Source organism: Hordeum vulgare, chromosome 2H (genome assembly GCF_904849725.1).
Source record: "Hordeum vulgare subsp. vulgare chromosome 2H, MorexV3_pseudomolecules_assembly, whole genome shotgun sequence".
In the NCBI taxonomy this organism is placed as follows: Eukaryota; Viridiplantae; Streptophyta; class Magnoliopsida; order Poales; family Poaceae; genus Hordeum; species Hordeum vulgare.
The window spans coordinates 651,047,373-651,119,461 of NC_058519.1; the positions used below are offsets into that span (position 1 = coordinate 651,047,373).

A 72,089-nucleotide genomic window follows, 5' to 3' on the forward strand; every position below is an offset into this window, starting at 1 on the left:
GAGGCATCTGTTTTACAATGTGACCTCTCATGTTAGTAACAAGGGTCTTAGGAACCCAAATTGCATAGAAACAAAAAGCATTTCAAGGACCAACAAATTGAGCATAGACATCTCCATCTTTTGCCTTACGAAGCACATATGATGGACGCATAAATTATTTTGTCTAGTTGGGAGTAGGCATGCTCCTAGTGGCCTTCCTACTCACAACCTTGTCAACTTTACCCTTTCCTTTCCCAATGTGTCCTTCACGTACAAATATCTCTTTTAGTTGTTGATAACCCACAAGTGTAGGGGATCGCAACAGTCTTCGTGGGTAAGATAACCCAATTTATTAATTCAACACAAGGGGAGCCAAAGAATATTTATAAGCTTTAATAGTTGACTTGTCAATTCAACCGCACCTGAAAGATACTTGCTTTGCAACAAAATATTAGTAGCAACGATAATATAGAAGTGATGGTGGCAACGGAAATAATGGTGGCAAAGCAACGAAAGTAAAACAGCTAAAGCAAAGCAACTTGTAACCAGCAGGATTAGAACACTGTAGGCTAGGGAGATGGATGGTTGGTCATGGATGAGAGATATCATGTATTTAACTTGGGGCAAGGCTCATAGAAAACTAATGTTCATCTAGGCCAATATCAAACATTAGGCATGTATCCCGAGTAGTCGTGTGTGCTTGCAATAAGAACTTGCACAACATCTTTTGTCCTACCATCCCGCTACCAACGGGGCCAAAAGGAACTTATGGACATTAAGGTGCTCCTGTCAAAGAGCACCGGAACAAAGCATTAACAATCAATGGATACATGGAATCCTCAAGTTATAGTATATCCCCTTTGGTGTCCCAAGTTGTCACCATTGGGATCGCCGGTTCCGGACTATAATAGGTGCATACTACTCATAGATAGGATCAAGAACACAAATATATTCATGAAAACATAAGGTATTCATATATGAAATCATGGCACTCGGGACCAAAGTGACAAGCATTAAGAGCAACAAGTAGTAGCAAAGATGATAAACACCATAGTAGATGATAGGCAATATGCCCCCAGCAATCTCACGAACTATTACATTATCTAACTCATCCAATCCCTACCATCCCCTTAACCTACAGTAGGGAATTACTCACACATGAAAGGGGAAGTCATGGAAGGGTGATGGAGTGACGATGGTGATGACGATGGCGACGATTTCCCCTCTCCGGAGGCCAAGGCAGCCTCCAGATTAGCTCTGCCGGAGAAGAACCGAGGGTGGCGGCGGCTCCGCGTCGAGAACTGGCAAAAGGACTTATGCTCTCAGGTTTCTCCGTCTTGGGTAAAAATAGGAGACAAGGTAGGGAACCAGAGGGGGTGGGCCCACCCAGGCAGCCTCCTTGCGTGGCCAAGGGGCAGGTCGCGCCACCAGGTCACTTGGAGGCCTGGTGACCCCCCTCTGGCCCATCTTCTGGTCAAGGGTTCCTCCTGGTGCGTGTATTTTCTCTATTTTTTATTGGAATTTTCCAGGACACCTACAAATTCATTTTCCTGCACACACGAAAATCATACAAGCAGCTCTGCTGAAAACAGCGTTAGTCCAGGTTAGTTTCATTCAAATCATGCAAGAATGAGGCCAAAACAATAGCAAAATTATTTGGAAAAGTCGATACGTTTGAGACGTATCAACTCCCCCAAGCTTAGCATATTGCTTGTCCTCAAGCAATTTAGTTCAACGAACTGGACGCGACAAAGAAAACTTTGACAAACTCTTTTGCTTCATTAGATGTATATAAGCATGTACTACGAACAAGTCCAACAAGTAGTGTAACAATGCGGCAAAGACAATGCACGAAGCAATCCTTCGATCATGTGAAGACTTTCGAACAAATAAGAATGAATAATATGCAACTAAAAATCATGACGAGATCACAATGCACATGACTTGGACATACTAGAGTGGTATCTCGCTAGCCCCCATAAGTGAAGCAAAACATAAATGCAGACGCTCCTTCGGAGTCTTAAAGGAGACTAGAAATAAATATTTCAGAATGAGTAATATCACAATCATGCAGAAGACAATGTGGTACTTTGGGACAATGCACATTACATTGAGAATGACAATTATGCTCTCAATAGTTGGTGTTTTGAAGAAAGAAGGTGAAGACTCTCGAACCGTGGCTTTTGATGGCAAGGTTGAAAACCCGTGGTTGGAAGCAAAGACTAAATAGGTACCAGAGCTCGCGGTTTTGAAAACAAAGATAAAATGTTTTTAGGAGTGTAACTTTCGAGTCAATGGTAGACGATAAAGGTTCTCAATATCTTCCACACCAACCATATTAATGGCGGTTCCCATGCTTTTTATGTTTACACTCCCCCTCCACCAATTCTTACACAAGCCATGGCTAGCCGCATTCGCGGGTGCCCTCCATACAATCTCAAGCCAAGGGGAGTGTAAGTTTATTTTTTATAAAACAATTAGAACTGGGCATTCTCCAAACCAGCCTCTGCCTCATAAAATTGACTAGAATAAACTTTGTCAAGGAGTAAAATATTTTTAGCATGGAAGATATTGATTGCCCCTAACGCTCCATGAGCTTGTACGAGTACAAAAAGAGAAGTGCATTTGAATAGTTTTGAGATGGTACACGAAAATCTTTTTTAGGATGGCTGGTAAATCCCATATATAGGAAGGTATGGTGGACTCATATGGAGCAACTGGTTTCAAGGATTTTGGATGCACAAGCAGTGAGTCCGCTAAGTACAGGCGAAGGCTAGCAAAAGACGGGGAAGCGACCAACTAGAGAGCAATAACATTCATAATCATGCAGAGCGACAAAGCAACATTGAATCAGGCATGAAAGTGATATAACTATTCTGAAATAAAAAGATTATCAAGGCTTGATAGACTTCTAGTCATAAACATGTGTAAGCATGTGCCAAGTCAATCCAAAAACTCTCTGAAGGGAAATACCACTTCAATATGCCAAACCATGAACAATGCAATGCATGCAAATCATTTCAATAACACATTATGCACTCCAGCTATTTGAGACAAGTCACAAAGAAAACATGAACTACTGGGGAAGCATTGTAAACATAGCACTATGTCGCTACAAGATGGTCTCTAGATCATAAGTACAGACATATGTACAAAAGTAGAAACAAATAGAGTTCTGATGACCCACAAGTATAGGGGATCTATCATAGTCCTTTCGATAAGTAAGAGTGTTGAGCCCAACGAGGAGCAGAAGGATCTGACAAGTGGTTTTCACCAAGGTAATATCTGCAAGCACTGAAATTATCGGTAACAAGTGGTTGTGTGGTGAGATGATTCGTAGCAAGCAACAAGCAACAAAAGTAGCAATGGTGCAACAAAGTGGCCCAATCCCTTTTGTAGCAAGGGACAAGCCCGGACAAAGTCTTATAGGAGGAAAAACGCTCCCGAGGACACACGGGAATTTCTGTCCTGCTAGTTTTCATCATGTTCATATGATTCGCGTTCGTTACTTTGATAGTTTGATATGTGGGTGGACCGGCGCTTGGGTACTGCCCTTACTTGGACAAGCATCCCACTTATGATTAACCCCTCTCGCAAGCATCCGCAACAACGAAAGAAGAATTAAGACAAAGTCTAACCATAACATTAAACTAGTGGATCCAAATCAGCCCCTTACGAAGCAACGCATAAACTAGGGTTTAAGCTTCTGTCACTCTAGCAACCCATCATCTACTTACTACTTCCCAATGCCTTCCTCTAGGCCCAAATAATGGTGAAGTGTTATGTAGTCGACATTCACATAACACCACTAGAGGAAAAACAACATACAACACATCAAAATATCGAACGAATACCAAGTTCACATGACTACTATTAGCATGACTTATCCCATGTCCTCAGGAACAAAAGTAACTACTCACAAAGCATAATCATATTCATGACCAGAGAGGTAATGAGTAGCATCAAGGATCTGAACATAAACTCTTCCACCAAGTAATCCAACTAGCATCAACTACAAAGAGTAATTAACACTACTAGCAACCTTACAAGTACCAATCGGAGTCGCGAGACGGAGATTGGTTACAAGAGATGAACTAGGGTTTGGAGATGAGATAGTGCTGATGAAGATGTTGATGGTGATGAGTCCCCTCCGATGAGAGGAGTGTTGGTGATGACGATGGCGACGATTTCCCCCTCCGGGAGGGAAGTTTCCCCGGCAGGATCGTCCTGCCGGAGCTCTAGATTGGTTCTGCTCAAGTTCCGCCTTCTGGCTGCGGCGAATCCTCTAAAAAGCCTCCTCCTGATTTTTTTCGGAACGAAACCCTTCATATAGTAGAAGAGGGGAGCCAGTGGGCCAGCAGGGAGCCCACAAGCCCCCTAGGTGCGGCCACGGGGGTGGCCGCGCCTAGTAGGCTTGTGGCCACCTGCTGGCGCCCCTCTAGCACTTCTTCGGCCCAGTATTTTTTATATATTCCCAAAAAAATCCACGGTGATTTTCACGGCTTTTGGAGTTGCGCAGAATAGGCTTCTCAAACTTGCTCCTTTTTCAGGCCAGAATTCCAACTGCCGGCATTCTCCCTCTTCATGTAAACCTTGCAAAATAAGAGAGAAAAGGCATAAGTATTGTACCGTGAAGTCAAATAACAGCCCCAAAAGAAATAAATATTAACATGAAAGCATGATGCAAAATGGACATATCAACTCCCCCAACCTTAGACCTCGCTTGTCCTCAAGTGAAAGCCGAGCTCAATAAATATGCCCACATCTTTAGGCAGAGAGGTGTCGACAAAACAAGATACGAACATGCAGGCATCATGATCATGATCAGAACAAAAATACCATCATATGAACTCTTATGCTAAAGTGTCAATTCCTTCACAAAGTAAAGCATGGATCAAGAACCTTACCGAGAATCAACAACCGATAGCCTTTAGTCATTGAAGTAATTGCAATTTATCACAACATCAGAAAGAGTCAAGTTAGAGCTTGTAAAGCAAATCCACATACTCAATCATCTTTTCGTTCTCTACAATTGCTATACCTCACGTGGTACTCATGAGATCAAAGTTTCAGCTGAACACAGAGAAAGATAGCGGCTTATAGTTTTGCCTCCCAACTGCTTACCTCAAGGGTAATGTCATCAATAATAATTCATGAATGCTTACCTCCAAGTTGACATATGAATATAGATCTTTCCCTAGCATATGACGTTAGCCAAGATAAAGGCGAAACAAGGAATTGGTGAAGATCACCATGACTCTTTCAAGGGCAAAAAGTAAAGGTACAAGATAGGCCCTTCGCAGAGGGAAGCAGAGGTTGTCATGCACTTTTGAGGTTTGGATGTGTGTCCTCTTAGTGCGGAGGAACATCACTTTATATTGCCTCCTATGATAAAGAACTTTATTATGCAGTCTGTCGCTTTTATGTCTTCCTCATCAAAGGTTCGTACAAATATTGTTTTCCACACACTAATAGATCATACATATTAGGGAGCAATTTTTATTGCTTGCACCGATGATAACTTACTTGAGGGATCTTATTCAATCCATAGGTAGGTATGGTGGACTCTAATGGAAAAACTGGGTTGAAGGTTTATGGATGCACAAGTAGTATCTCTACTTGGTGCGGGAGTTTTGGCTAATATGAGTTGGAAGCAATCGTCACATGCTAAGGGATCTCTAATCATATAACATTGTTCGGATCAAAGAAAACACAATTCATTATGTTGTCTTCCTTGTCCAACATCTACTTCTAAGCATGCAAGAGTTTAGTGAGTGTTCACAATCATAGATGGTGTCAAAGATGATATATTTATATGTGAACCTCTCCTTCTTTATCACTTCCTATTAATTGCAACAATGACCAAGGTCTACGTTTGTCTACCCTCAACAAGTTTCAATCAACATTCTTTTTATATGTGAAGCCATCACTTCCCATAAGATCATTACATGATCTTTCATGCTTTTGTTCTTTTCTCACTCTTTTGATCATGGTAAGAGGCAAAGCCCTGAACAAAGACACTCTTTATTATATGGCTCACGAGCTCGAATACATCGGGGGGTGACACAAAGCAAAACTCAAGACTAAAACACTAAGACTTTTATTCTACTAGAGAAAGAGAAAACTGAAAAGGAACAAACTAAAACAAAGGTAAATGCAAAAGATGTGATCGTGATACGATACCGGGGCAACTCCCCCAAGCTTGGCACAAGCCAAGGGGATTTCCCCTACCCATGCTTAGTTGTCTTCCTTTGGAGATTATGGCGGTGTAGTTGTTGCAGAGGCCTTGACCTTGTTTAATTTCCACTTGAGCATAAAATTCTGCTCCCTCAGATCATCATTTTCCTCTTGAAGCCTTAACACCCTTTGGCATAATTCCTGCTTACTCTCCTGCAAGAAACGAGAAGGGATAAACAGAGTCTTAGGCTTCTTCCTTGAGCCAGGGAGGCTCGACTTCTTGAACTCTACATGCGTGTGTCCAAGTTGAGGTAGAGGAGTCTCCTCCTCATCAAAACTTGTTTGTTCCTTCCCCTTGGGATCATAATCTTCTTCCTCATCAGTGGTCCAGCCATAAGGATCCAAGTCCCCATAGACCTTGGGGTTAGCAAGGTAATCTACCGCATAGCTCTCCCCCTCTGAATCTTGAGGAGACATCTTGCCCTAAATCTGTGGTAGAAAACAGGCTCGAAACGAAAACAGAGGAAATTTGTGTGATACGAGGGTCAGACCTTACGGGAGAATATATAATGATTTTTTCAGACCAGAAGGAGTACTCCGCACGAAAATGGAGTCCAGGAGGCACACGAGGTGTCCACAAGCCCCTGAGGCGCGACTAGTGGGTGGGCTCGCGCCTGGCAGGCTTGTCGCCTCCTCGCGCGCTTTCCGGACTTCTTCCAATTTTTCTATTTTTTTCAAATATTCCAAAACGGAGAAAAATTCCTACTGGAAAAGTTTTGGAGTCTGTTTTCTTACCGAATCACATACCTCTTCGTTTTGGAGTCTGAAACAGGCGGATAAATATCCCTTAGGTATTCTTCCGGAGTTAAGGTATTGATAATATTGCTTTCAACATTTATGGGAGTACCTGAGATATAATGCTTGATTCTCTACCCATTTACAACTCTCGGACAATTACCTTCCGTGTTGTTGATCTTGATAGCACCGGAACGATATACTTCCTCAACAATATAGGGACCTTCCCATTTAGAGAGAAGCTTCCCTGCAAAAAATCTTAAACGAGAATTATATAGCAAGACATAATCACCTACGTTGAACTCGCGCTTTTGTATCCTCTTATCATGCCACCTCTTAACCTTTTCTTTGAACAACTTGACATTCTCATATGCCTGAGTTCTCCATTCATCAAGCGAGCTAATATCAAATAACCTCTTCTCACCAGCAAGTTTGAAATCAAAGTTGAGCTCTTTGATTGCCCAATAAGCTTTATGCTCTAGCTCAAGAGGTAAATGCCATGTTTTACCGTACACCATTTTGTACGTAGACATGCCCATGGGATTCTTATAGGCAGTTTTATCAGCCCACAGTGCATCATCGAGCTTCTTAGACCAATTCTTTCTAGACCTATTGACAGTCTTTTGCAGAATTAGTTTAATTTCTCTATTGCTTAGCTCTACTTGACCACTGGACTGAGGGTGATAGGGGGACGCAATTCTATGGTTGACATCGTACTTAGCAAGCGTTTTACGGAAAGCACCATGAATGAAATGTGAACCACCGTCGGTCATTAGATATCTAGGGACTCCAAATATAGGCAAAATAACTTCTTTAAGCATCCTGATAGAAGTGTTGTGATCAACACTACTAGTGGGGATAGCTTCTACCCACTTAGTGACGTAATCAACAACTAGGATATGAGTGTACCCGTTGGATTTTGGAAAAGGTCCCATATAATCAAAGCCCCAAACATCAAATGGTTCAATGACAAGTGAATAGTTCATAGGCATTTCCTGACATTTACTGATATTACCTATTCTTTGACATTCGTCACAAGACAAGACAAACTTACGGGCATCCTTGAAGAGAGTAGGCCAATAGAAACCTGACTGCAATACCTTGTGTGCAGTTCTATCTCCTGCATGGTGTCATCAATAGGTTGTGGGTCATCAAGAACGTTCTCCAACCTAGACAAGTTATCTGCTACGGGGTTATCAGCACCCTTTCTGTCGACAACATGCAAATCAAACTCTTGTAGCAAGAGAACCCATCTGATAAGTCTAGGTTTAGCGTCTTTCTTCTCCACGAGGTACTTTATAGAAGCATGATCAGTGTGAATAGTGACTTTGGAATCAACTATGTAAGACCTGAACTTTTCAAATGCAAACACGACTGCTAAAAATTCCTTTTCCGTAGTAGCATAGCTTCTTTGGGCACTATCTAGAGTTTTGCTATCATAGTGAATAACATTCAACTTCTTATCAACTCTTTGCCCTAGAACAGCATCAACAGCATAATCACTAGCATCACACATGATTTCAAAAGGTAAGTTCCAATCAGGTGGTTGAACAATAGGTGCGGTTATCAAGGCCTTCTTAAGTATTTCGAAGGCTTCCTCACAATCATCGTAAAAAACAAAAGGAATATCCTTTTGCAAGAGATTGGTAAGGGGCCTAGAAATCTTAGAGAAGTATTTAATGAACCTTCTATAGAAACCAGCATGACCAAGGAAACTTCTTATACCTTTGATATCTGTGGGGTATGGCATTTTCTCGATTGCATCAACCTTAGCCTTATCGACTTCAGTACCTCTTTCAGAAATTTTATGTCCTAATACGATGCATTCATTAACCATAAAGTGGCACTTCTCCCAATTCAAGACAAGATTGGTGTCTTTACATCTCTGCAAGACTCGATCAAGGTTGTTGAGGCAATCATCAAAAGAAGACCCGTAAACGGAGAAGTCATCCATGAAAACCTCGACAATCTTTTCACAAAAGTCAGAGAATATAGCCATCATACATCTTTGAAAGGTGGCACGTGCATTACATAAGCCAAAAGGCATACGTCTGTAAGCAAAGGTACCGAAAGGGCAGGTAAAGTGGTTTTCTCCTGATCAGCTTGTGCAACTGGTATTTGGGAGAAACCAGAATAACCGTCTAGAAAGCAGAAATGTGTGTGTTTAGACAGTCTTTCTAGCATTTGGTCGATAAAAGGCAAAGGGTAATGAATTTTCCTAGTGGTTTTATTCAATTTCCTAAAATCGATCACCATCCTATAGCTAGTAATAATCCTCTGTGGGATCAATTCATCCTTATCATTAGGGACAACGGTAATGCCTCCCTTCTTAGGGACACAATGCACCGGACTCACCCAATCACTATGATCAACATGATAGATAATACCTGCTTCCAGGAGCTTTAGTATTTCTTTTCTTACCACCTCTTTCATCTTAGGATTTAATCTCCTTTCATGATCAACAACTGGTTTGGAATCAGGATCAGTCTTAATCTTGTGCTGGCATAGAGTGGGACTAATGCCCTTAAGATCATCAAGAGTATATCCAATAGCAGCATGGTGCTTCCTCAGAGTTTTAAGTAACTTCTTTTCTTCATCCTCTGAGAGGCTAGCACTAATAATAACAGGATATATCTCTTTTTCATCAAGATAAGCATACTTAAGAGTATCCGACAACTGTTTAAGCTCGAACATGTAGCGACCCGACTCAAAACGAGTCTAGCCTCTGTGCTTCTGTGCCATCCCTGGATCAGTACGTTGGCACACACAGTACATCAATGTATATATCAAAGTGCAATCACATGTAAATAACGTAAAACTGATATATACCTCAAAATCTCGGCGGAAACAGTCAAGGGAGTGGAGTCCCAATAAACACCAACGGCAGGTTGAGTGCGGACTGTAACCCTGAATCGTACTCTTACTCATTGAAGAAAATATCTGCAACATAAGACGTTGCAGCCGTGTAGGTCAGCATATTGAATATGCCGGCAAGTCACAAAAAAGAGGGATAAAAATATCATCTATACTATATGCATATATGGCAGGTGGGGCTTGTAAGTTTTGAGCGGAAAGCAAAGTTTTCTCCTACAACAAGGGAGGGCTAAAAGCAAAATATTACTACTTTGTTGGTTGTTAACGAGATGGTTCCACCAACCAATTCTCATACCCAAGTTGTCAATAATACCCACATCAATAAGTTAAAGGTGTTGAGAATTCCTGATAGTTTCAGTTCCTTTGGCTCAAGTTGTCCATGACCGTGGACACGGCTAATCGATTAGGTTTGAGTACTCCGCAGAGTTTTGCACACGTTCCCCACAAGATTTGATCGCCTCCGTGTATGTCCTCGCACTTCAGGGTGTTTCAAGACCGGATGATCAAAACATGGTCTTTCAACGGGTTCCTCTGATCCTCTGTCGGTGCCCATCCAATCCTACCGTTCTTCTACATCTCGTAGCACCGCCTGTACAGAGTCACCACGTTGTCCAACCAAGCCAGAGCCCATAATGACTTGTGGCTGTGCAGGTAAGCCTTGGGTCTTGAAAATATCCGTCCGTCTCTTTAAGCCTGGGTGAAGCTTTCCGCAAGATGTCATGGCACTTCCCCATGCATCCCGGGTCATCCACTGGTTTCTCCAGGGAGCCCATCTAAACCGTCCTTCACCCAGAGGTATATTTCATTCCGAGGTCTTGCAAGTCTTGGAGTTCTTCAGGTCTTGATTATTAAGTTCTCACAACACTCATGGTAAACACTCAACCAAAACCCCGTCTACTAGGAGCATAGCATAATAACGTCCCGGCCAAAGTAACAAGGGGGTGGGTGCCTACCACATGATACTACATCAAGATCCAACATTTCCAAGTACCTAATTTGCATGCAATTGGGTGAAGAAAGGTAGAACTACAATGCATATAAAACATAGGTAATAGTATGATCAACATGACTTGCCTGGTATTACTTGATGAAGATAGTCGCTCTCATAATCCTGACAATTCTACTCGTCACACTCCGAGCAATCCATCGTAAATGAAATAGCATTCAATAAACATTCATGCAAAAAGGAAGAACCAAAAGAACATAAGAACAAAATATGTCTTGGTGCAAAATAACAACATACCAAGATTTAATAAGAAAAGATAGGGCCTTACGGTGTTGTAAAAGGAAAGGTGAAAGGGGTCAACTCAAAAGAGTCAAAGGATGATCAACTATCGCTATATAAGCTCGACTTGCATACACTATGGGAGATGATAAAAAATATTGGGAGAACAACATGAATGTTGTTTGACAAATAGTATAAGACATAAGAATTTATTTGTAGAAAGAATTTCTTGAAATGGAGCACTACAACACAAGTTATAGCGAATTGAAGTATGAATTGAATATGCATTCAGAAGGTCAAGAGAAGTTGAACTGAAGTACGATGGTTACGTACAAAAATATATGACATGAGTGTTTAGGGGTAAAAGGAATCAATTGAAAAGGTGGTACGATTTGCAAGATAGGATCAAATGAATGTTCGAATATAAATTTGAATTGCTCAAATTTGTAAGGTTCAAAGGTCGAAACTAATGATGCTACTGGATATAGGAGATCAATATGAGCGTGTAGAAAAAAATTACTAGATTTGAAATAGCGGATCAAAAGATACAAATACTTTAATATAACATTGAATCGGCCTAGAACGATGTGAACACTTTTGGGCACTAATAGATAAATCAGTTTTGATCAAAATTATAAGTTGAAAAGTTAAAACTAATGATACAAACGGGAAGATTACTTTTATACGAATCCGACGCAATTGGATTCATCTAAAACGGAGCTACGGATAAAAAGATATGATCAAAAGAAGTTTGAATATGAGTGTGAACAAATTTCGAATTTTGAAAATTTCAAAAGGATGATATGATAGGTTCACCGGATAGGTGGGGTCAAGACGAAACTCTAGGCATTGGTTTCATCTAATTCGGATAAACGAGTAAAAAGTTATGGCTATTTGAAAAATCAGGGCCAAGCTATTTTACGGAAGAAAATTGCTATGTCTAAAAGAATTCTAGGACTAATGTGTAAATACAGAGAATAATTGATAAATCTAATTACTCTACCGTATACTAGTGTAGGAATACTAGTCTAGAAATAATAAACTACGGGAGTATAAAAGAAAAATACAAAGAGAAATACCTTTAGAATGCAGAGTAAGAATTAATTCCAATGAGGAGACGACTTCGAGAAATCCCGCCGAAGAGAAAAGAATATTTTTATTTAATAAACCTAGTCAAACCAAAAGATTGATTTAACCTGAAATAGAACATCAAAAGCTTCTAAAATTTTGACACAGTACTCTCATACAAGTTCTTTATCAGGTTGTAAATTTTTAGAATTTTTTGAGTTAGATAAGTACAGTTTTATAAATAGATTGCTACAGACTATTCTATCTATACACATTGTACCATAATTTTTTTATCTACTTATCTTAGAGTTTTCATGGCTTATGTTAGTAGATATAAATTTTAGAAATGATAGTATACAGTACCTAATGTTTGAAAATTATTATGCAACTTGTCTTGGCAGTACATGAAGTATTGATTTGTTCTTATGTGTACTAACTTATCTCACGAGTTCTTTTCGAGTATTTGTGGATGAAGTTTTTGAGACTTAGGTGAAACCGGGATATGAGAGGATTGAAAGAAATATAAATGCTCAAGCTTGGGGATGCCCAAGGCACCGCAAGTAAATATTTCAAGAAGTCTCAAGCATATAAGCTTGGGGATGCTACACATCTCATCTCTCTTGATCATACAAATATCGGTTAGCCTATGTTGAGCCCAAATTTTTATTTGTCCACATGATATGTGTTGTTCTTGGAAAGTATTTTTGTTTTTTATGTTTTAAGTAAATCTCATATCTGAAAGTCTTTATTGACTGAGAGTTTTCACATAGCTACTTAATTGTTTGACTACTCATCGATCTTCACTTATATCTTTTAAGAGTAGTTTGATGTTTACTTGTGTGCTTCACTTATATCCCAAGAGTAAATTTTGAATGAATGAAATATCATAAATCTGAAATTATCAATGTGCTATATTCTTAGTAGTACTTTCACATTTAGTTTAGAAAGTAAAATTTATTGAAGTTTGACAATCATAATATTGGTCATACAAGCTATTCATGAATGAGTAGTACAAGAAAGAGAACTTTCACATAGAAATATATTATCTTGGACATCTTTTTTGATTGTGAATGCCCATTAATTATTTTCGAACTTGATCAAGTAGTTGATGTTGGACAAGGAACACAACGTAAAGGTTGTGTTTGGGTATATATTTGCATAGAAGTTATATTGTTAAGGAAACTCCAACATGTGGTGCTTGTTTAGAAACTTTTGCTAGCCAAAACTTCATACTAAGTAGAGATACTACATGTGCATCCAAATCCTTGAGCCAAGTTTCTTCCATAAGAGTCCATCATACCTACCTATATATTGTATTTTACTATCATTCCAGGTAAATTTGCATGTGACACCTCTAAAAACCTTCAAATAAACATCTGTTTTGTCTGTCTGTACCGCTAATGGAGCGATTGGGCGGTCAATATCTTCCATGCTAAGTGGGTTATTCTCCTGATGAGTGTTTATCCACTTGTCATTACATGAGAGAGACTAGAAGGATTTCCAATTTTTCATAATACAAAAATAAATAGACAAGAAGTCCTCCTAGAAACTTGATTGTTTGGAGGGCGCGCGTGGATACGGCTAGCCATGGAAAGTGTTTGAATGGTTGAGGGGGAGTACAATTTCAATTATGTTTGGGAACCGCCAATAATGTGATTAGCATGGAAGATATTGAAATACCTTGTTGTAACGTTGACAGGAAAGGCACACCACCCAAAATATATGCATCTCTCTTTTCAACACTCACCTCTCGCACCTCTACAAATCCATGCTTCCCTATACGAAGGGACAATCTATTTACTTTCAAGTTTTTTACTTTTCATGTTGAGTCAACTTATTATTCCAACCCTAATCTATTAGGTGTCACGCACCATGTGACGGGGAAAGATCCAAACACATATATTCAGTCAAATATATTTGATCATGATTCATTATTGTTGACAATTATCTTCATGATAAGTACGTTGGCGGGCGAAACATTAAGTCCCTATATTTTTCTGTGTTCGGTTGATGTTGTTTGTTCCAAAATTATGATTAGTGTATTAGCAATCATGCAATACTATATTATAATTGAGTGTGTGGAGATCTTACTTAGACTTGATGATGCATTGAAATTGTTTGATGACTAAGAACATATGTTGTTAAGTTTCAATAGAATGCATTATTTGAACCATGACATGTGAATTGATTGCTACTCTATCATGATGATTTTTATGAGAAAATATGATGCTTATGATGCTAGAAAAGTGAGTGAGATTCCTTGATCAAAACTATTCACTATGCTAGCAGTCACATTCATAAATTACTTATTTTACCATTTACCTACTCGAGGACGAGTAGGAATTAAGCTTGGGTATGCTGATACGTCTCCAACATATCGATGATTTATGAAGTATTCATGTCATATTTGCCTATGTTTACAATAATTTTATATGGTTTCGATGCACTTTATATGATTTATTCAGAACTAACTGGACTGAAATTGTTTTCAGTGGAATTACCGTGGTGTTGCTTTTGTGCAGAAAATAAAAGTTTTCGGAATTGCCGGAAACTTTTTTATGATTTTTTCTCAAAAAATAAGAAATACCATAGCGAAGAAACACTGGAGGGGGGCACCTATGGGCCACCAACCAACATGGCGCGCACACCCCTCCTCGACGCACCATGATAGCTTATGGGTCCCATGTGGCTCCAGCTCACGTGATTCCAACGCTGAAAATTCCTATAAATAGATAAACCCCCAGAAATTAGAAGATAACTTCTGCTCCACCGCCGCAACTCTTTGTATCAAAGAAAAACCCATCTAGAGCCTTTACAGTACCATGTTGGAGGGAGAAATCATCTCTCGTGGCCAACTTCCTCTTCTCGACGGAGGCCATGACGAGGAGGGAGTAGTTCACCCTCGGAGCTAAGGGTATGTACCAGTATCTATGTGTTTGATCTCTCTCTCTCTATCGTGTTCTTGGGGTGTCATGATCTTGATGTACCACATGCTTTGTGAATATAGTTGGATCATCTGGTGTTTGTCCCTTGCTATTTTGATGTGATGAATTGAATCTTTCCCTTTGAAATTTTGGTATGTCAGATTGAATATTGGATTTGAGACCACTTCATGTATGTCTTGTTACTCAACTTGCGGATTCCTGTGGTGACAATCGGGTAATCTATGCATAGGGATTGATACACGTTCTTGTCCTACTTTCTCCGATAGAAATCTTGTGGTACTCCTTGAAGTTCTTTGTGTTGGATCGAATATGATAAATGTGAAATTGTTTGATGGATGTCGAATAATTAACACACGGATACTTGAGGTGACATTGGAGTACCTAGGTTACATTAGGTTTTATTGATATGTATCATAGGTGTTATTCTAGTATGAACTCTAGGGATTTTTGTGACACCTATAGGAATAGCCCAAAATATTGATCGAAAAGAATAACTTTGAGGTGGTTCGTTGCCTACGACAACTTATTATGTTCTCTGCTAATGAGAACTTTGGAGTGATTCTTTGTTGCATGTTAAGGGATGACCATATGATTCTATTATGTTAGCATTGTTGAGAGATTGCACTAGTGAAAGTATGAACCCTAGGACTTATTTACAAGCATTTATATAACATTTTGCTCGTTGTTTACCATTTGTCACCTTGCTATTTTTATTTGTTCAAATTATAAAAATCTATTTCTACTATCCATACTACACTTGTATCATCATCTGTTCATCGAATTAGTGCACATATACAATTTGTCATTGTATTGGGTGTGTTGGGACACAAGAGATTTCTTGTATTTGATTCCAAGGTTGCTTGAGAGAGACCATCTTCGTCCTACACCTCCCATGGATTGATAAACCTTAGGTCATCCACTTGAGGTAAATTTTAGGATGTCCTACAAAACTCTGCACTTGGAGGCCCAACAACGTCTACAAGAATGGAGTTGCATAGTAGACATCAATATGTATGTTGTTGCTTCCATTTGTGGTGTAATGTGAATGTTGACTACATGACACTTCACCATACTTGGGCCTAGGGGAAGACACTTTGGATTAATAAGTAGATGATGGGTTGCTTGAGTGGCAGAAGGTTAAACCCTAGTTTATGAATTATTCTATAAGGGGTTGATTTGAATCCACATGTTTCATGCTATGGCTAAATTTGTCGTAATTCTTCTTTCGTAGTTGTGGATGCTTTCGAGAGGGGGTAATCATAAGTCGCTTGCTTGTTCAAGTAAGAACAACACCCAAGAAAAGGTCCAGCCAGATATCAAATTATCAAAGTAACGAACGTGAATCAACTCAACATGATGAACATGACTAGACGACAATTCCCATGTGTCCTCGAGAGCACTTTACTTTATATATGAGAACTTCCAGGCTTGTCCATTGCATGTGGATACTCGTGGTGACAATGGTGTGTTCTATTGATTCACTTGGTATATGTTTTGGTACTCAACTTGCTGATTCACGAGGTGACATTGGGGTAATCAATGCATATGGGTTGATACACATTCTTGTCCTAGTTTCTCTCATAGAAATCTTGGGGTACTCTTTGAAGTTCTTTGTGTTGGATTAAATATGATGAATCTGAAATTGTTCGATGCATATCATATTATTTACTCACAGATACTTGTAGTGACAATTGAGTATCTAGGTGACATTAGAGTTGATTGATGTGTATCACAAATGTTATTCTAGTACAAACTCTAGGGATGTTAGTGACACTTTTTAGAGTGGCTCGATAGATTGATCGAAAATGATAACTTTGAGGTGGTTTTGCTACCTACAACAATTTCATCTTATGTTCTCCTCTAGATATGAACTTTGGAGTGATTCTTTGTCACACATTGAGGTATGAACATATGATTCTATTATGTTAGCATTCTTGAGAGATTGCAGTAGTGGATTGCCGAGTTCCCGATGTGGACGAGGCCCAATCCTCCCGTGACGGTGACCACGCCATCCTTCGTCAACGTATGCGGAACTGCGTCCTGCCGATGAAGAAACAAGTTGGCTTCATGCAGATCGACCAGGCAGTGGCCAATATGTTTGCGACCGCCTCCAACATCGTTGAAAAGTAGAACATGAGAAGCCATCACCGCCGCCTGGGTCCGAGGAAGGCCACCGCCGACGCGTCGTCGGCATGCATGATACGTCTCCAACGTATCTACTTTTCCAAACTCTTTTGCCCTTGTTTTGGACTATAATTTGCATGATTTGAATGGAACTAACCTGGACTGATGCTGTTTTCAGCAGAATTGCCTTGGTGTTATTTTTGTGCAGAAACCAAAGTTCTCCAAACGTCCTGAAAATTTACGGGGAGCAGTTTTGGAAAATATCAAAAATACCTGCGCCAAGTTCCACCTCAGGGGGTGGGCCAGTGGGCCACAAGCCCCTGCTCCGCCACCACCCCCTGGTGGCGGTGGGCAGGCTTGTGGGCCCACAGGCACCTGCCGCCCCCAACTCCAGCTCTATAAGTTGTCTTTCTTCCCAGAAAAAATAAAAAGAGAAGTTTTCGTCGCGTTTTCGATACGGAGGCGCCGCCACCTCCCGTTCTTCATCTGGAGGGCAGATCTGGAGTCCATCTTGGGCTCCGAAGAGGGAAAATCGTCGCCATCGTCATCATCAACCTTCTTCCCTCTCCAATTCCATGAAGCTCTTCGTCGTTCGTGAGTAATCTATTGACAATAGATGTCATGCAAGTTCTTTTCCCGTAAGCACGTATGACGACACACGGAATGCATGCCTACATCACATTGATGAACGGGAGCTAACCACATATCTCTCCATGTTATAGCTGTTGCATGATGAATATCATCCAAACAAATCACCGACCCATTGCCTACGAGTTTGTCCTACTGCTGCTGTTACTTGTCTTGCTCTGCTGCTGCTACTACTGCTGGTACTGATGTTACTTGTCTTGCTCTGCTGCTGCTACTACTGTTGCTAATGCTGTTACTTGTCTTGCTCTGCTGCTGCTACTACTGTTGTACTACTGTCGCTTGCTACTCTTGCTACTTGCTACTGTTGTCACTACTGCTGTTCCTTGCCACTACCATTGCTCGTTACACTGCCGTTACTCGCTACTTTGCTGTTACTACTGTGCTTGCAAATACTAATCTTTCAGGTGTGGTTGAATTTGACAAATTCAGCTGCTAATACTTGAGAGTATACTCTCTCCTCCCGAGTGGTAAACCAACAAATTGGGTCGAATACTCTACCCTCGAAAACTGTTGTGAACCCACGCGCTGGTGGGCCATCAACAACATTCTTCGAGTCTCATTGCCAGGGAGTGCTATCAGCATTCTTCTGGTGCCGTTGCAGGAGAAGGTTTGTTGTTATAAGCATTTGTCTAGCTAACGCCAGAGATTGCAGGATCAACCCTTTTCTGGAGCCATTGCCAAGGAAGCACAATTGACGTCAGCATTTTTCTGGCGCCGTTGCCGGGGAGGTATTGCTATATTCTCTGAGTTACTTGGGATTTATATCTGCTGATCACTATGAAGAATTTGAAGGATCCGAAGACCAAAGTCTTCCCCTCAACTACGAGGGGAGGTAAGGAATTACCATCTAGCTCTGCACTTGATTCACCTTCAGTTATGAGTAAGTTTGCGACATCACCTCCTGCTAGAAATCTTGATATGTCGCATGTGCTTTATGATGCTTGTGATACTACTACTAGAGATGCTATGCTTGATACTATGCCTGATGATGCTATGATTGATACTACTACTAGAGATGATATGCTTGATACTGCTAGAGATGTTATGCCTGATACTGCTTTGCCTCATGATGCTAGAGATGCTATCTTGCCTGATGATGCTATGCTTGATACTACTAGTGATGCTATTTTGCCTGATGTTCCACTAGGAGTGTTCCTTGATGCTCATATTGCTAGAGTTACTGCCAATGCTCGTGATGCTTCTGAAATTGCCGATGCTATTGAGATAGAACCTACTTTTGCTCCTGCTAGATCTAGCTCTCCTAGATATGAATTGCCTGGTATACCTGAGGGTTACGTTATGGAGGGAGAGATAGCTGAGAATTTTCTTGCGTGTAAGGATGCATATGACGCTGAGAAATTAGTTCTCAAGTGGAAGGAAAAATCTCGGGAAGTTAGGATGAAAAATGATCCGAAGTTTGCCGCTTCGCCTATCTTTGTCACCGATAAGGATTATGAATTCTCTGTCGACCCTGAGATAATCTCTCTAGTCGAATCTGATCCTTTTTACGGTTATGAGTCTGAGACGGTCATAGCCCATCTTGCCGAACTATCCGAAATAGCCAACCTTTTCACTAATGAGGAGAAGATCCGCCACTACTATATCCTTAAGTTGTTTCCTTTCTCTCTAAAGGATGATGCTAAAGCCTGGTTCACCTCTCTTGCTCCTGGATGTGTGCGTAGTCCCCAGGAGATGGTCTATTACTTCTGTGAGAAATATTTCCCTGCCCATAAGAAGCAAGCTGCCTTGCAGGAAATATACAACTTTGCTCAACTCCAAGAAGAGAGTCTTCCACAAGCTTGGGCAGGCTCGTCCAGCTACAGAATGCTTTGCCTGATCACCCTCTTAAGAAGAATGAGATACTTGATATCCTCTATAACAGACTTACCGATGCCTCTAGAGACCACCTAGATAGTTGTGCTGGTTGTGTTTTTAGGGAACAAACTGTAGGACAAGCTGAGACTCTACTGAATAACCTCTTGATCAACGATAATGCTTGGACTATTCCCGAACCACCTCCTAAGGCAACTCCTAAGAAAAGAGGTATTCTATTCCTCAGTCCCGAAGATATGCAAGACGCCGAGAAATCTATGCAAGAGAAAGGCATTAGATCTGAAGATGTCAAAAATCTACCACCTATCGAAGAGATCCATGGTCTCGATAACCCGATACAGGTAGTAGAAGTGAATTTTCTGCGTAGGTTTGACGAGAGTGATGTTCCTTTTGATAAACCTGCTAGCCTTTGCTTTGATGAATTTGACAACTTTGTTGCCAAACAACAGAGTTTCAATGATTATGTTAGCAGACATTTGGAACAAAGTGCTCGTATGCTTAGCCATTTAAGTGCTTGTGTAGACAGAAATGGCAATGCTCTGAAGCTTCTGAGTAAACATGCCTCTATGATTACTACTTAGGTAGAACAAGTACTTAAAGCTCAGAATGACCTGCTCAATGAATTAAATGACAACTCTGTCAGAGTCATTACTAGAGGAGGCAAAATGACTATGGAACCTTTGTATCCTGAAGGTCATCCTAAGAGAATTGATCAAGATTCTCAAGGAATCAATGCTGATACACCTAGTCATCCTAAGGAGAAGAAGAAGGATGATAGAAACCTGCACGCCAGTTCACCAAATACTGTCACACCTGAAGAACCTAATGATATCTCTGCGTCTGATGCAGAAACACAATCAGGTGATGAACATGAACCTGGTAACAATATGGACAATGATGTTCATAATAATGCTCAACCTAGCCATGATGAGGATGTGGAGATTGAACATACGGTTAATCCTGATAATCCACAACCTAAGAGATACGACAAGAATGACTTTACTGCTAGGAAGCATGGTAAAGAAAGAGAGCCATGGGTTCAGATACCTATGCCCTTTCCTCATAAGCCATCCAAGAAAAAGGATGATGAGGATTTTGAGCGCTTCGTTGAGATGATAAGACCCGTCTTTCTGCAGATGCGGTTAACTGATATGCTCAAGATGTCTCCGTATGCCAAGTACATGAAAGATATTGTGACTAATAAACGGAAGATACCAGATCTTGATATCTCCACCATGCTTGCCAATTACACTTTAAAGGTGGAACTCCTAAAAACTTGGTGATCCCGGAGTGCCCACTATACCTTGCTCCATTAAAGGAAACTACGTAACAACTGCCTTATGTGACCTTGGAGCCGGTGTTAGTGTTATGCCACTCTCTCTTTATCGTAGACTTGAGTTGGATAAGTTGACACCCACTGAAATTTCTCTGCAAATGGCCGACAAATCAACTGCTTTTCCTATCGGCGTTTGCGAGGATGTGCCTGTTGTGGTTGCTAACACCACTATCTTAACAGACTTTGTTATCTTGGATATTCCCAAGGACGATGCCATGGCTATCATCCTCGGAAGACCCTTTTTAAGCACCGCAGGAGCTGTTATAGATTGCAACAAAGGCAATGCCACTTTCCATGTCAACGGTAATGAGCACACAGTGCACTTTCTGAAGAAACGATATCCGGTACATTGCATCAATGCTATCGAAAAGACTTCATGGATTCTCATTGGGAGCTTTGATGCCCTATTCCTCGTGTCAAGATGAAGTATGATTTGCTTGTTGGGGAGATCCATATCCCCATTGAGGTGACTTAGTGGCTATTCGAAAATTCTCCGTTCTCTCTTGCGTTTCGAGAAGGTTTTGTCATAAGGACTTGATCAATCCCATTGACGGATTTCTTTCGATGACCATGAGATGGATGAATCAGAGAGTCACATACCTCTATTTTGAGTCTTCATTTTCTGTTGCTTAGAAGAAAAATGATGGAATTAGTTTAGCTTTTCTTGTTTTCTGTTTTAGCGTCCCGGAGAAAAATACCTCGAAAATAGAAGTTCTCCGATGGTCCTGAAAATTTAGTATGATTTTTTCTGGAATTTTTGAAAATTTCTGGGCCTGAGAGCTGGTTAGGAGGCCTGACCAGTGGGCCACAAGCCCCCCCACCGCCACCTACCCCCCTGGTGGCGGGGTGCAAGCTTGTGGGGCCCACAGGCATCCCCTCCACTCACTCCAGCTCTCAGCCTCTTCTTCCACCTCCAGAAAAAAATTGTTTCGCAGCTCAAACCCGTGTTCTTGCTGATTTGGCTGTGATTTTCGATCTCCTTGCTCAAAGCACCATTCTCCGAACTGTTTTGGGGAAATTACTCCTTGGTAAGTGACTCCTCCATTAGTCCAATTAGTTTTTTCTCTAGTGCTTTATCCTTCGCGAATTCTTGCTACCTTGGTGACCCTGTTCTTGAGCTAGAAAAGTTGATTTTAGTTGGTCCCAAGTAGTTTTAGCGCGTGATACGGTCTCTAGGCACTAGTAGGAGTAGTTGCTACAAGGTATAGTTGGTCCTAATTCACTTTTCTCTTGAACTTCAAAAATTTCAGCATAAGGAAATTATGTTCAGGAGGAAGTTTCATGGTGGTTCCTCAAGTAAGAAGGGTCCTCGTCTCTCCTTTCGGGAGCCCGAACCTTTTCAACTAAGGGACGCACCAGTGCAACCATGTGAATGGCCTTCCGATGAGTTCATGATCGAAGAAGGCTTCAAGGATGAGTTTGATGCACTTGTCCGCAATGCCGGGTTAGAAGAATTCCTCTCAGATAAATGTGAACAGTATGCTATGCTCACTGCCTATTTCGTGCGTAGATTTAAATTTTTAGCTGGGCATGAATCATCCATACTGTTTGATCTGTACGATAAATCCTATATCGTGGGTCTGGAGGATTTCAATAGGATTTGCAAGATACCCGATGGAGGTAGTGTTATTGATCCTCCTAAGTCTTCGGTCAGAGACTTTGTCTCCAATATAACTGTGGAAGAAACCAGAGATATCTGGATTATGATAGCATGGTTCGCCATGATTTTCTGGATAGAGATGCTAGTAGACGGATGATTTATAACCTGGTGTTTTGTCAGGGTACTCGAGAGACTATTACTTTGCCTGCTCCTTCTTTGTTTGATGTTCATGCAGGCAGGTACACTATTATGCCCGCAGACATCTACGCATATTGGGGCTTGGCCCAACCACAAGCGCCCGTGCCCGAGCCGCCAGTCGAGTACCAGACGCCAGTTTATCAGTGGGAGCTAGAGGAGCTCGCACAGCAGTGGCATCGACAGTCTGCTCCGGAGTATCCTGGAGCTGGTTATTTCCCACCATGGGAGTAGACCAAGCTAGGCCAAAATCCTAAGCTTGGGGGAGTACGTGTTCTCACCGACTTTACATTCATGCTTATGCTTTCACTTTGTTAGCCGGTGTTTACACTTTGCCACTGTATTATCCATGCTAGTTTCTTTTTGTTTTCTTGTTTTGTGTCCTTTTGAGAAAACCCAAAAATATTTTTCTTTCTTCTTTTGCTTGTTGGGAGCTTTCCCGTGTAAATAGCTTTCTTTTTCTTTGTGTCAAGGTAGAAGATATTGGTTACAATGTTTATTGGTTCTTGCATGCTTACCTGTTTAGCTTTCAAAGAGCCATATTATTTTGTCTTCTCCTTTGTGTTTGCCTGTAGATTCAGCTTAGTCCAATGCGCTTATTATCGTTTTCATCGTTCGATCGTGAAAATGAAAGGCAACAATGATGATATATGACGAAGTGACTCAGACTGAAAAGCTGGTATGAACTCTATCTATTTTGTTTTTATAAATATGAATAGCTTGTCGACCCAGATTTAGCTTTGTCGTGAGAGAACCATGTTTGCAATGACAACTTAGAGATCATAGTTTCTGATGCCATGCTTATTTAGCTAAGAGCTTATAATGGTTTGTCTTGATTGCCAACATAGATTTTGAGATGACTATGACGTAGTATGATAGGATGGTATTCTCCTTTGAATGTTTCAAGTGGCTTGACTTGGCGCATGTTCATGCATGTAGTTGAAACAAAATCAACATAGCCTCTATGATGTTCGTGTTCATGGTGATTTATATCCTATTCATGCTTGCATTTAATGTTAGTAAAACTCATTGCATCTTGATGACTGTTTTCGCTCTCGAGTTGGTCGCTTCCCAGTCTTTTGCTAGCCTTCACTTGTACTAAGCGGGAATACTGCTTGTGCATCCACTTCCATAAACCCAAAAGTTTTTCCATGAGAGTCCACCATACCTACCTATTTGCGGTATCTACCTGCCGTTCCAAGTAAATTTGCATGTGCCACTCTCTAAACCTTCAAGAAATAAATATGTTTTGCATGCCCGAACCGCTCATGTGGTGATAGAGGGCTATTGGTATCTTCCATGCTAGGAGTGTTATCCTCGACATGTGTTTATTCACAGTCATTCACGAGAAAGGGGCTGGTATTTGGGATGCCCAGTTCCACGCTTAAATCGAAAACATAATTGTAAAACAAGACTCCCCTCGGATTGATGTTAGTATGGACGGTACCCGAGGATTCTGCTAGCCGTGGAGTGTGATTGATTGCTGGTGGGGAGTTAAAACTTTACTTTTTCTGTTTGGGAACCGCCTATAGCATGAGTAGCATGGAAGATATTGAGAACTCTTGGTCATTGCGTTGACAATGAAAGCATGCCACCCAAAATTATCATCTCTGTTTTCAAAGCTTGAGTTCTGGCACCTCTACAAATCAATGCTTCCCTCTGCGAAGGGTCTGTCTATTTATTTTCCTGTTGAGTCATCCTCCTCTTATATAAGCACCAATTAGAGAGCACCTCTGTCATTTTTATGCTTTTCTTTTGATTGATATTGAGTATGACTATGACTAGATCTTCGTTGCTATGAATTACAATGTTTAGTCAGCCCTTGATCTTTGAAAGTGCTCTGCATTTATGTTTTGCGGTCTCAGAAAGAGCTAGCGAGATACCACCTATTCATATTGCTTCATGCTTGCTTTGATTGAAGTGTTGGTATTTGAAACTCATTATTATTTTCTCGTTAGCTGATTATGCCATTGATTTTAGTTCATCGTGAGACCTTTGTGTCATTTGCTTATGTGGTTAACTTGTGATCTTGCTGAAATTCTGGTTATGAGTTAGACATAGTTGCAACAACAAGATCAAATAGAGTTTGTAAAAGTTTTTCATTCTCTCTCAGTTTGTCAACTGAGTTGCTTGAGGACAAGCAAGGTTTTAAGCTTGGGGGAGTTGATATGTCTCCAACGTATCTACTTTTCCAAACTCTTTTGCCCTTGTTTTGGACTATAATTTGCATGATTTGAATGGAACTAACCTGGACTGACACTGTTTTCAGCAGAATTGCCTTGGTGTTATTTTTGTGCAGAAATCAAAGTTCTCCAAACGTCCTGAAAATTTACGGGGAGCAGTTTTGGAAAATATCAAAAATACCTGCGCCAAGTTCCACCTCAGGGGGTGGGCCAGTGTGCCACAAGCCCCTGCTCCGCCACCACCACCCCTGGTGGCGGTGGGCAGGCTTGTGGGCCCACAGGCACCTGCCGCCCCCAACTCCAACTCTATAAGTTGTCTTTCGTCCCAGAAAAAATAAAAAGAGAAGTTTGCGTCGCGTTTTCGATACGGAGGCACCGCCACCTCCCTTTTCTTCATCTGAAGGGCAGATCTGGAGTCCGTCTTGGGCTCCGGAGAGGGGAAATCGTCGCCATCGTCATCATTAACCTTCTTCCCTCTCCAATTCCATGAAGCTCTTCGTCGTTCGTGAGTAATCTATTCGTAGGCTCGCTGGGCGGTGATGAGTAGGATGAGATCTATCATGTAATCGAGTTAGTTTTGATGGGGATTGATCCCTAGTATCCACTATGTTCTGAGATTTGATGTTGCTACTACTTTGCCATGCTTAATGCTTGTCACTAGGGCCCGAGTGCCATGATTTCAGATATGAAATTATTATGTTGTCACCAATATATGTGTGTTTAAGATCCGATCTTGCAAGTTGTAGTTACCTACTATGTGTTATGATCCGGCAACCCCGGAGTGACAATAACCGAAACCACTCCCGGTGATGATCATAGTTTGAGGAGTTCATGTGTTCACCAAGTGCTAATGCGTTGGTCCGGATCTTTATTAACAGGAGAACCTTAATAGCCCGTAGTTTCCTTTTGGACGCCGCTGCCACGGGAGGGATGGACAATAGATGTCATGCAAGTTCTTTTCCCTAAGCACGTATGACGACACACGGAATGCATGCCTACATCACATTGATGAACGGGAGCTAACCACATATCTCTCCGTGTTATAGCTGTTGCATGATGAATATCATCCAAACAAATCACGACCCATTGCTTACGAGTTTGTCCTACTACTGTTGTTACTTGTCTTGCTCTGCTGGTGCTACTACTGTTGGTACTGCTGTTACTTGTCTTGCTCTACTGCTGCTACTACTGTTGCTACCGTTGTTACTTGTCTTGCTCTGCTGCTGCTACTACTGTCGCTACTACTGTCGCTTGCTACTGTTGCTACTTGCTACTGCTGTCACTACTGCTGTTCCTTGCCACTGCTATTGCTCGTTACACTGCCGTTACTCGCTACTTTGCTGTTACTACTGTGCTTGCAGATACTAATCTTTCAGGTGTGGTTGAATCTGACAAATTCAGGTGCTAATACTTGAGAGTATACTCTCACCTCCCGACTGGTAAACCAACAAATTGGGTCGAATACTCTACCCTCGAAAACTGTTGCGAACCCACGCGCTGGTGGGCCATCAACAACATTCTTCGAGTCTCATTGCCGGGGAGTGCTATCAGCATTCTTCTGGTGCCGTTGCAGGAGAAGGTTTGTTGTTATAAGCATTCGTCTAGCTAACGCCAGAGATTGCAGGATCAGCCCTTTTCTGAAGCCATTGCCATGGAAGCACAGCTGACGTCAATGCACAACAAGTGTCTTTCCCGCTAGCATGCCCCATCGTTCCCCCGCTCCAAAAATCAGCCTGGTCTCGTGCTTCACAGAAGCGGAGGCCACCCTTTTTGTCTGGTTGAAGCATATCCCTCTGATGCCACTCCGATGAGCAGCGTTGCCGAATAAAGAGAATAAGGATGCTATTCTTACCCTCTCGATGAAGCATATACCTCCATGGCCTCCAACAGTACAAGGAGCGGATTCTTGTACATGGGAAGATATGTCATTGGAGCGGAAGGCTGCGGAGGAGGCGGTGCTCATGGTCGGCCTGGGATGGGACGAGAGCATCGGCAATCATTTTATTCTAGGTTTAGAGTCTGGTCTAATTGAAATATGTATAAATATAATGAATTTGATCCGGTTTATATGAAAAACATCTGGCTTTGGTAGTGTGATTGTGGTGGTGTGTACCCCGAGGGATGGCACACGACGGGACACACCCCATTAATGGCGATCTCGATCCCATTAAGGATCACGGTCTCCTCCCAATGCTCGTGCCTCTTCCTCTCGGTGCTTCCCCACCTTTTGTTGCGCCAGTCCCACTCCTCCTCCTCCAACCGCGCCATAGAGATATAGATCGAGATGGCGGGGGGCTCGCGACGCAGGGCGTGGGTGCAGCTGGTGGGGCCAGCGCATCAGGTGGCGCCGCCGCCAGTCCTACATCCGGAGCTAGTGGATCTCATGCCAGCGCTACTGAGGTCGTTTCGGGTGGAAGGGATGGCGTGGGTAGAGTCATCGACACCAGAGGCCGGGGCGGAGATGCTGCGCGTGGTGCGAGAGCGATTCCCCGACCGCTTGAGGTGGCCGAAGATCTGCGTCGACATCATTTGGTAGTCAAAGTTCTAGGAGAGGATGCGGTTCATCGGAGATGACGGGGGATGGACTACAAGATGCTCTTCTAGGCGATTCAGGAGGCGGAATCCGCCGATCCACGGTAGGCGGGGAGATGGATGCGGTTCAGGACAAGGAACCCATCCAAGCTCAGCATCTGCCCTCCCCGATGGTGTAAATTGCGAGGATTCCATCGGAGTTCGTGTCGCCGGGGATGGTGCTTCCTCACGTCCTCTGAAGTTGATTGCCCCCGGCAAGCTGAGGCCACGACGGGGTGGAAATCTTGATCGACCTCCTTGGTCGGGGGATCATGGAGAGGTGGTGCGGTCGTCGAATCAGGTTTGCAAAATTAACTCTCCTTCTTGTTTTATTCAGAAGCAATTACGATGTGTTGTAAATTGCAATCTTGATTTGGATGATAGGATGAGGGGCTTTCCTCTGAATGAATTTGATTTGGATTCCACTTATGTGGAAACTTCGATGGATGTTTCATCTAATCCGGGAAATTGTAATCCCATTGGGACAGAGAGAGAGCTTGCATCTGTGATCAGTGGGGAGGGTATTTTGATTGATAAATTTGCTGAGGGTTCAAAGGGTTTGAGGGGTGTCCCTTTGTTTAATTGTGATGATATGGCAAGTGACAGTGAGAGTTTAGGGAGGAATTTGTCTGAATACCACAGGATTGTGGGATTAGATAGCTCTGTTGATCCTAATTGCAGAAAGGAAAACAAAAGTCAGAGTGACCATGAAAAAGTTGTGAGAGGACCTGTCCCTGGATCTCCATCGTTGATCAGGGGATGTACGGTGGGGAGGAAGGCGGGATTTAGGAAGGCGTGTTCTTATGAGACTTGCGGTTTTTTGGAAGAGGTTGCAGATTTTTATGGCCAACTGTGGGTTGTCCCTTCCCCCAAAACCCTAATCCTACCATTCCTCCCCTCTTTTGGGTTAGGAAGGACTTGTTCCTATAGAGGAAATTCACTTGCCAAGATTACTTCCCTGTCAAATCTTTAGGTCGCTTTGATCCAATTCCTATCAAGTTTAAGCTGTCTGTGGAAGGGCTTGGACCCGGATCTAGATCTTTTGCTCAAGTTGTGAGGGGAGAGATGGAGAACCGAGGCCACATGGGGCAGCATAATCGTCGCCCCTCCCGGGAGGAAGCCAGTCCTTCAAGACAAGGTGATTGCTCCTCCTAGGGGAAATCAATCGAAGCCGGTTGCTTCTGGGGTTTCTATCCCTGGAGGTGGGGGAAGCAGCAGAATACCGCTCCTCCTGCTGCACGTGTTTGCTGTTCTTCCCCCTGTCCCGACCCGTGCAGTTCACCCCCTTGATCCCAGGTATAAAGAGATGATATGTTTTAATTGTAGCTGGCCAGGGCATTATATAGGGAACTGCATAGAGCCAAAGAAATGTTTTATCTATGCGGGGAATCACAATGTCAACAACTGTGTTGTGTGGGTTAAACCTCAACCTACTGCTACCTATTTTGGTAGTGCTGCTTCTCGGCTTGGTTTCTACCATATAAATATCCGAGTAGCCACAGAATCAAGATGGTTGAATTACAAAAATTGTGCCATGTTGAAGGTAGTCAAGGGTGAAGTTTCTGCTTCAGAGATGTTGATTCAGTTGAATGAGATTTTCTGCGAGAATAAAGAGTGTCCTTGGCAGATCAGAACTAGAGGGGAAGAAATTCCTGCACAGATTCCCACCTTGGAAAAATGTGGATGATCTAATTGAGTTTCCTGCTTTTGAGCTTCCAATTGACGGAGTTTCGGTCAAAATCTGTAAGTGGGAGGGCATGCTAGATCCCTTTGGTGAACTAACAGAGGCGTGGGTTCAGATTGATGGTATTCCCCCCAAATGGTGTGCTTGGAAAGTTTTTGCTCAAGTGGCTCCTTGCTTTGGGATTCTGGTTGATGTGGGATGGAATGGATTTTTCAAAAGTTTTTATGAAACTGTTAGAATCAAGGTGGCTTGTAGAGATCCAAAAAAGATTCCTTTTGAGATACTGGTGGAAATGAAAAGGAAATTATATATCCTATTTTCAGTGTGGAAGGTTTTGACCAGGTTGGTGATGAATATGATGGTGATGGCCTTGATCCTGATGAGGATAATATGGATGGGACTGAAGATGGGGTTGAAAAACAACAGGAACAAGATGATCTGTCAGGGAATGATGAAGAGGATGCAATGGATGAGCTGGATAAGGCAAACTTCTCAAGAAAAAGTACAACATCTCTTGCGGGTACTAAAAATGTTAAGGTAGGAACTGTTTCTGCAGTAGAGTTTCACCCATTCATCTTGGATAAATGAGGTCCATGAGGTTTTTGTGGAGGAGATTAGGAAATCTTCCCCTCTGGAAGTGATGATAGATCATGATCACATGGAGGAAGGTAGTCCAACTAGGGTGGTGATGCCATCTGCTTCTACAGGATGTGTACCTCTGTTTGCCCATTTGGAGTATTGCTCTAATCAGTTAAGTAAATTTGAAATGGATGAATCTGAGAATGAGGAAGTGGAAATGAACCCTGAAACACAATGCTTGTCCCGGGAGGTGATAAGTGCCCTTGGATCTGTGAAAAGATCTCTCTTTGAAACTTTAGAAGAGGAAGCCGAAACTAAAAAGAAGATGCATACTCAGACAAAAGCTTGGGGCCCTGTCCTTGTTAGCATGCCTAATACCAGGAACCATGGAGACATCAAGATTACGGACAAAGCTACTGCTTACATACAAAAGAAGAATCTGGAAGTTCCAACTTCTTTTAAAGGTAAATCATTTGCTAACCTATCCCCTAATATCCTTGCTGGGTATAGTAAAAAAGTGGATTTATACATTGGTAAGGGTACTATGGAACACGAAGACATTATTCATGGTATGATTTATGAAGAAAGAATTAAATGCATGCAATTTGCTAATAATAACCCACAGATTGTTCTCTCTGATAGTTTAGAACTGGGGGACTCTAACATTGAGTTGGAAACTACGAACAGGGGGCATATATCTCCTCTTAGATCAGGGGGCACTGCTGATATAGAGTTAGATAGCCCTATTGTTCAATCCAAAAGGGAGCCTTATGGCTTGTCCCATCCTTTTAAGATTAAATGATAGGGGCTTTTGGAATATTCGTGGTCTTGGTCAACCTGGTAAATTACAGTGCCTCGGGGACTTTACGAAGGATAATAATATTGATTTTGTTGGTTTGTTTGAAACCAAGAGAGAGAATATTGATAACTACATTCTTAGTAGCATAGGAGGCAGGAATGATTTTTGTCGGCACTTCCTGCCTGCTGTCAATATTGCAGGGGGGGTCCTTGTGGGCCTTAATAAGGATCTATTTGAGGTCATTGGTATTGTTAATAAACAATATAGTATTGTGGTTACTGTTAGGAGTAAATGTGACAATTTTACATGGCACCTTGTTGCAGTTTATGGTCCTGCTTACCAGGATTTGAAGCTTGATTTTATTGCTGAATTGCATGTTGTCATGTCAGACCTTACTTACCCAATGATTATTGGTGGGGATTTTAATTTGGTTAGATATGTGTCAAATAAAAAGAATGGTATTATCAATGCTCAAAATTCCTTTGTTTCCAATGATTGGATTAACAAATGGGCTTTGATGGAAATCAGCATTGCTAATAGAAGTTTTACCTCGAGTAATAATCAAGAAAATCCTATATTTGCAGCTATTGATAGAGTCTTTGTCTGTGTTTCCTGGGATGCTCGCTACCCTATGACAACCTTGAAAGCTCTACCTAGAATTGGTAGTGATCACACCCCACTCATTATTGATACTGGAGCTAGGAGGGTTACCTCCCCTAAGATGTTTAAATTGGAAAATTGGTGGTTAGACTAGCCTGATTTTAGGGATTTGGTTAAAAAAATTGGGGTACTTCTGCCCTTGGTAATAATGCGATGGATATTTGGATGAATAAAACTAGGCTTCTTCGTAAGAAAAATTAAAGGTTGGAGTATTAATATAGAGGCTGGTATTAAGAAGAGGAAGAAGGAACTCTTGCTAGAATTTGATATTCTTGATGTGTTTTCGAAAAGGAACCAATTGGAGGAAGATGATCTCGCTAGACTTAATGTTATAAAAAAGGAACTAGCGGATATTTGGCAACAAGAAGAAACTGCTTTATGGCAGAGACGTAGAGATTGTAAAAATAAGGATGGGGATAAAATAATGCATATTTTCATGCACTGGCCAATCATAGACATAGGAAGAATCACATGGTGGAGTTGGTAAGGGATAATGGCCGAGTCCATACTAATAAGGAGATGTTAGAAGTGGCCACATCCTTTTATAAAAAAATAGGTTTGAAGGGAAACATGACATTAGTCTGGGACCTTCCTTATGGAAGGGTGAGGAGAAAGTGACTGAAGTAGAAAATGGCATTCTTCAGATGAATTTTTCTGACGAAGAGATCCAAGGGGACATATTTGGATCTTATGCACATGGTGCACCAGGTCCAGATGGGCTCTCATTCTTGTTTTACCAAACCTTTTGGGAAGTGATTAAAACTGATTTCATGGCGTTGGTCGGAGATTTTGAGAATGGTGTGTTAGACCTTTATAGGCTAAACTTTGCTATTATTGTGTTGATTCCTAAAGAACTTGACGTTAAAGACATGAAGAAATTCAGGCCCATCAGTTTGAGTAACTGTGGGGTTAAGATCTTATCTAAAGCTATGACTAATAGGGTTTCCCTAATTGGACATAGATTGATCTCTAATAATCAAACAACCTTTATTAAAGGTAGATACATACTGGAGAGTGTGGTTATGGCCCATGAGGTCATTCATGAGGTTAAAAAGTCTGGTGACCTAGGTTTGTTCCTGAAACTGGATTATGAGAAAGCCTATGATAGGGTTAGTTGGGATTTCTTGTATGCTCAAATCTAGGGGTTTTGGCCACAGATGGATTTCGTAGATTAAATCTATGTTAACTAATAGCACTTCTAGTGTTAAAATTAATGGTGAAATAGGGCCCCACTTTGTGGGGAAAAAGGGCTTAAGCAGGGGGATCCTTCTTCCCATCTCCTTTTTAACTTAGTGGGAGATGTGTTTCGAAAATTCTTAAAAAAGCAGTTGATCAAAGCTTGATCACGGGGATTCTGCCTCATGTCATCCCTGGAGGGGTTGTCAGTTTGCAATATGTAGACGACACTATCCTCTTCCTTGAAAACTCTGTTGATAAAGCTGGAAATTTCAAGTGGCTTTTGTCCTGTTTTGAGAACCTGTCTGGCATGAAAATTAATTTTACTAAGAGTGACTTGATGACGATTAATGTTGAGGAGAGTGTTGCCAAAAAAATTGCCCAGATTTTCTGTTGTAAACTTGGCTCTTTTCCTATCAAATATCTGGGTGTGTCTTTGCATTATGACACACTGAAACGAGAAGACTTGCAAGCGTTAATTGATAGGATCATTAAAGGTTTGTCGGGTTGGATGGGGAGATATCTTTCCTATAAGGGTAAAACTATCCTATTATGTTCCTGTATCATCAGTATTGATGCATATCTTATGGGCTTGTTAAAATTCCCCAAATGGTCTATCAATGCAATTAACTCGCAGATGTCTCATTTCTTTTGGGGGAACATGGGGGATCAACACAAATATCACCTGGCTAGCTCGGGATTGGTCTCTAGAAAAAAAGAATTTGGTGGCCTAGGTATTCCTAATATTAAAGAATTCAACATGGCCTTGCTAGCCTCGTGGGGAAAGCGGTTTTATGATGGTTCTGATAAAGATTGGGAAAAGATTATTTCTTATAAATATAAGGTTGACAATCCAAATATTTTCTAGGCTAAGGGGGAGTCAGGCTCTGCCTCTTGGAAAAGTATCACCTGTGCTTTTGCTGCATCTAGGAATTTTTACACGTGGAAATTGGGGAGTGGGGAATTGATTAGTTTCTGGCATGACTCCCGGGCTGGGGATTGTTCCCTTAAAGTTCAATTATGAGACATGTTTAAATTTTGTAACTAACAAGATTGTTCGGTGGCACAAGTGTGGGATGGGACTAACCTTAAACTAACTTTTAGGAGATGTGTAGACAATTCTGGGATGGGCTTATGGCAATAGTTATTTGCGCTAGTGGATAAGTTTCTCCTTTCTGATGAGGCTGATTGTCCTATTTGGACTCTAGAACCTAATGGTAATTTCTCAGTTAAATCTATGTATACCAAAATTAACTTTTTTTTGGGGGGGGGGGGGGGGTAATCTCAGCCATTGGTGACAAACTTTGGAAGGTGGCTTGTCCACGGAAGATTCATGTTTTTTTATGGCGGTGTGTTTACAATAAAGTGCTCACCCGAGACAATTTAGCGAAACGTAGACCGGTTGATGATCCATTATGTTTGTTTTGTTGCGTGGTTGTTTTTTTATGTAGACCGGATTGCGTGGATGTGAGATGAGAGGCGTTTGTTTCATGTAATCATTTTTCATTTTTCTGCCTCCCTCAATGATCCAGAAAGGTAGATCTCCTTAGTGGTGGTTCTATGATGCTGTAATAATAAAAATAGAACTTAAATTTCCTGTGCTGGGAGGCTGTTTTCCAGCTCTGGTAGAATCTATTTGCCGTTTAGGCAGTCTTTGTTTTTTGTTTGTAGTTTTAGCTGGTTTGTACTCTGTCGGACGTGATTCATTTACAAAAATGGGGCAGTGGGAAACCCCTTTTTTCAAGGAAAAAAAACATCTGGCTTTATGTTAAATCATCCAAATATGAATGGACTTTGTTCGGTTTGTTTGACTTTGCGCAAAAAACATATATTTTCATCAAAATCCTTTTAAAATTTCATTGGATATATGATGATCGGCTTCGGTATTTGTGTCCGTAAACTGATCCCTTTTTTCGAACAAGATGCCAGAGGTAAATTGCGGCCTTTTTTACGAACAAGATGCCAGAGGTAAATTGCGGGCCAACGCTGAAGTTGCCCCGACAAACACGAGACTCAAAACCGGCAAACACCCGGATATCGCATCACGGTTTTTTTTTTTTTTTTGTGATAACATATCGCATCACGGTTGGGGCCTGGAGATGGTGCGCCGCCAGCCTGCCGGTGCCGGACAACCGCAGCTGATCCCTTCCAGATTCCGATCCTTCTCCGCGCCTCTTCCCGGCCCGTCGTCACCTGAAGGCGCACCAATGGGCAGCGGCAACATTTGCCACCGCAGCCGCGAACGCCGCCACCAAGACCAACGCACCGCTGTTCACGGCTACGGTATCCTCCCAACTTGGCCTGTTGCGCCCTACTTATTCATTGATCCTTCCGTTGACCATACAAGTTTGCCAAGATTTGTGAAATATTCCATAGGCAACCACTTAAAATTTTGGTAACCAACCGTGCATAGCCAAATTCTTCAGCAATTCCAACCGTGCATCATCATCCCTACCAATCGTGCAATCCAGCGAGGCAGCCACAAGGCAACAAAGGTGCATCCATACCATTCAGCGAAAAAGCTTCAGATGAAAACCTCCAACTGGATCAGAGCCTTGAGATGAAAACCGGTGAAATCTAAGGATGTAGCAGCAGCAAATAAAGAACGACTGGAATTCATCAAAACGACTCGAAATAATCCTCCTGCATTCAAATTATTGCAGTTCTTCAAGGAAAGCGTACGTGCCTGGGAGTCTCGAATACATAGATAGAATACGACCGACATAGTACCAACTAAGCAAGAGTCTTGGAAGAATTGACGCGGCGCACGAACAGACGGACTGCCGCGCCGCACGAGGTACAAACCATCCAGGATAAAAGTTACACCGATACAGATTCCCGAGAGGAACCTACAGAAATATCAGTTCATGGCGTCGGTGGCCTGCACCAGACGGAGATAGGTAACGGACGGGGAGCTCTCGAGACGTGCCCGGAGCGCACGCAAGAGATAGGTACGAAGATGAGATGATCGGAGGTTCCGGGGATGTTGTGCCGCCGTGAGCAAGGGTGCTACCATGCGCCGTTGAATCCTCGCTGGACCCTGCAAATGTAAGGCAGGTCAATATGTTACTGGACAGAGATGAACATCCAAATAACAGCTGAAAAGACAAAAAATCGGCAAGTTCCGATAGGGGGCACTGAATTGCTGCGGTGACTGGATTAAAATGTAGTGCGCCGGACGTTAAAAAACAGTAGCCAAATGCATGATGAGATTGTGCCAGCCATGCCACTCAACATTTTACTTCTTTATTTTTTTAGCAAACAAGTATAACATTTTACTTGGGGGTCTGAAAATACATGCGACCTAAACTATCTAGAGAGATGTAGTACGCACATAGATGCCATAAAAAACTGAATTTTCTCCATGAAAGTCTACTGCTCACAACAAACAAAGAATATTGATTACAGTTACCAAAACGACTGTCTTGACAAATCTCAAAACCTATCAAAAATAAAAATACTACTACCTCTGTCCCAAAATAAGTGACTCAACTTTATACTAAGTTTAGTACAAAGTTGAGTCACTTATTTTGGGACGGAGGGAGTACTACACTTCATGGTGGCTTTATTTGTTTTCTAATGTTTTTTTTCAGGGGGTCAAGTCTGAGAGCAAACACATATCCTTACCCTCAAAAATAACGGGGAAGCTAATATTTTCTAATGTTTTCTAATTATTCTTTCTTTCTTTTCTCAGAAATTGAATTATTTATGTAGCTACACAAAAGGGGCTCCAGAACAGAATGCTCAGTAAAGCCAATTCTTTCATGGCATTACAAACATAAATACCAGACACATTAACATAATGATCTCTGATTTTTTTTAACAAAGTCAGTGGCAAAAGCCAATAAGTAGCATGTATAGTAAGTAAACAACGGAGCACTATTAATTACCAGAAACAGCACAATGATGTTGCACTTAGGAAAGGTAACGTGGATCATTTCCTTGCTTGCCCAACTTGTGCACATCCTCTGGTGAAAGTATCTTGATGTACCATACACTATTCACAAATGACCTGCACAATTGACATGGAGATATGATGTGGTTCAGAATAAAGCACACATGGAATTGTACACACTCTGCAGTCTTAAAATAACTTGTGTCCTCAGACCATATCAATTAGGCACTGGGTACTCTGCATATTCATTAGTAGATGCAGAAAGCATACACACTTAACCTAGAATGCGACTTAAAATAACATGTGTCCTCAGACCATATAAATTAGGCACTGGGTACTCTACATATTAATTATTGCTAGTAGATGCTGAAGGCATACAGATTTAACTTAGAATGTGACTTGATAAGCTATGAACTGCAGTCATCAGAAAACCACACAAGTAAGTATAAAGAGAAACATACTACCTTGTGGCAACTAAATCAAATATCATCTCCTATACCATGCGATTCAAAATTTTAGCACACATAAGAGAAACATAAAACTATGAGATGTAAGAAATTATCACCTAAAAGAAAGTGAAGAACATAAAAATCTATCATACATTGTAGCAACCTGAATTTCTAACGCGGATATAAGTAACACCTCAGGAAACTCATAAAGGAAATCAACATTCTAAAAAAGGGTTTCTTACTCCCAAGGGTCGTCTCCAAGGAGAAGCACATCATTCTCCCTGTCGACGAATACAAGCTGCCAGCCTGATCTATCGGGGTCGTCCAACTGACCCCTAATGCCAAACATCTGACCCAGTTCTTCTCGAAGTTCAGCATAATTAGAGAACCGGGTGATGTCCAAGGACCTCCCCACTGATCCTGACTTATAAACCTGCACAATATTTAACGATTCCATAAGAAAGGATTTATACTTGATGTAAACAGACACAACGTATTACAACTACCTTCACGAATGTTCTGCTTGTTGGGTCATTCTCTCCTGTATTCTGAAATATACCAGAAGAGTCGTCCAAACAACCATACATGGGACTTTGCAGATATGTTGATCCAGAAGGAATTGTCGACATGCTATTATCCGCAACATTTGAAGCCATGTTAGGCACCATGTTGTACAGCAGGGAGGAAGAATCAACTTGAGGACTAAAAAGGGACTGATTTTGCACATCAGAACCAATTTTGCTCTCAAGAGAACCGTCTTTACTTGTGGGCGAGCTAAGCAAACCTGAGCCACCAAAAGATAGTGATTGTGAACCCATAAACTTTTGCTTCCAAGCCTGCTGCTGCTGCTGTTGCTGTTGCTGCTGTTGCTGCTGCTGATCGCTAGCTACAGGCTGATTGAATCTAGACAAGTCCACAGCTTTCGAATTCCCCTGAAGGAAGTTCGATTCCAGCATGTTGTCACTACTGCTAGAAGTGGTGAAGCTTGACGAATTAACATTAGGATCAGAGAAGCCAAATTTTTCACGCAGATGGCTTGGTAGTGATGTTGGACTTGGGAGAGACGCACTAGTAGGAACATGATATGACTGATCTGATTGAATCTTCTGTTTCTGATCAATGTGAGCCTGCTGCACCTGCTGCGCCTGTTGCACCTGCTGCATTTGCTGGAGCTGTTGAAGTTGGTGCTGGATAGCACTTGAGTTCAGCATTGTCTGAATATTTTGGCTCTCAGCACTAACTGCTTGCTGTTGGCTTGCTTGCTGCAGGATTTGTTGCTGCAACAGCGGGTTGAGGTTGCAGTGTTCTTGAGGCGACTGCATAGGCTGCTGAAGGTTTAGGAATTGCTGTTTCATATAACCACCAGATTGGGAGGCGGCGGCAGCAGCAGCAACAACTGCTTGGTACTGATCATGGTCGCTACTCAGCAAAGAAGGATGGAGCCTCTGTTGTCCCCAGGAGCCAATGCCAGGTGACTGAAAGTTCATAGATTGATAACCTCCATCACCAGCAACTCCTCTCAGCCACATCAAAGCATTGCTGTCATCTTAAGTGAAATACAATAATTAATACAGGAACATGTGAATAAGAGAGGCTATAAAGAAAAACAACAGTAAGCAGGTTAGTGTGTCATTTCCTATGACAAGAACATGCAAAAAGAACTAAAATATGTAGCACTCTATGTATCATGCCATGGAGACTCGGTGAATATCATTCCCGCACCTACACTTAAAGGCTGACTTTGCTTAGAATAAATCCAGATATCATGAATACCATAATCTAACTTGCACTACTAATGAGGATAGCGGAATACAAACTTCAATTGCTGCATATATCAAGATGAATAAACAAATTATTAGATGTCATCAGTAACAACATTCGTTCCCAGTGGAGAAATCAACATGCTTCCAAGTTCCAACTCCGAATCTCATGCTCTGACACCAGGTGGGGTTCACACACCAGATGGCATACCTACAGGCTCATAAGGCTCCAGTCTTACAGATAAACAGTTTCAATTGTTCCGCTACTTAGTACCGAACCAAAGGTTAATGAAGGTAATCTTGATCCCATGTTATCATTATCAGACTTATGTTATTCTTGTTAGAATGTAGCAAGTGCAGTGATTTGAATGCCATCAGAAGTTCATTCTTTACATGTACTCCCTCCGTTCCATAATATAAGTCTTTTTAACGATTTCATTAAAGGACTACATACGGATGTATATAGACATGTTTTAGAGTGTAGATTCATTCATTTTGCTTCGTATCGTAGTCCTTTAGTGAAATCACTTAAAAGACTTATATTTAGGAACGGAGGGAGTAGTAAAAGAACTCTAGATCCTAGATGACACGCACATAGCAAACACACAGTGATGTAGCTCCAATATCAGATATGCCGGAATCAATATAGTGAACAATGACTAAATAGTACCTTGAAGGCCTGCTACACCAGAATACCAGGGATGCTTAACCCTCAGTGGAAACAAAGAGGGATACATAGGAAAGGTTGTCAATGGTTCAATCTCCCATAAAGAAACTCTAGGCGGTCTTTCCCCAGCAGTTGATTCATCCCAACCAACCTACATTTACAGCATCAAAGATACTTGTTAGTGAATCCTCGAATAATCATACTCCCAAAGAGTCTGAAGAAGCAGATAAATGAAAAGGAGGCAAGTAACTCTTTACATAAAACACAATGATTAAATAAAAATAATCTTGTTCTGACCAAACAATAGCAAAATTACGATAACATCTGAAGATATAACACGGATGCACAATTTCTTTTATAGAAGAGAATGGTATACCATAATAAAAGAGAGAATACAAGAAATATCATCGAAGGCACAAAAGAAGGGAAAACTGCAGATACAAAATGCAGCTGGCAACGAAATAAAGCAGATAATATCGTCGAAGGGAATACAAGAAATTAAAAAATAACACGGATGCACAATTTCTTTTATGAAAGAGAATAATATCGTCGAAGGGAATACAAGAAATTAAAAAAAATAACACGGATGCACAATTTCTTTTATGAAAGAGAATGGTATATACCGTAATAAAAGAGAGAATACAAAGAATATCATCGAAGGCAGAAAAAAAGGAAAAACTGCAAATACTAAATGCAGCTGCCAACGAAATAAAGCAGATAAGTGGGGGAACCACCCAGGCAGCGCTTCAGAGCAAAATCATCAAGTACAAAATAAACCCTTACCTTGACCGATCTCCAGTAGGAACTAGCCCAACGCACTGGATCGGCATCACTGACTTCTGTTATCGTCCCCATGTACCTGCATTTCATTTGATATCTCGTCAGTTTCCTTCCGCAAAAAAGAGAAGGTAACTTTAGTCATTGCCATTACATCCTGCAAACATTTCATGGTACTAAAACAACCAAGAGAACAACAGGGATAAATAGCACAATCTAGAAGCAAGATTGAGTTTGTGATTTTGCTACTTCACCTGCGAACACTAGATTCCTCGGTCTCAAAGAGCATCCTAAACCTCATGCCGACCGATATCCGGGTGTGAAAAACAGCCTTGATGTATTTTGAGAGTGGTATGACGAATTCTGATGGACATGCCCTACAAACATTCTTCTTTGTAAAACTTGACCACAAAAAGGAAATATAGGATCGCCACATGTTAATGAAACAACCCAAATTACCTGGGATTGTAGAAAATTGTGAAGCGGCTGTTTGTAGAAGCAGCGTGAGCCGCTGCTGCAAGGAGCCCTATGTGCATGCTGTCACTCGAAAGAACAGAGGAAGGCATCACAGTCTGTGTCCGGTTGGCACGCCTGATTCCCAGCCAAAGCTGGTTTTTCTCATTCCTAGATAAAATAAACAGTAAGTCCAACTTGTTTCTGAAGTCCAATTTTTGCCACAAGCACAAGAATAAACAGTAAACAAACCATATGAATAGCACTGAGTCTCCAGCAACGAGTCTTTTGGCGCTAACAAAGACACTCCAGCCAGTTGTTAGCAAGTGTCGTTTTGGCTGGCCTGTGAAAAACAAGCATGTTAATATAAAAAGGCAATGGTATGGGATGTTAACAAATAGTACTACGAAACAACTTTTCGGTGTTGTTCAATTAATATGTGTGTGATGACAACCTTTGTTAGTCATGGTGATATAAAATGAAGTGCATTTTAGTTAAAATATTCTAGAGTATATTCTGCACTGAAGAATCCACAACAAATTTTGGTACTGGCTGGAAAGAGTGAACACCAATACAGAGACTAGAGTCCCCAATGTGCAATTTTGTTAGTGCCTGACCCCCCATGAATATTTCAGAAAACATCTGATGACATATTCCTGTCGATTGTTACTTATATTCAATCCAATACTATACTCTGCTCAAGTATTAGTACAATAAAAAAATAATACTGTATATTTTAAGAATTTCTCTTTTTGCAAGGATGTCGAAGAGAATTTCATGTACTGACTGTTTCCTGCACGAACAGTTGGTATTTCTGTGGGCACATTTACTCTTGGAAATGCTTGTAAGGACATGATTTGATCAATCATCAGTCATAAGAAAGTCAAGCTGTACCATGGCAGTCCAAAGCCAAACAAATTAAGAAGGAACTTCATTTAAGACCAGCAGACTTCCACGGTGACCTAATAAGAATAAGCCCTGGAGATTTTGGGAACTTGCCTCGGAAGATGTGTCTGAACTTCCACTCGACGTCATGAATATCCCGCGCAATTAGCTCCTGAGCAGGAGGCTGCTGCGTGAAATCCTACAAACCACACTATACCACCTGTTATTGGCAACAGCAGACCCAAAACCCACGGTGCAAAAGGAAAGGAACGCCGCCCAGAGCTACACACTCATCACACCAGAGGGGGGAAGACGCGCTCGGCGGCACGGCGGGGCACGGAGAAGCCGCCGTGCGTGCTGGTGTCGCTGGCCGTCAGCGTCTTGCAGAAGTAGTTGGTCGGCTGCTTGCTCATGATCCCCATCTCGGCCGGCAGGTAGGCGTCGTTCTGCTCTTGCTGCACCAATTACAGACCAACACAAGACAGGTGAGAAAAGAAAACATCAAACTCCGTATAAGAATCACATCATTGATTTAACCACTGCTGCTGCAATCATGAAATCGTTCTGGTAGGCTTACTGGGTTCAGCGGCTGCAGCGTCATCTGCGCGTACACTTCGTCGGTCTCCACATCGGCCTGCACAGATTGTCACGGTGACTAAACTCAGCACCCGCAGCACCGAAACGGATGATAATACGGATGGATGCATCTGATGTGAGGAATCAAGGCTGGGAGACGACGTACATGCATTGTGACGTCGTGCAGCTGGCAGATCAGCTGCGGCGGCAGGTTGGGGTAGTTGGGGATGTGCCCCTCCACCTCCTTGTTCGTCGACGCCGCCACCTTCATGACGCAAGCACACACACGCGGCGTTAGGAAACACAAGACGCAGGCAATACATCGACCAGCTTGCACGCACGCACGCGCGGAGGGGTTAAGAAAGAGGAAACAGCCGAGGGAGGGAGGGTGACGGCGGAGCTAGCGGAGCTGACCTGCTCGCTGTGGCCCTGCGGGAAGTAGACGACGCGCGTGCCGAGGGTGGGGAGGCAGACGAGCGGGCCGGCGCAGGCGTGCCACAGCTCCGAGTTGAGGTTCTTCTTCTCTGCACCCGCACACACGCACGCACGCACACCTCAACAAAATCAGCCTAATAAACAAACCAACCAAGGGAAGAAGAAAGGCCAGGCACGCGTGCAGGTAGCAAGCAGGCAATAAACAACCAACCGAACAAGACCTAGCTGACCTTCCTCCGGCGGCGCGGCGGGCGGCGGCGGCGGCGGCTGGCCGCCGAGGCTGGCCCCGGAAGAGGAGCTCATCTCCCCCACACCCGTAACAAGACCAGAAAACGAGAAACCAACGCCCCCTCACAAATCCGCCCGGCGGTACCCCATCCTCAAATCCGCCGCATTCTGCAACAAGCAAAGGCAAGCCAAGGCACCGCGTCAGCCGCCACTCCCACACGGATAAAAAGGGAGCGGCATCAAATACGCTACGCGCCTACCTCATCTCATCCGGCAGTCATCCGAGCTCGGAGATCGCCATGGTGGCCGGCCAGGAGGGTGGGGGTGCGCAGAGAGAGAGAGAGGGAGAGGGGAGGGGGGGGGGAATGATTAGGTCCGGCGCATTTAAGCCGGTTCAGAGGCAGAAGTGCGAGTGGGAGTGCGCGTGTGCACAGTGCCGAGGAGAGAGAAGAGAGTTTTGAATAAAGCGAGGCGAGAAGAGAGAGAGAGGAAAGTTGGAAAGCGGGTTTTCGAAAAAGCCGTATTTTATGGGCTCATGTAAGCCGCTGTCGGGCGCCCCGTAACCCCCGCCCCGCCCGCCCGTAATGCCAATGCCGCCACAAGATCGATCCATCAGATCAGACCGCCCACTCTCACTCTCACTCTCACTGGCGTATGATAGTATCTCTGCGGCGTGGGCCAGGCCGCCTGTGAGGCCACGGCCCACCGCTGGGACGTGTTTGTCCAGTCCCTCCCCTCCCTCCCACCAGATTCCGCGTGCCGTTTTTTCAAAATATTTCCATCTCCTCTAGTAGTTGATTATATGTTCCATCGAGATGAGCGGCGAGCGATTATTCCTCCTTGGCCCGTGTACGTGACGCCTGGGGTGCACGCACGCACGTATCCACTGTGGTGGTGGTGGGCATCCGTCCGTCCATGATGCGATGCCTTTCTCCCAACACTGTGCATCTGTACTCTCCTCCCTTTGCTAAGACTCGTCGTCGTCGTCGGCATAAAGCGCCTCATCACCGTGTCGAACTGCCTGCCGCCAGGCTAACACGATAAGCCGGCCGAATTTTGACGCATTTCCCCCCGGCAAAGCGCAGCGTTTTTTGCATGATGGCGGCATCTTCGGCGGCCAAGACCGCAAAAACCGATGATGGACGGATGGCATCTTGGGAACGAACATAGGCCTTCACCGCGAAAAAAAAAAACTTTAATCATTACCTAGTAGAGTTCTAAACTTGGCAGTAGGCTGGTAGTTAATTAACTCATGTCGAAACCGCTCGACTCTTCTTGCCCACACAAACCCCAGCACCGGTCGCCGGTCCGGTCCGAGCCCGTCAACTACCTTAATCCGGGCCGCGATTAGCACGCGCGCGTGCACACAGTAAGCGTACGTCACAAAACGGCGCATTAAATTAAATTTATAAAGAAAAGAAAAGAAAGTAAATTTATAAAGAAAAGGAAAGAAAGTATAGGATGGGTACGGGGTACGGAGCCCGATCGTGTCACGTCCCCTCATCAGTGCACTGCGCGCGACATGCCGCTCGTACCGTGACGTGACCTCGCACGAGAGAGAGAGAAATGCATAAACAAATAGCATCTCTCTCCTCCTTCTGCCGACCGGGTGAGAGAAAGGTGACACGAACTGGAGTGAGGCGAGACATGGATGGAAGACACGTCGGCCGATCGGACCCGTACGTACGTACGTACGTCGACGCGACGTGCCCGTGGTATATTCCCCGCGTCTTTCACCTTTTTTACTGCCACCAAAGCACGTCGCGGAAAACTACCGCCGCTACCTACCGCCAGGCCTAGGCGCAGCTACTACGTGCGCCCGTGGAACGTACGGTGGTAGGATCGACCGTACTGTTGCGAGAGAAAAAAGATCCCAAAGAGTTTACGGCGTAATCTACCGGCGTGCACTCGTGTTTGATTACGGGTACGTGATCCCTAGCTAGGGTTGTTATTATTGGGTTGGCCTACTTATATTAGCTGTCTATATCTAGTGCTTGGAGTCTACTATGGGTGACAACAGTGAGCACACCGCTAGTCAGTGAACATGCTTTATGCGGATTCGACCGTTGTTGCTTTGGCTGCAACTTCCGGCATCTGCCAACAGTGCTGCTATCCATGATAACCTTGTGCCGTAACTTTCAACTTTGTAAAGGAAATACTTATATACCTTAAAAAGCGCAGCATGACAAGTGGGCCTCATCATTCGCATACACCCCTCTTCTTCTTTTTTTGTTGCTGCGAAAACACAAGTGATAGTAAAGCAGATCCTTGCTTATCAGGGTCTTAGTTTTAGTGGTCACCAATAGGAGACAGGGGAGGGATCATGATGAGTCGAGAAAACGAGAGGTGGCCGTGCCATCATCCGTACTACTACCGCCGCTACGGCTTTTGACCGGGCCGGGCCGGGCCGGGCCGGGCCTAGGTTGTTATGTTATTAATCAGATGATAATTAATGCGGCTGCCAGTTTAGTTGTTAAGGACTGGATCTGGAGCACGTACGTGTACTCCACTTGCCGGTCTGTCTGTACTCTGTAGGCACGCACGCACGCTCGCTCCGTATTAGTCAATGGTGCCCAATACTTTGAGTTTTTTATTACTTGTTATTTAAGGCAGGTCTTGTACTTGGCCTATCGTCCTGCCCAAGGACGGACTTGTCCGGGTGTTTTCAAAAAGAAGCGCCCGTCCTGGAAAGTGCAAAGGCACAGTGCGTGGCAGTGAGAATCGTCCGCTAGTAGTAGCAACTTACCGCTAACGTTTGCACTCTTCGTTCAGGTGTACCCATAAACGGCCATGTCCAGCTAACCTGCCCGGCCGTACCCTCAACTGCCTTGTTTACTCTAGAAAAATATGCTACTATACTTTGTGACAAAACGGGATATGGAAAGTACTTATATCGTGCTAACCACATGACTTGAGCTGCACCGTTGCTGATCACCATCACCAGCACACATGCAGCGCCTAGCTATAAGCTAGCAGGTGGTGCTGCACTACTGGTGCTAGCGTGGTTTGGACGTGTTCCCTGTGTACTCGGCGTCCATGGCTCCTGTCGCGTGGACCGAGCGACGGGCCGGACATGTTACGTCGGCTTGGAGGAAATGCTTTCGGTCTAGCAATGTGTAGACAGTGCGCACAGATACCCGACGAGTGGTCCATCATGCTCTGTGATGGGAAATTACCTACCTCCTGGCTGCCTCTAGAGCCGAATAGTTTCCTTGCGTGTGTGCGTGCGGGCTGGCTGGCTCTGGATCGATCGATCGTTCGACGTGGCTTCACAGCGCAGAACAACTCATGTTCCACCTGGCTGGGGGCTGGGGCTGCGTACGAACACGCACGGCGCACCCACCGTACGCCGGCGAGAGCGAAGCAGGTGTACGACGACACGGGCTAGTTGTTCGGTCCCGACGTTTACTCCGGTGATGGATGGATCTCATCGAGTGGTTTCGTTTGGTACGGATCGTTGGGTTTGTGGAGGGAGGGACACGCGCGCGGTCCACCAGGTGGGTGGGCGTGGACGGCGTCCACCCGGAACCCAGACTACCCAGGGGGGCGGGCGGGCACGAGTAATAAGATGGATCGCGATGGGGGCGCGACGGGCCGGGCGGGGCGGGGAGCCACCACTGCTTCGGCTTTACCACGGCGGCGGGCCCGCGCGCTGCCCCGAAAGCTGCCGGGCTCGGCTCAGCCGCTCGACTAGATCAGTTTCCCCTGCCACTGCCGACGACCGCTCAGCTCTCCGGCCCCGCCCACGCCCCATCCGGCCCCGCCATCGACGCAAGTAAAATAATAACAGGGACGGCCGGCCGGCGAGCGTGGCGACGGTCGTACGCGTGCGTGCGCCCGGCCGTGCATGTGTCCCTCTCCGCACCGCTCGCTCACTCACTCAGGCGCTCGCCAATGAATCTGCAGCGTACATACGTAGTAGTGCCAGACCAGTGCGTGCGCGTTAAGTTTTCTGCACGCGCGCATGGCCGGCGTACAACAGTCCTGGTATGGTAGGTCAAGTCAACAAAGGGGCGGGCGCTGTAGGGGCGGCCAGGGCCAGGGCCGTGTCACTTGCTCCTGTACCGGCCGGCCGGCCGTGCCCGCGCGCACGCGCGTGTGCTGGCGCCGCTGCTACTGCTGCCGTGGTCCGGCGCGGGGCGGGGACCTGCGCCTGCATGGCTGGCTAGCTGCGAGATCCATCGCCCGTCTGTCTCCACCAGTTCTCTCCCCAAGCCGTGCTCAGGCAGGCCCGGCACGGCACGGCTCACTCGCGCGTGCATACGAACGGTCTCGCCCCGTCCCCGGCTACCCGGACGCCTTCCACATGACCTACCTATGAATATTATGTTCAATCAATAAAGTGGCGAGTAAATATACACCCGGCCGCCTTGAACCATGCTGTCCGTGACCAATACAAAAAAAATGACATTTTCAAACTGATATTAAATGTTCACGTTGATCGACAACCCTCGTATCCATTTCAATCTGAAGCGAATATGATGTGTTTCCGGCGCGGGGCTAGATAGCCCAAAGGCCCAACGGCGTCACCCCCCCCCCCCCCCTCCTCCTCCTCTGACATAGTATTGTGCATACAAGCACATAGTGTGCATATTGTGTACATGATTATTGAAATCAACGGTATGTATATGATTCGATGCCTGGTTGTATACTCGTAGGTGGTCTTTCTTACAGAGGAATGTCTCGTTGTGCTTCGATGGGCCCATGTAGTTCGTTGAGGCTTAGGAACACAACGTTCGATCAACACGTGCTCTGCGGCGGCATTGTGTCAGCATCTATGAGATCAAGTCTGTGTTGGTTTATAACTAACCACGTTGAGTCGGGATCTTTGCCATGCATTTGCTAGCGACTTGTTCATGCAAGTTCGAGCCAAAAGACGCAAAATGGTCCGGTCAAGATAAGGTGGTAGGCGTATGTACAGTTCGTGAGGTCTCATGTTGCTCATAAGGTTTAATACATGCTAGATCTACGTGCCGGGGACGTGAGGTCTCATGTTGCTCATAAGGTTTAATACATGCTAGATCCAGTGAAATATGGGACGGATATGGGATAGCGTGGGACGCGATCGGGCATGTTCTCCACTTTGGACCTCACAGCCCGATCCCAAAAATTGTACAAAATCTTCCCTTTTGACCTACCCGATTTCGCTTGCTCCTCTCCTTTCTTCTTCCTCCTTCGTGTCGTATTTCTCCTAGCTCGGCCGCCACTCTTTCGTTGGATGCACCTTGCCCTTCATGTGTTGACAATTGTTCGACTAGTTTTTTTGGTGACTTTTTCATAGGGAGAACGATAGATTTCGATGGTTTGTCGGAAGAGCAGTATGAACGAACGGAGCTTGATAAAATGATTCAAAAAAAAAGTCGGACAATCATCAAAACTCGTTTTTTAAACGGAGGTAAAAGTTTTGTCTCATCGATTAATTAAAAAAAATTGTTCAGTAAATTTACGAAAAATCGGACAAAAAAATACAAACGGAACACGAATTAACTACTCATACGGTAATAAACCCCACAACCACACATGGGAACCCGTCGCAGAACTCGCTTTGTGAGGGATGTGAACTACCATTATGAATCTTCTAGGATTATTAAGCAACGAAGATTTATAGCGACCGTCCATATCCTACATAAAGGATGCAATGATGACCGAAACTCATCGCTATCAAACGACACGGCTATTTAAGCCAGCCGTGTCGGTCCTCGCACGGTGAGGTGGACTAAACCCCGGTCGTGTCGGCTAAATAGGAATGTTTCTCCAGTAAAATCTAAAGTACGAACAATTTATTTGTTGTTTAAATAACCAACTGGCCCAACACGGATTAAATATGTAAAATGATTGACGGGCATGTGTTTGCACGTATTTCATGTTTTGAATATTATGAGGTTGCTTGGATCCAAGGGACTAAAACTAGTCTGATTAAAACTAGTCTCTTTAAGAGGCTAAAGTTTCAAGCATCCTGACTAAAGGGAGGCTAAAACGTCTTGAGGCTAAAATCTTTTAGTCAGGGATTCCCTTACTAAAATATGCATTAGTCCTCTCTCTTCTCATTTAACGCCTCATGCAAGTTCTGGATTGGAGAGTTTGGAGGATAATAAATGCTCATTAACTTGATTTTAGTCTTTTTAGAGGGTGCTTGGATCCAAGAGACTAAGGCTGGTTGTAATGGGTAGTATCATATACTAGTATCATGCATATGATACTAGTGTATGATACCACATCCGTAATGCATGGTATCATACGTTAGTATCATAGGGTAGTTCATTTATTGTCATGCAAGACACATAGTAGCACATCATTTAATATGATACTCAACCATCTATTTCTTCATTTAATTCTATGCCACCTCATCAAAATTGCTTAGGTGGCATGCATGATACTACCTATGATACTCCCATTACGGACAGCCTAAAACTAGTCTCTTTAAAGGCTAAAGTTCCAAGCACCCCTGACTAAAGAGAGGCTAAAACTAGTCTTGAGGCTAAAATCTTTTAGTCAGGGGTGCCCCTACTAAAATGTGCATTAGTCCTCTCTCTCCTCATTTAACTCCTCATGCAAGTTCTGGATTGGAGGGTTTGGAGGATAATAAATGCTCATTAACTTGATTTTTGTCTTTTTAGTATTTGGATCCAAGCATGGATGAGGCTAGCAAGTTTTAGTCTCATTACTTTTAGTCATGGGACTAAAAGGTATCCAAACACCCTCTTAGTATTTGGATCCAAACATGAATGAGGCTAACAAGTTTTAGCCTCATTACTTTTAGTCATGAGACTAAAACGTATCCAAACACCATCTATATATATATTTATAATGGTAAAATTTGAGACTCACTCGGTACCGGGCGCGCCCACGGACCGGATTTGCCTCATAGGTTTTGGACGCACAAAGGCAGGAAGACACTGCATAAAGGACGCGCACTGTTTACGGCATCGTTGATCGTGGTTCGTGAGTAACATGACTCGATTTTATGGACTGCTGTCTACTGTCCCTATACTGGTGTAGTACGTGCTACGGCATCGACCGATCGATCGATCGATCACTGTTCGTGAGTAGCAGTGGCATTGATTCTTGGTGTTCCTTTTGTGCATTCCTCCTGCTTCTGTTCTACTAACATGTTATAAGCCTCGGCGTGTGGTGTGCATCAATCAGCACGATTGAACGATCGACCTATGGTTGATGGGTTTTAGCACATGGAGAGTACGAGTAAACAGTGGTGGATGAATCGTCCCTTCGTGCCAGGCCATTCCAAACCAAGCATGTGTCTACTTAAGTGGTGAACAGAAGCCAATGCCTGTGCACAGGGAGCCTCTATACAACTCTTGACGTCTCCACAGTATCAGACTCACGACTTCGTACTTGTCTTGTTGGATCTGCATCTTGAACTCACGATCCCACTGAAAAGCGTATCATGGGGTAGTTTAACCCATGTGCGAAAAGCCATGTGTAACTTAACACTCTTTTTCATGTTGTAACTTAACGCCTTTTCTTTACGCCGTATCTTAACCCTTCTTGTGAAGGTTTCTTTACTCATTCAAATAGAATAGAGATACTCCGTCGTGTGACCATTTTTCATTCTTAAACAGGGGATAACCCTGGCCTCTGTATTGTGATGGACAACCCTAACATGTAACCATGTTGCAAAAATTACTCCCTTCGGTCCTTTTTAGTCTGCATATTAGCTTTGTCTGAAGTCAAATTATCTCTACTTTGACCAAATTTATAGAAACATGTATCAACATTTACAATGTCAAATTAATATTGTTAGATTCATTGCGAAGGGTAGTTTCATGATATGTATATTTGGTATTGTAGATGTTAATATTTTTTAATATATGTTTGGTCAAACTTTGTAAAGTTTAACTTGACCCAAATATAATATGCGGAGTAAAAAGGACCGGAGGGAGTATTATACATATCTTTCTTGAAAAAAAATCGACAACTTCTTAACAAAGTTTGATAAAGAGAGCCCCTTCTCCGAACTCATTATTAGAAACCGTGATGTCTTATATAAGCTACTCAAACCGAAAAGAGAAGCAACAAATGATGCATGATCTAAGGACATCTCCATGGCGGACCCGCAAACCTCCTGTATATATATTCGGACCATGCTGTCCGAACTATTTTTGCAATCCAACGGGATATGTATATGTCTGTTTAGCAGTCCGAACGTATGAAATCCGGTATCCAAGAAACAAACGGGGGAATCTTTGCCGGGGTCCGAACATGCAGCAGTCAGACTCCGGAAGGGGAAGGAGGCCCAAAAGTGAACAAACAACACATAGAAGCCTACAAGCAGTAGTCAAGCAATTTAGTCGAAGGATGTCGTCGTTTTCTCGGGACAGATGCCATGGGATGGCTTATCGAGAGTGGTTGGGGCCGAAAGGACATCGACGGGCTCCGGTAACGTGATTGGTAACTAGCGGTGCGAGACACACGCTGTATCCAGGTTCGGGGCCCTCCAGGGGATAAAATGGGGCATCCGTTCCGGTTCCACATGGCCTTTAGTCCCGGTTCTGCAACCGGAACAAAACGATCGAGATTAATGCCCATTACTTTTAGTCCCGGTTGGCTTACGAACCGGGACTAAAGGAGCTCCACGTGGCCGCCGTGCGGCGCCCAGGCAGGAGTACCTTTAGTCCCGGTTGGTAACACCAACCAGGACCAACAGGGAAGCATCCGTCCCGTACTGTGCTGAAATGTGAAGGAGTACCTTTAGGCCGGCGTGCGGGGAAGCATCCATCCCGTATTGTGCTGAAATGTGAAGGAGTAGGCTCGATGAGCCTACCCCGGGGTTATCCCCCCGTCAAAGGAGATCATCACCGCCCATGTGCGATCCTACGAGTACCACTCCTTGATCAATGCACTCCTTTGAAAACTTGACTTGCTATCTCTTCCGCCACCTTTATTCCCCATCTCATCATTTTTTGTCTTCCTCGGTTACGTGCAAAATATTTCAATCATGCATCCATTTTATGATTAGGTTAACAAGAATACAAGGATCCGACAACATGTTATTATATAAAATAGTGTTGTTTCTTAATTCCCAAACGTGCGGAAAAATACAAAAAATCCTAATATAACCAAAATTTTATTATCACTACCAAACTTAGTGATCCACTGATTAAACATTGTATGAAACATTATCAACAATGACATGCAAACTGAAGGTGCATTCCATTATATTCCAAAGCAATTTCGAAATAAAACATTGTAAAAATAAATGATAGATGAACTCTTCCTTTCCAAAGAAAGGACATTTCTTATCTCCACCCCGACCTCTCCTAATGAGGTTGTCTCTGGTCAAGATAACATTTCTTACGATTGGGGCTCCAGAAAAGGGTAACTTCTCGATGGATGAGTCATGAATATAATATATTCCCGAGGTTTCCGTTGAGGAAAATAACCTTCTAACAGCTCCTTACTATGAGGAGGAGATAAAGAGGGTGGTTTCTCTAATGGAACACAACAAGGCCCCGGGTCCGGATAGTTTTCCAGTTGAGTTCTATCAGAACTTCTCGGAGGTTATCAATGTGGATCTTCTAGATTTGTTTCGGCACCTCCATGTAGGACAACTAGAATTGATCGCCTTAAACTTTGGTTAGAGAATTTTATTACCTAAGGTTAATGAGGCGGTGAGGATACAACAGTGTAGACCTATTTGCTTCCTTAATGTTAGCTTTAAAATCTTCATGAAAATTGTGATGATTAGGCTAAACTCCCTGTCTGACCATGTGGTTCGCCCTTCCTAGACTGCTTTTATGCAAGGTAGAAACATCCTTGATGGTGTGGTAATCCTTCATGAAGCGTTTCATGAACTGCACCGGAAGAAGTTGAATGGGGAAACTTATGATAAAGTCAAGTTGTCTTTTCTTTAATAGACCCTCAAAATGAAAGGCTTATGTGAGGAATGGCGTGCTCTGATCCATATCTTTTTCTTGTGAAGGTAGTGTGTCTATTAAAGTCAATGATGACGTTGGCAGCTACTTCCAAACGAAGAAAGGATTGAGACAAGGTGACTCATTATTGCCCATGCTATTTTATAAAGTGGTTGATATGTTAGATGCAATGATTGATCATGTGGAAGGTTGATGGTAAATAACGGAGTATTTAATCATCTTGTTGATGGTGGAGTTTCTATCTTTCAATATGCCAATGATATGATTCTCTTTATGGATCAAAACCTAGAGAAAACCAGGAACCTAAAATTAATTTTATCAGCAGTTGAGCAGCTATCAGGTCTTAAGATAAACCTCCATGTTAGTGAATTATTCTGTTTTGGCGAGCCCCGAGACGAGGCAAAATGTTCAAATATCAAGTTAGTCCTTAGTGAATTTATGATGAAGCTCCATTCTGAGGGTCCAATGGCCAACGATGTTGAACAGAGAATTGGTAACACTGTAGTTGACACTCAAAATCCCCCCTAGATGTTTATGTTTCCTCTTCTTTCTCACTATCTTTTTAGTTGCACTGTGAATTTATTTTTTGTTTTTTATAGAAAATGCTCCGAATTGTTCAGAAAAGTTTATGATTTCTTTGCTTGGTCATGGTGGCTCTATTATGATGATATATTCCTGATTATTGGAAACTTGGTGTATTTCTTCGTCTACTTAGCCAGAAAAATGAACTTGAAAAAGTCATATGTGTTAGAGTTTGTTCTTCGTGCAGTCTAAACTTATAATTTCCATCTTCTTCAACCATGATGTTGCACTGCATGATCTAGTTTTAATCAACTTGTAATTGCATATCACATATTGAATGTGAATTCATATCATCTCTGATACTATTGATCTCCAAGTTTTTATAATACACACACATATACGAGAGCATGAGAATCTCGAGTCCTATATTTAGAAATGTAGATTTTTTTTAAGTGCCCAAAACCTATATTGTTGTTATTTTTATAGGTCCAGTATCTTTTGGTAACTACAACCATTCCATGGTCTATATCGTATAGATCTGACACTATGTGCATTTGGATGCTCATAATTCCATGTGTATATCATGTGAGTTCACATTTGACTACACATGTATTGAATATTTTCTAATTGTAGGACGGCATGATGAAGTGATTAATACCAGCTGCTCGTTTCATAAGTTTAGGGAGAGAAACTAAGAGAAGGCTATATTTATACAATTATGTAAGAATATATCTCGAGTGACCCACTGTACCTTTTTGCCAACAAGAACAACAAACCATGAGTGTTTAAGATGAGACCCATTGTTGCCATGATTTTTTTGTACCTTTTGTCAACTATTTGGACTTTGTGGATTACGGTTAGATGTTTGTAGTACATGGAATTGTGAGACCACATGATTGTAAAAAAGCAACACATGCACTTCACACGGACAATCTCGCGGGCCTCTCTGTGGTAGTAATGATAATACGAAATTTGTAAAATCCGAACGTTCTGCTTTATGCATCAGATCTGAACGATCTTGCTACCGTCGGATCGCGATCTCATGACTGCGATGGTCCTTCACACAAGCACGCGTGCAACAATTTGCGTTGACCAACTACGGGATGGGATTGCGATCTCATGTGAGAAAAATAATTTTGCAGCTAGTGGGATTCAATCCGTTTGATAAGGCATGGGCCCTTGTAACCAACTCAGCTTTGTGACTCTTTTGTCCAAATGGATGAAAACATTGCTATTTGACCTTTCAATAAGAACATACTCCAGAAAATAAAGCAAGTTAATTATGATGCGTTCGAAGTTCTTTACCCTTGATGCCTAGCTTTTTTAGTCTGAACACCGCTGATACCTAGCTTCTTGTCTACATTCTATGTGGGCAAGCATGCTTGTTTTTGGTTCAGCTATCAATGTACACGATCGAGTGTGAGCACTTAATTTCAAGGCGTTGTCTTTTTTCCATTTGTTATTCCGTGCATCCATTCCATTTAATGCCAATGATTTTTTATTCAACGTAATCTTTTGATTCACTTATCGAGTGCCAATGAGAGTACCTTTTTCTCTGTACTTTTTTTCTCTGTGCATTTTTTCTCACCATGGAATGTATATACCTCGTCCTGATATCTTTGGCGCGGGAGGGGAGAGGGGGCAGGGGTGGTAACTCACGCATCGTAGAGCTGATAACTTATATGCTTCGGTCCTGATAACTTTGGTGAGGGGTGGTGAAATATACACACGGTAACAATGTTAGTAGCACAGTAACTTACACTTCGTAGCCTAATAACTTACATATCCCAGTCATGGTAAATTTTGGTGACACGCGGGGGGATGGGGGTGGTGATGAAATATACCACCCGGTAACTTTTGCGTAAATAGCATGGTAAATCACACGCTACAAACCAGATAACCTATGTACCCTAGTCCTGATAACTTTGGCAACGGGGTGAAGATGGGGGAGTTGTTGAAACACACCACGATAACTTATGTGCACATAACATGACTTTTTACGTCCCCAAGACATGATAACTTATGTACACCCGTGGGTAATTTTCGCACGCGGGGCGGGGGTTATGAAATATACCCATGGTAACTTTAATGTTAATAGCATGGTAACTCACACATCGTACACCCTGGGTAATTTTCACGAGCGTGGCGGGGGTGAAAATATCCCCCGGTAACTTTTGTGTGAATAGATGGTAACTCACACATCGCAGATCTGATAACTTATATACTCTGATCCTGGTAACTTTGGAGTCGAGGGAGAGGGTGGAATATCCCATGATAACTTTCATGTGAATAACATGGTAAATCACACACCGCAGAACTGATAACTTATGCATCTCGGTCCTGATAACTTTGGTATGGGGGGAGGGTTGATGAAATATGTCCCGGTAACTTTTGTGTGAATAGATGGTAACTCACACATCATGGAGCTGATAACTTATGCACCTCGGTCATGGTAACTTTGGTGACGGGCCAGAAGAGTTGATGAAATATCCTATCAGTAACTTTTGTGTGAATAGCATGGTACCTCATATATCGTAGACCTGATAACTTATGTACACCGGTCCTGATAACTTTGGCGACCGGGGGGGGGGGGGGTATGAAATATCTCCACATACTCCCAATAATTTTTGCATAAATAACATGGTATTTTATGCGCCACAGACCTGATTATAGGTGGCCAACAGACCGACCCGAGTACGGCACAACCCGACACACACCTAAACATCCCTGGACTACCACGACCCGCTAAATTCTGTTTATAAAGTGAGTCATGCCATGTCGGCATGTGGACCTCACCCTACGGCCGAGGCACGTCACCGATGGTAGGCGATACTGTAGACATGATAATTTACTTATAAACATCATGGTAAATTTTTGACCCAGGCAAAAAAAGATAGTTGAAACACCTCCGGTAACTTCAGTGTAACCATCATGGTAAGTTAGTACTACGGGCATGGTAACTTCTGACCTAAAAAAAGGTCGCCAAAACATACCAACATGGGATCTAGTTTCGAAGGTCTCGCCGTGACGAATCTTTTATGTGAAAACAAGTTTCCATTGAAGCAACGGTTTAAGCTACAAAACATTTTGAAATTTTAAATTTAATGAAATCTTTGATGATATCAGCAATCTTTGTCTTACTTGCATGCATGCATGCATGAGGCATAGGCATGCAATGCTGGTTCGTTTCTTCGAACTCCACTTCTTACAACTTTTCTACCACCCTAGAAAAAAAGCGGGAGGGGAACGAAGCGGGAGGAGTTGGATCGAAGAAAAAAAAGCAGAAGGGGAACGGAGCGGGAGGAGTTGGATCGAAGAAAAAAAAGCAGAAGGGGAACGGAGCGGGAGGAGTTGGATCGAAGAAAAAAAAACAGAAGGGGAACGGAGCGGGAGGAGTTGGATCGAAGAAGATTACTCGTTCAGATCTATCGTTTATAAACAGAAAGTTTGGACGTTAGTGCAGTCCATGATAATAACCGATCAATTTTCTAGGGGGGTGGGACTAAAACACCATCTATGATGATGTTTGGTAGAAACATCTTGCTCCATAGTCCATACGCACATACACTAGCAGGATATTGCTCGGGTTCTAGTGACGGCGGGCTGCAATGAATTTGTTCATCGGTGTCCAAAGACGTGAACATTCACCAATGAGTCTAGCTATATATATTGTGTCACAAGAATCAACGAAGATGACCCGCCTCTGCGCGCGCGTGTTGAGTTTGTATTTCAATCACTTTGTAATACTTGTCTGAACCTCTCACGACATGAAATAACCTCTCACGGCGTTGGGAAGCACTCAAGCACAGATGATGAAATGGTCCGCGTCCATTTGGAAAACACATTGGCATTGGGGGCTCCCACCTCGCACTCGCCCACAAATCAGGATCTATCTTGAGAAAAGGTTTGCATGGTCCCCCGGTGGATCGAGGCTCCCTCGCCCCCCACCTTTTGCCGCCTCCTCCGAATCATTCCTTCATAATTCACCCCGCACGCCACTCCACGCACCCCTCCTCTCCTCTCCTCTCCTCTCTCCAGCGCCTAGGGGTAGGGGTAGGCCGGCCGGAGCAGGCATGCGTCCCCATCCACCACCCCAAATCCGCCATTGCTTCTCAGCCCTGTCCATCTACGAGTGGCAAGATTCCCCTATTTCCACGAGACGCTGCCGCAGCGGCGCACCGCTCCACCAGTGCTTGCCCGGCCCCTTCTCTCTACCACTTACTAGGATGTGTGGAATTTTCAAAGTATGGTTCGGGGTTTCCGAGGAATCATGCACCCGACCGTTGCGTCACGACGGCAGTGCTTCGACCGAGGCTGCTGCTGCGCTCCCATGCATGCATGCATATCGGTGATCAGTGCTTAGCCTACGTAGAAGAGCATGGCCCGGCCCTTGTGCCATCAGCTACCAGCGCGCGGGTGCCCTACCAGCTATCAGCAAGCAAGCAATGGCCATGGCTCTTTGCGGAACGATTTTGGAGCGTAATGCGCGCTTTTAGCAGGAAGCCATGCATGTATAAGCCGCATGCATGATGAATGATTGATCCATCCATCGACCGATCCATCACGCCACAATTAATCGGTGGATCTGTGCGCGCGCGCGGCTACGTACGTGGGCTATAGAGGCGAACCCCGGTCGCCGTCGCTGAATAATTGCGGTGTACTTAGGAGCGAGCACCGTGGGAGCGGTCGGAAAGCCGTCTTGACTCGTTACCGAGCGAGCGTGTGGACTGGATCGAGTGGATCCCCGGGAGAAATGGGAGAGGGAGATGGGTCGGTCGGCCGTCCAAAACCGGCACTGCTCCCTGGTAGCCTCGCTGCGCACCTCTCCTGTGGTGTGAGCCACTGTAATGTAATGGCCCTGTTGGCGCACGTCCGTCCGGCCGGCTCCGGCGGGCCTCACTCCGACGATGGATGTGGGTCGACTGGTCTTTTCCGAGGAGGAAGGAAGGAACCAAGGGGAAAACGAGGAGGGAACCTCGCTGTTGGTGAGTCCGTGACACGGACCGGGGTGCGTGCTTGTGGGATCGGATCGGAGCTGACCCGACGGGGAAGAAGCGCAAGCGCATCGTGTGGCAGTACTGTGAGTCGGCACGGCACGGGGTAAGTGCACTGCGTCTGCGTCTGCGTCTGCATGCATGGGTGGTGTTGCTTGCAGCTGCCCTTCCTTCTTCCCCGGCCGGCCGCGCTGCACCCAGACCCACACCTGCTCGTTGGCTTTGGATTCCAGGAGCTTGGGTTGGGTGTAGCTCCATTGCTGCCTGGGGTGGGGGTGGGGGTGGGGGTGGAGATGACTGGGATCGTGCGCGGAGCAGCGCTAGGGACACCGGCAGCGGCAGCAGCGGTGCCCCACGCACGGCCACAGGCACACAGTGGCAGTGGTGTGCCCCTTGCGAGTCCCGGGTGGCCATCATGGTATTGGTCTGTGACTCACTGGAGATGAGACGAGGGAGACGTGTTGGTGTGGGCGATGTCACACTGCCATGCCCACGCCACACAGGTACTGCTGCCGCCGCTCCACTCCAGTCCACTGTGCTTCCTTCCTTCCTCTTGTAGTTGTAGGTAGAAAACCTGAACGAAATTGCTCCCATGCTCGAGAGGAAATCGTAGGCTTTGAATTTCGAATGCTACTTACTACTTACTACTACTACTAAGCTGAGATATCGGTCTGCATTTCCTATGCCATTTCTGGGGTGCCGCCAGTGATCTGCGTTCGTTCCTACGTGGAGGGATCAGGTTCTAGTAAAAGGGAGCCGACACTTCTGCCAAGTTTCTCTTATTTGCGACAGGAGATGAGATGGAGACGACGGTCCCCGGCCCGTACCACGCTCAGATCCACATTGTTCGTGCCTAAGGCTTGCCATGTAGGCTGCTCATCGAGAGACAACTGTTGATGTTATACATCTTTTACCATGCTGTTAAAACTTGAGGCCGAACAAGCACGTCACAACTTACAAAACACACACAGCGTTTCTCCAGGCCCAAGCGGTTTGTGGCCATCTTGGATTACAACTGCTGGTCATGTGAGACCAGATGCTTGTACTTCTGATCCACATTTGACACCCTCGCCGCCTCCGTCAGACCCTTGGTCACCACCATCTTCAGAATGCCGCATCCCTCTTTTATGGCCGAATCAATCTAGGTTCAAAACAGCAACACCCCTCCAGTCAGCCGGTCAGTCAGTCATGCTATCTTCGATTTGAAGCACAATATCTATGTGCATCTAGTTTGATCATATGAAGATGATATGACTAAGTTGTGTTGTCTCAGAATATACTGGTCACCAACTTTATGTTTTGTAAACCATCTTAATGTCCAAGATTCCCCCTACTGCTGACTCTGGAGTACTAATTAAAAATAGTAGCAATAGAAGTATGCACCCATAAAATGGGCTACTCAATTAAAACTGCCTGTACAAATAAGGTGTTTGCCATTTGCAAGAAATGTTGCAAAAAACTCGCCAAGGTTTAACTGATGTAGATTAAATTAAGAGCTTGCTTATACAATACTGTTTGGTCATACCTGTCCTAGCAAATTAACGGACATGATCATGTACCCATAGAACAGACGAAGTCGTTTTAATATTAAGAGCTAATAACAATTAAGACAAGATAGAAAAATAAGCATAACATTAAACTTGAACTATATGGTAAAAGCAATAAAGATTTACCCGTTCCCGACCAGTCTTATTGAACTTCTGAAGCACAAAAGCTTTGGGATCCATCTGACCGGGCGGTCGTCCAATTCCTACATATGCCAACTATGATTTTTTTTTGGGGGGTTCAGAAAAGGAAAATAGAATTTGAATCCTGCAGCTGCCAAACCTACCAATCCTTAATCGACCAAATTCCCGGTTCTTGCGAAAATGGTAGATCACACTCTTCAACCTGATAAACTAACAAGGTAAATGTTTCCTGTCAAGATTAAATAAAGCCCTCATCTAACAGAACATCACATAGATTTGAGAGTGCCGATGGTCTGCATCCATACGCAAATACCAAATTTAATGATGGAGAATTCTATGACACTCATTAAAGAGTGCTCATGTTCGGAAGATGATTTTCAAGTAACAGACTAAATGGCAAAGTCTATGTTAAATGGCCAGTAGAAACAAGTGCACTAAAAGGATCATGGTAGCATGATGAAATGAAAAGAAAAAAACGTGCACATTCAGGAATACAGAAACAAACATGAAGTATAATTACTAATTCAGTACACCTGCTTTATCAATGAACTGAACAAGCCTTTTCCCACTTGTAAAAAAATCTACAAAACGGAAGAGAAGTTCTGGCAATCTCTGTTTCTCAAAGATAAGTAGCACAATGATTACCAATTCACTGAAACAGTGTATCTCCTAAGAGCATACCAACAGACTAGATTAGAGGTCTAAGACAACGGTCTGACATTTTTAACTGATAAATTGCAGGTCTATGCTTTTTATTATTTCTGTATTTAAACACAATGCATGAATATCTGGTTTTCCCTTTGGAATCTTTTGATACAGGAATAAAACTCTTTCAGAGAGCACATAGAGTTAAGGTTTACCAACCCATTATGACGTCCATATCCTCCTTTAGGTTGCAAACGGAGAACTCCACATGGAAGGTCTGTGTCATCATATGCCTAAAACTCATAAAACAGAGAAGTCAGATCATTATATAAGATGGCACTGATGAAGATTAGAAAACAAGCGCTCACCACTATGACACGGTGAAGTGGCAGTTTATAATAGGCAGCAAGTGCACCAGCCTGTAATGAGGAAAGGAAAAACAGAGGGGTGTCAGCATCACAAGCATTTAAAATGCTGTCGTGGTTCACAGTCGAGCTAGTTAAAATGAAGTGCATCACATGAAAAATGCATAGTATTAAATTTGAAGAAGTCCTCCAAAACTGTTGCTTACAGATTCACCGCTCAGATTTATGTATGTTTGAGGCTTGGCAAGCAAAACAGGGACACCATCTACCACCCCTGCGGAAGGCCGGCACAACAATTCAATTCAGCTCTTTGTACTTTGGAAACATAATATGCATTACCCAAAGAGTAAAGAGAAACATTGTTTCTGAGGGATATACAGATGGAGCCAACCTTCACCAAATAGTGCTTTGAAATGATGTGTGGTCAGGGATATGCCCTGAGACTCTGCAAATGCATCTATCATATCAAACCCAACCTGCAAGGCAAGAAACAACACAACAGAATTATGAGAATAAAGGTGAGCCAGTGAATTCCAAACAAAAGATGAGAAGGAGAACTTACATTGTGTCTGGTGGATTGGTACTTCTCACCGGGGTTACCGAGACCAATAAAGAGCCATGGTTGTATTACCGAGCTCGACGAAGATGGAGACAGTGAGGATGTCCGGCAGGTAGAGACATAACGCTTAGAAAGAAAGGGAGCAAATCTTATCCAAAGTTTTCCCCTCATGACTTACTCAATCATAGGCGTCCACACTGCCACAAGTGCAAAACCTGATGGAAAATTCTGCAAAGTAAACCGACATTTTATTTTGAGTGACCACTGGCAGTGCCGCAACAAAAAAAGGGGACCAAAATACACAGATATCAAACCCAAGCCTTGCGCATCCAAACAATGTTCAGTGAGTAGTGACTAGTGAGGCTCATTGGCCACATCAGAACCTTGTTGTTTCTCTAAGTGAATAAGCATAAGTATACAAGGCGGTAACAGCTCGAACAATCATGGAGGAAATAGCTTCTATAATCATCGTATCTGGCTTAAGCATTTCATCATACAGCTGCAAGGCAATAACATGTGCCGGCCTCATCCCAATGCCTGCGTTGCAAAACTATCCTGAACTCTACATCATGGTTTCGATCAGATCATCGGATTTGATTGGACTCCGTGCTCGAAGAGCGAAAAAACACCCAAAATGCCAGCCCTCCGGTCACATTTGAAGATCCAAGTGCAAGCGAGGAGTAAAGACCGGAGAATGCTTACAAGTCGGCTGCAGAGGGCGCGATGATCCCCACGGCACCGGTGAAGACGGCCGCGAAGCAGGGGGCACCGCCGATGCGCCTGGTCTTGATCCGCTCGTTCGCCTGAGCGCGCTGTGGGGTGTGTGGAGTGGCCGCCGGCTCCAGCGCCGTCGCGTCGCCTTATTTTTCCCGAGAGGTTCGCCGTCGTGTGTGCAAGAGAATTTGGTCGCTCACCAGTGTGCTTGGGCCTCCAGAGATAGTGGCAACCCATTGTGTATGGGCCCAAAGTATAGGCCCGATTTGAAACGCGAAGAGAAACTCAAAATATTACAGAGATGTAAAAAGGAACAACAACTAGTGAATATCATTTATGTCAAACAAGAAAGTTCCCCCTAAAAAAATTCAAAAAGAAAGTTTCAAATACTATATGTAGGAAAAATCCAGCATGAAAATTTCACACATGTTGTTTGGATGTCATATAGGAGAGACACACAATCGAGACTGTATGAATATGAAATTCACTGGAATCAAGGACAACCATTTCTCTACTCCAAACTGCGTCAAAGTAAAATCTCTATATTCTGCAAAAGAAAAATCTATATAGAAATGCCATTCTTTTGAAATTCCTAAGATTTTTCTTTGCTCCCAAATGAGGGCTGAAATGCATACATTAGAAAAATCATTATGTTTTTAAAACACTAGATAATACCACACAGGTTGCCACAAGAATTCACAGTAATAATTTTGTCAAGGAAAAAAATTAGAAGTCTCATGAAGTTCCTGTTTCGGTCGAACGGTTTTTTGTTGTTGACAAAAATAAAGATTGGTAATGATGATGTGCCCCCATGACTATCTAGCCTTGCCGGAATATTTGTTGGTAAACATAAAAACTAAAACACAATGATGATGATGATGATGTAGTACCCTTACATGTGCTGAAAAATGAGGTCATATGTAATATGTCACCATACATGCCACCATCTGCAATGTTCTCTTCTCGTTACAAAAGTTTTAACATTTTTGGAACAAAGCAGTGGTATGTTGTTAAACTCAGGGAGAATACTAATGCATTATATAGCAAATACAAATTCGCACATTTGCAATGTGTACTTATTCTCTACCAAAGCTGTCCAACAGTAAAAAAAAATAGATGGAAAACATGATACTAAAATAATACTTTTTTCATAACATACGGTGCTAGGAGGCTCACGAAAGTTGATATAAAACCGGAAATCCACTGCACGAACGAATATCTATAAGGACAGTAAGACAAATATGGCATGAAAACACATTTACTTTTTTAAATAATACTTTGTCCCTCTAATGCCAATCATGAAATAATAAAAAATAAAGTTGATCTAGAAAAGGCATCATATATATGTAGGGAAAACCCGGCATGAAAATTTCACACATGTTGTTTGGATGTCAAAAAGAAAGTTTCAAACACTGTATGTAGGGAAAACCCGGCATGAAAATTTCACACATGTTGTTTGGATGTCATGTAGGAGAGTCACACAATCGTAGACACACCGAGGAAAGAATATAAAATGAGAATGTGTGAATATGAAATTCACTGGAATCAAGGATAGCCATTTCTCTACTCCAAACAGCGTAGAAGTAAAATCTCTATATTCTTCCAAAAAAAAAGTAAAATCTCTATAGAAATGCCATCCTTTTGAAATTCCTAAGATTTTGCTTTGCTCCAAAATGAGGACTGAAATGAATACATTAGAAAAATCATTACGTTTTTAAAACACAAGATAAATCCACGCAGATTACCACAAGAATTTACAGTAATCAATTTGTCAAGGAAAAAATAGAAGTCTCATGAACTTCTGGTTTCGGTCGATCGGCTTTTTTGTTGTTGACAAAAATAAAGATTGGTATTGATGATGTATCCCCATGACCTTCTAGCTTTGCCGGAATAATTTGTTGGTAAACATAAAAACTAAAAATGATGATGATGATGATGTGATACCCTTACATTTGCTGAAAAATGGGATCATATGTAGTATGTCACCATACAGTCTGCAATGTTCTCTTCTCGTTACAATTTTTTTAACATTTTTAGAACAAAGCAGCGGTATACATTGCGTTATCATGTGTTCTTAAAGTCAGGGAGAATACTAATGCATTATATAGCAAAGGCAAATTCACACATTTGCAATGTGTACTTATTGCCTACCAAAGATGTCCAGCAGTAAAACAAATATAGATGGAAAACATGATATTAAAATAATACTTTTTTTCATAGCATACGGTGCCAGGAGGCTCATGAAAGTTGATACAAAACCGAAAATCCACCATGCGAACAAATATTCAAAAGGACAGTAAGAAAAATATTGCATGAAAACATGTTTACCTTTTAAAATAGTACTTTGTCCCTCTAATGCCAATCATGAAATAATAACAAATAAAATTGATCTAGAAAAGGCATCATATATATACAAAAAGGGGGCAAATTTGCACATGTTTGACAACTACTTATTCTCTAGAAAAGCTGAACAATAGTAAAGAATCATGAAACGTAATATTAAAATGATTTATATGGATTTCTTTTACCATATGTGCATGAAAGTTAATATGCATAAAACCATAAATCAATCGCCTCGAAAAAATATCTGTAAAATATACTAAGCCAAATATAGCAAGAAAACATGACATCCTTTTTAAAAGAATATACCTTGTCACTCACGAAATAGGTACAAGGAAAAAAATTGAAATATGCTAGAAGCAGGGCTTGAACCAATAGTACTCATTCTCTACCAAAGTTGTTCAATAGTAAAAAAATACCGTAAAACTTGATATTAAAATAGTACCTTAGGATTTATCTTTATACCATACGTGCATGGATGTTAATATGCAAAAAGGCATAAAGAAAAACATGATATGCTTTTTTTAACATAATAGACACGCAAGCGTTAATATACACGTGCATATATTCACCCTTATAAATGCACATCCGACCCCTATAAGCATCTTCGAGAGACTGAACCGGCATATCATCCTGAGATTTACGAAGTCACTGTAGGTGCCTCGTCGTCGATGGAAAACGTCTTCCTCCCACTGAAAGCATATCGCCGGAATCCTGAAATAAATCCAGGAATAATGCAAGCACTAGGAATTGAATCCTGATGGGCTGCAAATACCAATGTCCCTCTAACCATCCAACCACAGGTTGGTTTGCCTATGATATGCTTCTCTTAAAAGAATAGCTTGTCATTTATGGAAATTATACATGAAAAGTAAAAGCATAAATGTCTTGGTGATATGCTTTACCATACGCAGGGCCGTTTTCAAGAATTCAGACCCCCGATGCGAAAAGCAAAATGAGGCCCTAATATTGAAGAAAAATATATACAACAATGCAAGCGTAACAACTAACTATATAATTTAAATTTATGTTATTTCATTCGATGTTTAGAAAATTTACAAGTATCAATGCAAAATAATAAAAACAATAAACTGACCTCATGCTCTATTGAAACGTGTCATCTGTCTCATGTTTCGTGAAATGAAATGCTCAATTATATCTTCATAATTAATCTTCTTCATAATTAATATTATTAATATAGGCTTGTGAGTTGTATAGATAGTTAGAATCAAATAGAACCTTGATTTTGGACTTGGACGACAAGACAAGCAACTACTGAATTCTTGAATCTGTGAGAAATTTCGAACTTGAACAACTAGATAAAAATCTTTCAAAAATATATAAGTAAAATATTGACACAACTTTGTAATTTGCATCAAAATTATAGAAAAAAGGGGAAGCTCGTAGGGAGGGCACCACGGCGGTTGGTCTTCTGTTCATGTAGGGCGGCACGATAGCAGTGTCGGCTGGCCGCCGATGCGGCAGCGGCCGGCGCTCGAAGGTCACGTGCAATTCCATTTATATACAACAACGCAAGCGTAACAACTAACTATATAATTTAAATTTATGTTATTTCATTCAATGTTTAGAAAATTTACAAGTATCAATGCAAAATACTAAAACTAATAAACTGACTTCATGCTCTATTGAAACATGTCATTTGTCTTGTGTTTTCGTGAAATGAAATGCTCAATTATATCTTCATAATTAATCTTCTTTAAGTTATTATCAATATAGGCTTGTGAGTTGTATAGATAGTTAGAATCAAATAGAACCTTGATTTTGGACTTGGACGACAGGACAAGCAACTACTGAAATTTTTGAATCTGTGAGAACTTCCGAACTTGAACAACTAGATAAAAATCTTTCGAAAATATATAAGTAAAATATTGACACAACTTTGTAATTTGCATCAAAATTATGGAAAAAGGGGAAGCTCGTAGGGAGGGCACCACGGCGATTGGTCTTCTGTTCATGTAGGGCGGCACGACAGCAGTGTCGGCTGACCGCCGATGCGGCAGCGGCCGGCGCTCGAAGGTCAAGTGCAGTTCCGTTTCGAGATAAATACACTAGCAGTTACTGAAGTTGAGGTCAAATCACAATATGGTCACTGGACTTCAGAATACGCTCAATACAGTCATTGAATACGAGTTGTGGTGATTCTACGGTCACTGGTTCTTCGTAGAGCTCCGTATTTTGTCTCGTTGACTGGTCAAAATAGTTTTCTGGCCACACCACCGCTCCCCGCCACCGCCCCCTTGTGCGCGCCGCCGCCGCCGTCGCCCAGCGCCTCGCAGATGACCCACGCGCAACCCACACTCCAGCTCGCCGCGACATCGCTCCTCCTCCTCTTCGTGTCGCTGCTACGTGCGCCTGTGGAGGTAACCTCCTCCACGCTCGCCATCACGGGGGGCTCCGCCGTCTGTGGCGTCCCGGCCGACAACGACACAGTCTACCGCGTTGCGGCCAGCGCCAGCTCGCCGGCCTCTGCCCTGCACGTCACAACACCCTGTCCTCACTCCCTCTCCCTCTGCCTCTGCCCTGCACGGCACAACACCCTGTCCCCACTCCCTCTCCCTCTGCCTCTGCCCTGCACGGCACATCACCCGTCTTCCCAGCGCCCGTCATCCACCTCGACGGATGGACGGGCGCACGTTGCCGTCACCTTTTCCCCCACCTCCCTGCCTCCCTCCTCCGGATAAGTAAGCAGTCGCTTGCAAGGGACACTGGACCCCGAGTTTGTTGGGGAATGTAGCATAAATTCAAAATTTTCCTACGCATATTCAGATCTTCCTATGGAGAGACCAGCAACGAGAGAGGGGTGAGTGCATCTTCATACCTTTGAAGATCGCTAAGCGGAAGCGTTACTAGAACACGGTTGATGGAGTCGTACTCGCGGCAATTCAGATCGCGGTGTGATTCCGATCTAGTGCCGAACTACGGCACCTCCGCGTTCAACACACGCGCAGCCCGGTGACGTCTCCCGCACCTTGATCCAGCAAGGAGGAGGGAGAGGTTGGGGAAGATCTCCAGCAGCACGACGGCGTGGTGTCGATGGAGAGACGAGGTCTCCCGGTAGGGCTTTGCCAAGCACCGGCAGAGAGGAGGAGAAAGAAGAGCAGGGCTACGCCGAGGGAGAGGGTAAACTATGTCTGCAAAAGCCCAAAAGTGCCCACTATATATAGGAGGAGGGGAGGGGGGGTGCCACCCCTAGGGTTCCCACCCTAGGTGGTGCGACAGCCCCCCCCCCCAGATGGGAGGTGCGTCGGCCAGGGCAAGGGGGGGTGGCGCACCCCTAGGTGGGCTTAGGCCCACCATCGCCTAGGGTTCCCCCCCCCCTCTCCACCTCCTGCGCCTTGGGCTGAGTGTGGGGGGCGCACCAGCCCACCTAGGGGCTGGTTCCCTTCCGCACTTGGCCCATCTAGCCTCCTGGGGTCGTTGCCCCCTTCCGATGGACCCCCGGGGCCACCTCCGGTGGTCTCGGTACATTACCGGTGATGCCCGAAACACTTCCGGTGTCCGAAACCATCCGTCCTATATATCAATCTTTACCTCCGGACCATTCGGAGCTCCTCGTGACGTCCGGGATCTCATCCGGGACTCCGAACAACTTTCGATAACCTCGTATAACAATTCCCTATAACCCTGGCGTCATCGAACCTTAAGTGTGTAGACCCTACGGGTTCGGGAGACAGGGAGACATGACCGAGACACCTCTCTGGCCAATAACCATCAGCGGGGTCTGGATACCCATGGTGGCTCCCACTTGCTCCACGATGATCTCATCGGATGAACCACGATGTCAAGGATTCAATCAATCCCGTATACAATTCCTTTTGTCTGTCGGTATAGAACTTGCCCGAGATTCGATCGTCGGTATACCTATACCTTGTTCAATCTCGTTACCGGTAAGTCTCTTTACTCGTTCCATAGCACGTCATCGTGTGACTAACTCCTTTAGTCACATTGAGCTCATGATGATGTTCTACCGAGTGGGCCCAGAGATACCTCTCCGTCACACGGAGTGACAAATCCCGATCTCGATTCGTACCAACCCAACAGACACTTTCAGAGGTACCCGTAGTGCACCTTTATAGTCACCCAGTTACGTTGTGACGTTTGATACACCCAAAGCACTCCTACGGTATTCGGGAGTTGCACAATCTCACGGTCGAAGGAAAAGACACTTGACATTAAAAAAGCTTTAGCATACGAACAATACGATCTACTGCTATGCTTAGGATTGGGTCTTGTCCATCACATGATTCTCCTAATGATGTGATCCCGTTATCAATGACATCTAATGCCCATGACCAGGAAACCATGATCATCTATTGACTAACGAGCTAGCCAACTAGAGGCTTGCTAGGGACACATTGTGATCTATTTATTCACACATGTATTACTGTTTCCTGTTAATGCAATTATAGCATGAACAATAGACGATTATCATGAACAAGGAAATATGATAATAACCACTTTATTATTGCCTCTAGGGCATATTTCCAATAGTCTCCCACTTGCACTAGAGTCAATAATCTAGTTACATTATGATGTATCGAACACCCATAGCATTATGGTGTTGATCATGTTTTGCTCGTGGAAGAGGTTTAGTCAATGGGTCTGCAACATTTAGATCCATGTGTACTTTACAAATCTCTATTACTCCACTCTGGACATGGTCCTGGATGGAGTTGTAGCTGCATTTGATGTGCTTCGTCTTCCAGTGAAACCTGGGCTCCTTGGCTATGGCAATGGCCCGAGTGTTATCACAAAGAGTGTCATTGGACCCGACGAGCTTGGAACCACTCCAAGGTCGGTGATGATCTCCTTCATCCAAATTCCTTCATGAGTCGCTTCTGAAGCAGCTATGTACTCCGCTTCACATGTAGATGCTGCCACGACTTCTTGCTTGCTGCTGCACCCGCTCACTGCCCCACCATTCAAAACATATACGTATCCGGTCTGTGACTTAGAGTCATCCGGATCTGTGTCGAAGCTAGCGTCGACGTAACCCTTTACGACGAGCTCTTCGTCACCTTCATAAACGAGAAACATTTCCTTAGTCCTCTTCAGGTACTTAAGGATATTCTTGACCGTTGTCCAGTGTTTCATACCGGGAGCACTTTGGTACCTCCCTACCAAACTTATGGCAAGGTTTATATCAGGTCTGGTACACAGCATGGCATACATAAGAGAGCCTACGGCTGAAGCGTAGGGGACAGAACTCATCTTCTCTCTATCTGCTGCCGTGGTCGGCGACTGAGTCTTACTCAATCTCATACCTTGCAAAACTGGCAAGAACCCTTTCTTTGAGTTTTCCATATTGAACTTCTTCAATATCTTGTCAAGGTATGTACTTTGTGAAAGACCTATGAGGCGTCTCGATCTATCTCTATAGATCTTGATGCCTAATATGTATGCAGCTTCTCCAAGGTCCTTCATTGAAAAACTCTTGTTCAAATAGGCCTTTATGCTCTTCAACATTTCTATATTGTTCCCCATCAATAATATGTCATCCACATACAGTATGAGGAAAGCTACAGAGCTCCCACTCACTTTCTTGTACAGTCAGGCTTCTCCGTAAACCTGTATGAACCCAAACGCTTTAATCACCTCATTAAAGCGAATGTTCCAACTCCGAGATGCTTGCACCAGCCCATAGATGGAGCGCTGGAGCTTGCACACTTTGTTAGCACCCTTAGGGTCGACAAAATCTTCTGGTTGCATCATATACAACTCTTCCTTAAGGTTCCCGTTAAGGAACGCTGTTTTGACGTCCACTTGCCAAATTTCATAATCATAAAAGGCGGCAATTGCTAACATGATTCAGACCGATTTCAGCTTCGCTACAGGAGAGAAAGTCTCTTCGTAGTCAACTCCTTGAATTTTTCGAAAACCCTTTGCGACAAGTCGAGCTTTATAAACGCTTACATTACCGTTTGCATCAGTCTTCTTCTTGAAGATCCATTTATTTTCTATGGCTCGCCGGTCATCGGGAAAGTCCACCAAAGTCCATACTTTATTCTCATACATGGATCCTATCTCGGATTTCATAGCTTCAAGCCATTTGTTGGAATCCGGGCCCGCCATTGCTTCTTCATAGTTAGAAAGGTTCACCATTGTCTAACAACATGATTTCCATCACAGGGTTGCCGTACCACTCTGGTGCAGAGCATGCCCTTGTGGACCTTCGCGGCTCAGTAGTAACTTGATCCGAAGCTTCATGATCATTATCATTAACTTCCTCTTCAGTTGGTGCAGGCGCTACAGAAACAACTTCCGCGCTGCGCTACTATCCTGTTCGAGAGGGGGTGTAATTACCTCATCAAGTTCTACCTTCCTCCCACTTACTTCTTTTGAGAGAAACTCTTTCTCTAGAAAGGATCCATTCTTGGAAACAAAGGTTTTACCTTCGGATCTAAGATAGAAGGTATACCCAATACTTTCCTTAGGGTATCCTATGAATACACATTTCTTCGCTTTGGGTTCGAGCTTTTCTGGTTGAAGTTTCTTCACATAAGCATCGCAGCCCCAAACTTTAAGAAACGACAACTTAGGTTTCTTGCCAAACGATAGTTCATACGGTGTCGTCTCAACGGATTTAGACGGTGCCCTATTTAAAGTGAATGTTGCAGTTTCTAATGCGTATCCCCAAAATGATAGCGGTAAGTCGGTAAGAGACATCATAGATCGTACCATATCTAATAAGGTGCGATTGCGACGTTTAGACACTCTGTTGCGTTGCGGTGTGCCAGGCGGCGTTAGTTGTGAAACGATTCCACACTTCCTTAGGTGTGTGCCAAACTCGTGACTCAAATATTCTCCTCCATGATCAGATCGTATACACTTAATTTTTCTGTCACGTTGATTCTCGACCTCACTCTGAAATTCCTTGAACTTTTCAAATGTCTCAAATTTGTGCTTCATCAAGTAAATATACCCATACCTACTCAAATCATCGGTGAGAGTGAGAACATAACGATAGCCACCGCGAGCTTCAACGTTCATTGGACCACACACATCAGTATGTATTATTTCCAATAAGTCGGTTGCTCTCTCCATTATTCCTGAGAATGGAGTCTTAGTCATCTTGCCCATGAGGCACGGTTCGCATGTGTCAAATGATTCCTAATAGTCCATCAGTATGGAGCTTCTTCATGCGCTTAACGCCGATATGACCAAGGCGGCAGTGCCACAAGTATGTGGGACTATCATTATCAACTTTACATCTTTTGGTACTCACACTATGAATATGCGTAACATCACGATTGAGATTCATCAAGAATAAACCATTCACCAGTGGAGCATGACCATAAAACATATCACTCATATAAATAGAACAACCATTGTTCTCTGACTTAAATGAGTAGCCGTCTCGCATTAAGCAAGACCCTGATACAATGTTCATGCTTAAAGCTGGTACTAAATAACAATTATTAAGGTTTAAAACTAATCCCGATGGTAGATGTAGAGGTAGCGTGCCGACGGCGATCACATCGACCTTGGAGCCATTCCCGACGCGCATCGTCACCTTGTCCTTGGCCAGTCTTCGCTTGTTCCGCAGTTCCCGCTTTGAGTTGCAAATGTGAGCAACAACACCGGTATCAAATACCCAGGAGCTACTACGAGCGCTGGTAAGGTACACATCAATAACATGTATATCACATATACCTTTAACGTCGCCGGCCTTCTTCTCCGCTAAGTATTTGGGGCAGTTTCGCTTCCAGTGACCCTTTCCCTTGCAATAGAAGCACTCAGTCTCAGGCTTGGGTCCATTCTTTTTCTTCTTC

The 72,089-nt window shown here is 43.3% G+C and overlaps 2 protein-coding genes across 4 annotated transcripts; both read right to left on the reverse strand.

Annotated features, from left to right (window-relative positions):
* Window positions 1–35,066: 35,066 nt before the first annotated feature.
* On the reverse strand, window positions 35,067–43,000 carry LOC123428407 (auxin response factor 12). Its single transcript, XM_045112602.1, has 16 exons — window positions 42,837–43,000; window positions 42,579–42,744; window positions 42,328–42,437; window positions 42,080–42,178; window positions 41,915–41,971; window positions 41,637–41,792; window positions 41,452–41,536; window positions 40,705–40,795; window positions 40,459–40,623; window positions 40,254–40,376; window positions 40,006–40,081; window positions 39,226–39,373; window positions 37,302–38,341; window positions 37,038–37,228; window positions 36,342–36,463; window positions 35,067–35,491 (listed from the first exon to the last, which is right to left on the reverse strand). Exons 2-15 carry the CDS (start codon window positions 42,649–42,651, stop codon window positions 36,367–36,369), a joined length of 2,511 nt encoding a protein of 836 aa, XP_044968537.1. The 5' UTR covers window positions 42,652–42,744; window positions 42,837–43,000; the 3' UTR covers window positions 35,067–35,491; window positions 36,342–36,366.
* Window positions 43,001–58,864: 15,864 nt separating this feature from the next.
* LOC123431228 (CRS2-like protein, chloroplastic) lies at window positions 58,865–62,153 on the reverse strand. Of its 3 annotated transcripts, none has more exons than XM_045115049.1 (9): window positions 61,945–62,144; window positions 61,246–61,470; window positions 61,075–61,159; window positions 60,890–60,957; window positions 60,687–60,737; window positions 60,538–60,611; window positions 59,817–59,875; window positions 59,659–59,735; window positions 58,865–59,126 (listed from the first exon to the last, which is right to left on the reverse strand). In XM_045115049.1, exons 2-9 carry the CDS (start codon window positions 61,411–61,413, stop codon window positions 58,995–58,997), a joined length of 714 nt encoding a protein of 237 aa, XP_044970984.1. In that variant the 5' UTR covers window positions 61,414–61,470; window positions 61,945–62,144; the 3' UTR covers window positions 58,865–58,994. The 3 variants fall into 3 exon arrangements, with proteins under 3 accessions (XP_044970984.1, XP_044970985.1, XP_044970986.1); XM_045115051.1 differs by having other exon boundaries at window positions 59,038–59,126; window positions 59,659–59,748; window positions 61,945–62,153; XM_045115050.1 differs by lacking the exon at window positions 61,945–62,144 and having other exon boundaries at window positions 61,246–61,510.
* Window positions 62,154–72,089: the final 9,936 nt, after the last annotated feature.

What these genes read in the sequence shown, in the direction of transcription:
- LOC123428407 (XM_045112602.1), bottom strand. Translation starts at nt 42,651, where the DNA reads ATGAGCTCCTCTTCCGGGGCCAGCCTCGGCGGCCAGCCGCCGCCGCCG. An exon ending in GAGGAATCTAGTGTTCGCAG is followed by an intron (nt 40,082 to 40,253) that starts GTGAAGTAGCAA and finishes AATGAAATGCAG; the next exon opens with GTACATGGGGACGATAACAG. An exon ending in CCTACTGGAGATCGGTCAAG is followed by an intron (nt 39,374 to 40,005) that starts GTAAGGGTTTAT and finishes CTGTAAATGTAG; the next exon opens with GTTGGTTGGGATGAATCAAC.
- LOC123431228 (XM_045115049.1), bottom strand. Translation starts at nt 61,413, where the DNA reads ATGAGGGGAAAACTTTGGATAAGATTTGCTCCCTTTCTTTCTAAGCGT. An exon ending in TAAATCTGAGCGGTGAATCT is followed by an intron (nt 60,738 to 60,889) that starts GTAAGCAACAGT and finishes TCCTCATTACAG; the next exon opens with GCTGGTGCACTTGCTGCCTA. An exon ending in ATTTGGTCGATTAAGGATTG is followed by an intron (nt 59,736 to 59,816) that starts GTAGGTTTGGCA and finishes TGGCATATGTAG; the next exon opens with GAATTGGACGACCGCCCGGT.